This window comes from Aristolochia californica, unplaced genomic scaffold, assembly GCF_029961685.1.
Source record: "Aristolochia californica isolate CCGP_79_NKW_82.1479 unplaced genomic scaffold, dmAriCali1.0.hap1 SCAF_4, whole genome shotgun sequence".
Classification (NCBI taxonomy): domain Eukaryota; kingdom Viridiplantae; phylum Streptophyta; class Magnoliopsida; order Piperales; family Aristolochiaceae; genus Aristolochia; species Aristolochia californica.
Genome location: NW_027182103.1, coordinates 34,458,033 through 34,518,980, shown reverse-complemented (window position 1 = coordinate 34,518,980; position 60,948 = coordinate 34,458,033). Strand labels below are relative to the sequence as shown.

Below are 60,948 nucleotides of genomic sequence, written 5' to 3'. Positions count from 1 at the left end.
TTAAATATTACTTTGAATTGTTGTTGCTTTAATTGTTTTATGTAATTATTAGATAGATTAATTAAATATTACTTTATAGGTGGGGTACCATTGCACAAAAACAAAATTTTCTCACAAAAATTATTGAAGGATTTTGTTGTGGTCCAATTTGATTACACCCAATTAGCAACTCGTGTAATAAGAAGGATTTTGTGGAAAATTATTATTATATTTATTATATTTCAAGGAATTGTACCCGAATATTGGATTTAAAATTTTTATTTATCTGAATAATGACTTTTTAAAATTATTTCCCAAATTATTACCATTGTAGTTTGTATAAAAGTTCATTGTTGTGAAAATTTTCATTGAACAATTGCCATTGTTTCTCATTATTGAGGGGGCGAAGGACACCTAAACGGGCACATATAATAACATTTTGAAAATATTTTTGGCGGGAAAAAGGTTAGTCACTTGGGCGGTCGACCCGAATAGCAGGTCACCTCACCGTTGGCAAACTGCGTGTCCTCTTCCGTGAGTTGCGTTGCGTCTTGCGAGAGGGTGGAAACCGGAAAGTGGAAAGGTATAGAAAAGCCAACATTTTACTGGCACTCACTCCTGCTTCTTCCTCGCTCTTATCACAGTTTCCTCAAATTTCTTTTCGATTTCGCACAGTTGCCATGGTCAGATCTAAACTCGAGATGAAGTTCATCGGCGACGAAAGGACTCGCTGCAAGGTTTTCAAGAAGCGAGTCGAAGGGGTGAAGAAGAAGGGCCATCAATTGTCTCTGCTTTGCGGGATTGACGTCTTCTTCTTGTGTTCTCCTCCCGAAAGCGAGAAAGAATTCTCTCCTCATTCCTGGCCTCCAAATAAGGCTGAACTTCTTCGCATCCTCACAAGGTACCGTAATCGAAGCAATGAAGAAATACGTAAGCATCCAACCACTTTAAGCGCCAACTCGTGGAAAGAATCTCTGCGGAATTTGTCTTACAAGATTTCTGGCAAAAGGGAAGAAGCGAAACAGAGATTGGAATTTCCCAAGGGAATGGGACTGGTGTGCGAAGGAGCATCAGACAGAAAAATTGAGACGCAACCCACAGTTGATCACTCGCATAATCTGTGGCTCGTCAGTGAGATGGAGCCTCAACGAAGCAACAACGCTTATCTTACATGAATCCGTTTCAGCAGTCTCAGACGGGGCTTGGTCTTCCTTACGAAGAATTTTCTCAGTGGCTCCTACCCACATGCGATTAATTTGTCCCTTTCCAAAGGTGGATAAGAGCAGTGGTTATCCCCAAAATTTGCACTCATAGGACAGGTTTTACAGAAATTTTGTTAAGTAAATGTTTTATAGAAGAATTCTAAGTTCTGTAAGTATAGCTTATTGGTTCATGATGTACAGTTGGCTAATGTATTGTTAACTCTTTCATATGTGAAATTCAATTGGATGCCACATCTCGTAGATCTTTTATTTTGATATTTATTGATTTTTTTGGATGTTTTCCCATTTATTAAAAAATATCAATTAGACATTGTAGTTCTTGTTGCATGAGGATTAGACTTGGGACATCACTCCTTTCTGCCAGTACTAAAGGTTTTTCTTAACTACAATATGAACAGATTTTTCAGTGTACAATGCACATGTGGTCTTTGTCTTCAAGATCAAATAATAGGTCTCTATGTTTCTGTTTTTAATGAAAGTGTACTGGTTCACTACTTGGCTTCCATGAAATAATGTTGATCTTTTATATGTGGGTGCATGACTGTAGGGAACTGCCTTCCATCGCCCTCTTTGCTCTTGTTATCTCTCATGATCTTATTTGATTGCCAGATATGTAAATAAATTTGTTAGTACTTCAATAGTAAGCGACTGGACTAATTACCGATTAAAGGGAATTTATCTACCATTAGAAAGAAAATTTTGATAAAAATAATACAATTTTTCTGTCATTTATGTTTTTCTGCAATGACAAATAGCCATATTCTTATACTCGGTCATGAATCACTCTAAATCCGACAAAATGACAAAAGAGCTAGCATACATATATTCAAGAGGATTCTTATTAATCTATTTCCCATGCTAAACAGGTCATTAATACATGTCTTATTATTTACCCTTTTCACTTGAAAACTAGAAACAATAACTTCCCTCTTTAATATTACTTGCATGGGGGAAGCAGATTCCTATAGAGGGCACAATAATTGACATGCAAATTTCAACATGCTAGACACTGCAATAACAGCCAGCTGCTAATTGGATCTCATATTCTACACCTTTTTGCTTCAAATCTTCTTGATATGAATATGCACCTAAATCGAGTGCAAATAATAGTGAAGAGATCCAATGTTGACTTCTTCACTGAAAGACGAGGTTGTGACAACTTTGGTCACAAGGGTATGCACAATCTATCATCTTCACTTCAGCTCGGTCAAAGTACCAATCACTGACAGCTACAGCAATTCTCTGCTGTCAACAAATTTCAGATGTTTGTTTTTCAATGAGAATCTATGAGCAGAATAGTGACAGAGTTTTGAACCAAAACACTCTTCCATTCTTTTCTTCCCCAGATTGGTGAATGAAAATTAAAATAGATAAGAGTAAATTGAAACCACACCCATAAATTGAACAGTCTAGCTATGGCTGCCACTTGACATATCAGCTCTAAGTTTGACAGAGGGAGGGAGAGACAATCCTAATACCTTGTTCCTGATGACAGGTGAATTGTTGGCAAATGTCCTGCCTCTCTGATTGGCAGTGGGCGAAACATGAATTTATGAACAACCCAGTTTTGCTTTGACATTGAGAACCCTTTAATAGCTGAAAGCATTTTATTCCTAAAATCTGTTTAGGAAGATAACACCAAAGCTTCAAAGGCATTTCGAGGCCAATTATTGACATAAATGACACTATAGTACAAAGGTGAATAACAGTGAAAGAGAAGTACTCTGGAAGAATCTGATTTTTCCTGGTGTGCACCTTTCATAATTTAACTTGCAAGCATGCCATTCACCATGCGGATCAATTGATGGTGGACACAAACTAGCTTGTTCTAGAAATAAACACAAAAAAATAAAATGAATAAGAAACAATTTAAAACATAAGCAGACATATTCAGTAAAGGATCATTCAGAATCTACAAAAGTTTACCTGCCAAACATCATATGCAGTATTCAGAAGAAAAAGTGGGGTCTTAATATTACCCACAAAATTTTTCAGGGAAGAAATACTGCAACAAAGTTGGAACCACATACATCAATCTCCAGTTTATCTGTTTTTATTTGACAGTAAAAGAGAGAATAAAAAAGAAGGATGAATTTATAGAAGTTGGATCCTTATACGATGTACAAAAGGGTGACAAGAAAGAGTCTATGCATATCAATTCTCATTTATTGTGCTCATTTATGATGATCCTGCAGTATTTGCAATTAGCATGAAGCAAGCACAGAATCAATAGCCTTGGCGTAATTTCATGCTTGCCTAGTATTTGATTGAGATAAAAACCTTTAGAACAAAGCATGATCCATGACCCCTTGATTTCACTCATGATGACAATAATACAAGAAAAAGACCAGAAAAAGCAAGCCATACACATCAAGGAACATCCCGACATTAGCAAGACACTTGACTTTTATTGATCTTGGAAAGAGTTCTTTGAACTCATCACAATGCATTGTGGATGATAAACCTCCAACAGAACAACCAAAAAGAAGAGCCTAGAATGCACCAACCAGATAAAATCACCAAAAACCCCAAGATTTTGTGTTAAAGTCCTTACACAAAAGAAGTGATAAAATCATTAGATGAAAGACCAAACCTCCTTAGCATAGCGCATCCCCTTTGACATTAGAGCTTCTATGGCAGCCAACCAAATTCGCTGCCCACGAAAGACAAGCCTAGCAGCCTAAATAGAAAAGAGGAAATAAATATTTGTAGGAATTGGTCTAGAGCAAGGATGATTATGGTTGTTTTCACTGGAAACAAGAAAATAAATAGAAACAAATATCCCAAAGAACTTGGTTTACACCTTCACCACTAAAGGATGCCCCATCACATATAATGGATAAGGGATTGCGAGGCCGCAGAGAGACGGAGAATGGAGAGAGATGGAAGAGAAGAGAGAGGGAGTAGAGAGATCGGGGGCCGCAGGGAGATGAGATAGAGGGTGCGGGAGAGAGGGCGAAAAATTCGAAATAGAAGAGACCGAGAGAGTGGGTGTGGGAGAGGGGGGAAAAATCGATGAGGGTTTGAACCTCGACGTTTGGTTGATCATGATTGGAAAAAACTGACAGAAACCAGATTCCATAACTTAAACCGTAGAGATGATTTTTGGATTCATCTTAGTCATCTAAATGACTTGAACTCTGGTATTCCACTGACTAACGTCAGGAGATGAATTGAATAATGCGGCTGAAGTTCAACTCCAACGACAAGTAGACCCCCCCTCCCCCCCATCATAAGTAGATTTCGATAATTATATTTTATATTTAGAGGAGCTCATTTCGTCATCTTGCAAAAAACTATCAGAATTGAAGTCAATCACTATGTGTGTTGATTTCCTAGAGTGAGCATAAAAGTGATATGAAACTTGTCAACATTAGCATCATTTATGCTCAAAATTCCTTCTTCTTCATGTCTGAAAGCTATTTTATGAGCTGATGGGTGAGTTCAATCGAGAAAGAGAATAGGTAAACTGATTTTTATTACATTAACTGAAATTGCAGAATGTTTTAGCTTGCCTATCTTACTCAGAATTTTTTATTTCTCCCACATTTGTCAAAGTGCCCAATTTTATTGATCGCACCCATTTGTGTTACTCTCTCCATCCTACCAATCCCTTCCCAGGATTCCCTCTCCACCCGTGTTTTGTAGGTCTATTCCACATTCTCTCCAAAAAATAAAATAAAAAATTAAAATCTTAAGCAAAAATCTAGATATAAAAAATTAAAAAGGAGCGCTATGTCGTTTGATTAAAGAATAAAACATTTATCTTCCGTGTTGAAACTAAACATAACTGCATTAATAAAGGAAAATAAAACAAAATCATACTGTTTCCCCCTCTTCTCTTCTTCCCGAATATTTTGAACCGTTAAAAAAGAAAACAAACTATACATGCAAATATGTTTTGCCGCCCCTAACCGCAACATTACTAGGGAGAAATTAGCTGGTGGCAGAGGAACAACATGCAAAAAGGGGTGCAACACGAGGACTTCCCAAGAGGTCACCCATCCTAGTACAACTCTCGCCCAAGCGTGCTTAACTTTGGAGTTTTGATGGGCTTTCTTTTAATACAATCCACACAAGTACCAAAATCACTAAAGTCAAGAGCCTCAATGACTCCTTCATTTCCTAATCTCTTAATTCTAACAATGGAAATATTACCTAATCTCCTATGTCACAACATAAAAGGTTTCTCAATTATAACATCATGTTTAATGCCAACATTTGTACCATGCAAAATTAAAAGACTACAATTAAGGGTAGAATTTAAAAGAATTTTAAATAACCATAATCCAAGATACTTTTCCAACAAGAATATTGTCTTTATACAAATGAATGAAATTAGTAAGGAAATTGAAACTGAAACAACAAGATAAAAGTCTAGAAACTCAAATAAGGTTTCTTCAAAAAGGATGGAACATAAAAGGTCTTTTCAAAGTCTAAAACAAAACTAGAATTAAGGACAAGTCTATAAGTCTCAACTGCCCCCACATATGAACCTATCCTGTTTCTTAAATAGTTGGAACTTTAACTTTTCGTCGGTTTTCGTTGGTTTAAGAAGTCATGCATGGTGTTAGCAACATGGATTGTAGTACTACAATCAATCTACCAAGTGTTATAAGAAATATTAACCATATTAGATTCAAAACATACTAAAGAGATGAGATTAACTTTCTTTTCAAGCCAATGTTTGAATTTGGGACAAGACTTCCTTTTATGTCGTTTCTTCTTACAAAAGAAACATTTGATATCTCCCTTATTAACTTAATTAAAAGGGGATTTTCTCTTCTCATTCTTAAATGGTTTCTTGCCACGAGTCGTCAAAATTTCACTTTCAATTCCCTCTTAATTCAGCCTCCCTTCCTTTTGTACACACATGGTCAGAAGTTCATTAATTGATCATTTCTCCCTATCTGTGTTGTAAGAGATCTTGAACGGTCCGTATTCAAACGAGAGCAAGTAAAGGATGAAGTAAACCAGAAATGACTTGGACATCTCAATCTCCAACAATTTCAGTCTAGCGGTAATGTCTCACATCTACACGATGTGCTCACGCACACCTTTGGTGCCTATAAATTTCATGGAACATATTTTCGTCATAAAGGTGCTTTGTAATCGTTGATTTTTTGGATTCCATGAATTTAACTCATGGAGAAAAAGGGAAAGAAACCCATTGGGAGAAAATAGGAGGAAGAAGGGTTATGGAATTGATTATAACCCTCCCCTTGAAGCTCTATTTATAGATTAATAAAACTAATATATTATAATATTACCTTGAACTTAGGGTTTTGGGTTTTAACCCAAGAACTTTAACTTAATTACATCAATGCCATCTCTATGAGATGACCCTTTATTTACCATCCTACCATCAATGTATGTGGGCCTATGGGCCTTCTCCTTGATCTATGGGCCTTGAGCCCGTCTTCAATATTTCTTAGATGCATGAGTCTTCCTTGATCTTATGGGCTTGGGCCCATCTTCTAATACACTTGGATATGTGAGTCTTCCTTGGTCATGTGGGCTTGGGCCATGTCTTCCAACAGTCCCCCTCAAGCAGGGTGAGAGAACAACATGAACTTCTAGCTTGCGGGAAATGATATATAAAATCTTTTTTTGTAAAATATGCCTCCATCTTCCATCACTCCCCCTCACGTTGCTGCTCTCATTCATGAGGCCCAGTTGGTATAATATCAGTGGGAGTAAATCACTCCTAGCCGCTAAGACATTGCTCTGAAGTGTCCACCTCCACCACCGTGTCCCTCCACAGGATAATGACTCAGAAGTGGTAGAGTAATATATGATATTAATAAGGGGAAGTACCATAAATATAATAATAAGTTCCTCCGTCAACGACTTCCAATGAAAAAAATTTGATATTTTTGACGGGGATGAAGTTCCTCCGTCACAGATTTCCAACCACAAAAAAATTGATATTTTTTATAGGGATGAAGTTCCTCCGTCATGGACTCCCAACCACAAATAATTTTATTATTTTTGACATGCATGAAGTTCTTCCGTCATGGACTTCCAACCACAAAAATTTGATATTTTTGACGGGGATGAAGTTCCTCCGTCATGGACTCCCCAACCACAAATAAATTTGATACTTTTTACGGGGATGAAGTTTCTCTGTCATGGACTCCCAACCACAAATAATTTTGATATTTTTGACAGGGATGAAGTTCCTCCGTCATTGACTCCCAACTACAAAAATTTGATATTTTTGACGATGACATAAATAAATTATGGTATTAGGCTACCACTTCTTCGAAATTAATGTCTCATCAAAAGAGACACAATAGCAGCAGCTGAAATGGGCTCGAGCCATATTTACACCACCCAAAATAATCCTTGTAAAATTGACCCATCAAATAATTTAATGCACATATTTGTACCAAATAATATGTTGACTAAGGAATAATCTGTCAATTCTTCACAATAAAACTCCAACCAGAGAAATTTTTTTTGAATTGCACGAAAATATTTATAAAACTTTGGCATGTATACCGAGGCAAAAAATATGTGGCCCGGGTTAGTTGACCCGGATCGAGTTGACTCAGTCTGAGTTGGTATGGGTTGACTAGGTCTGGTTGGTGCTGAAACAGTGGTCGGGTGGGAACTCGGGCGCTGGCTTGACTTGGCCTTGCTAGATTGACTCAGGTGAGTCCAGGTTGCGCCAACGAGCCATAGCGCTGATAAATTTGTGTTTCCTAACTTAGAAAGCATGAAACATTTTAACAATGAAATATTCGTCTTCCTCCTACGTTTCTTCGAAAGAAATAGAGCTCAGAGGGAGCTCAGAAGGAAAGTTTCCACCCCTCTTCTTCCCCGATGTAGAGCGGAAGGTGGGAAAGAAAGTTTTCAACCAGACTTCATCTTCTCTGGTAGTGGTGGGTTGTCTTTCCCCATGGCCGAACATAGAATGACGAAAAAAAATACAGCAGCAGTACATCTTCATCCCGGACGCCGACGCTGTGATGGGTTTGGTGACGAAGACAACTCACCAGAAACAATATTCTGGACGGAGTAAGCGGCTTGTTGAGAGAAGTTTTTTTTTGCAAGTTGTTGTCGTCTTCGGCCTTCAAAAAAAATCGACAGCAGCGGCAGTGACGGGAAGGCTTCGACAGAGGACGATAAGCTGGACTGGTGCTTCTTCTCATGTTCATGGTGTCATCATCTCCGGTAACGACGACGTGACCTTCGGCAAAACAGACCTTGGCTTAACGGCAATAATTCCACAACGGAATTATTTCCTCCAAAACGAAAATAATTATGGCGCATGCTTCCAATAGAGTGGCCGTGGAGGGCGGCAGAGACACTGTCGGAGAAGTTAAGCGAGAGGATCGGTGAAGTTAAGCGAAGACGACAACCAGTAGCAGCAGAAACACTACTCAGGAAGACGCCATGGATTTGCTCAAGAGTGAAGACAACATATTATATACCAAGGTTAAGGCAGTTTATCGAGGTGGGAAGCAAACAATACCAGTGGCAGATTAATGAGAGAGAAAAAATAGAACTCCATCTCATCGTACTCTAGCAGACAAATAAACTAAAGAAAGAAAAACAATACCATTAAAATAAACCACGAATTTCACTAACTAAAAAAACAATATGAAAAAATTTAAAATCAAAGCTCTGATACCATGTTGATTTTTAGGACTCCATGAATTTAGCCATTGGAGAAAAATGGAAAAAAAAACTCATTTGGAGAAGATAGGAGGAAGAAGGGTTATGGAATTGATTATAACCCACCCCCTGAATCTCCATTTATATAATAATAAAATAAATATATTATAATAATAGGGTTAAAATTAGGGTTTAGGGTTTAGGGATTTAACTCTGGAACTTTAACTTAATTACATCAATGCCATCTCTATGAGATGACTCTTTATTTACCATCCTGCCATCAATGTTCGTGTACCTATGGGCCTTCTCCTAGATCTGTGGGCCTTGAACCCCTCTTCACTATATCTTAGATGCATGGGTTTTCCATGATCTTATGGGTTTGGCCCATCTTCTAGTGCTTGGATTTGTGAGCCTTCTTTGGTCGTGGGGGCTTGGTCCCTGTCTTCCAACACTAATGTTTTGTCACAAGTCTCAAACTGATCCTGAATAGTTTGAAGATATTCTTTTGATTTGGCAAAATCAAGGATGAATCCATGGATACTTTTCCCAATGAGACACTTGATAAACATAAAACTTAAGCGATCTAATCGCTCCCAGAGATCAAATGATATTTTTTCAACTTGGGTACTTGATTCCATGGGCCATGAAGGTTCATCCACTCAAAATGCCAAAACAAGGTACCGCATGTTAGAAATTGTACGCCCTAATTTCAAAATAATGAAAGAAATAATAAGAAATGTGAAAGATGGACAAAAACAAGCACGAAAATATTCAACAAGGTTTATACAGGTTCGCCTCATGGTGAGACTACGTCCTGTCTTCCGCCATTGCCATAATCCACTATGAAGATGATATAACTTACAAAGAGAAATCGCCCTAATAGTGGCGAACCCCCAATTTGAAGAGAAAACTAGGGAAACCACATTACAAGAATGAAATTCCTAAACTTCCCTTAATGAAATAACAATCAATATATCGTGGATCAGATGTGGGCTCCGCTCTCCTTCCAACCCCCATGTCGACCTCACCGCAAAGGTCGATCCACAACCAACTGAGCGTAAGGCATTAACTAGGCTCCACCACTTGACACCGCATTCCAATGCAAGGAAGATTTTCTCCTTCCAATCATCATAATTATTACCATTCAGAGGAAAAATATTGGAGGAATAAAAATTTGGAACAAATAAAGTTTGAAGAACTGCAAAATAAACAACAATGTTACTAAAACATGCAATGGAATAAAAAATTGAATATTTACCCATGTAAATAAATTCAAACAAATTAATCGACATGTGAGTAGGTTTAGATTATAACACAAACGATTTATATCACTTTATGATGGCATTGTAAATTTATCTTTGTAGAAATTTTCTAGGCCTGTGGGTGTCTAAAAATGTTTTAAATGTTCCTATCCAATTCTAATTAATCACTTAAATATAAAAATTACCACGTGAGGTTAAATTATTAGCTTGCCGTGGTTAATCACAAAATTTTATGTCATTAACTTAATGTGACTAAACCTAATGTCACTATAAATTTTTCATAATTACGAATGTTGTGGTTATTACTTAATTATTCAAATGTAAACCAAAATATGACATCAAAATAATCGACTAAAATTTATGCCAATTATTAATTTCTTATATTTAGGTCAATCAAAATATGCATAGAAGATTAAGTTTGTATAAAACCTAAATAAAATTTTCACATTTAAAAATTAATGCATATTAAAAATTCATATATGCATATCCAATTATTTAATCCATATGCACTAAAATGAAAAGGAATGAAACTAAAATATTATATTTTTCCTATTATTTATATATGAATTAAGTGTATCCAATGATAAAACTGGGGTTGGATGGGCCATGAGCACGTTTGGTGCTCTTACGTTTACAGTGGTGCGGGACAGCCAGAGAGCATGATGTCGTGCTCCTGGCTTTTGCTGCGCTCCAACGAGAGCACAGAACGCCAGTGCACACAACACCTTTCTCAGCTCTGTTCGGTCATGACGCTCTCACCTGAACACAACCAAGCGTCTCATCCATTCAGGACTCTACTCACCATCCCCACGCCACCGTCTCCTTCCTCAGGTGCCATCGTCGTTGATGAGTGTCCAACAAGCGCAACACGTCGGTGTATACAAGCTTCCATTACGATCTCTCTCTCTCTCTCGGTGCTCTGTGACTGCTCCTCTGGACTGCGGTTCAATGTGTAAGATGGTTCACAAACCGTCACCTAGACGGTTCACGATCCGTCACTTAAGTGACCCATCTATCATACAGTTTTCCACTAATGGTGGTAACCGGTTATGACCTTTCGGTTTCCCGTCGTTTGGTGGTCTCTTTTGATGGAGAGGAGCCTATAAAAGGGGGTATGGTCCGGCAGAGGTAGGCATGAATGTTGCCATTGAAGAGCCTCTGTGATAGACGAGACATTCTATTCACCGGAGAAGATAGTGGAAAAGCTTTGTTCGCTGGAAGTTGACACCATGTCAAGAGGTATGATTTTGGTTTATGAATTTCATATATGGTTTCAAAATTCTATTTAAAGCATTCCTATATGTGGTATCAGAGCTCCCCTCTCTGATATGGAGTCATTTCCTTGGAGAGAAGCTCTCTGTGCACGCTGCGAGCGCCAATGATGTGGAGCCAATCGGCGTCTCGTTCAACACAGTACGTCTACCGGCGTCGCCGTCGGACGACGACAGCCGAAGTCTAACGGGCGGCAAAGTCTGGCAGAGGGCTGCCATGGATTTTGAGCGTCGTCTTTGCGCATGAAGACGACCTCCAACGCACGTAAATAAAAATAAAATTGAAACATCGGTAAAACAATTTCATTTAAATAACGAGTTGACTCGACTCGGACCGGTTGCGCATGATCAGTCTAGATCCAACGAGTTGGACGAGTTGACTCGACTTGGGCTTTATCGAGTCATTTGGGTTGAATCAAACGAGCGATTCGTGGCACGGATGGGTTGAATCATTTCAGTTCGCCTGTTCAAACTTGCTAAGCCAACCCGCCAGCGAACTGGCCGAGTCGACTCGGTAGACAGAATAAAAATCCTGCACCTACAGGGATTCGAACCCATGCACAGGACACAGGGAAAACTCTTTTAACCATTAGGCTATTTTGCTATATGTGTTATCGTTGGTTACACATAAATATAGATTAAAATTGCAGTAATCTATTTTTATGAAATTTTAATAATTGTGCAAAACAATTTATTTAGGATTTATGCACACTTCAATTTTTTTATGCATATTTTAGTTTGACCAAAATATAAGGATTTTTAATTGACATTCGTTTTAGTCAATTATTTTTTATGTCATATTTAGGTATACATTTGAATAATTGAGTAATTGCCACAACATTCTAAACTATGCAAATGTTGATTGACAATAAGTTTAGTCACATAAAGATAATGACATAAAACAATTGTGATTAATCATGGAGATATAATAATTTAAGCCCACAGGGTAAATGTTATATTTATGTGATTAATCAGGATGGGAAAGAAATATTTAAAAAAAAAATTTTGGTTGCCCTGAGGCCTAGGATATTCCTTTACAAACAAATTTCTAGATCCCATCATAAAGAGACATAAATTGCATATGTGTTATAATCTAAGCCCATAGGAAAGATTATAATGACACGCTGATTTATTTTTTTGGATTATTTATATAGGTAAATATTCAAATTTTGGCTTTATTACATGTTTAGTAAGCTTTTTAGCTACTTTTTGCAGCTCTTCAAATTTTATCTGTCCCAACCTTTGATTCTTCTATTGTTCCCCTCAATGGAGAAAATTATATTGAGTGGAAGGAGAAAATTCCATTGTTATTAGGGTGCATGGATCTTGACTTAGCACTTAGAGTGGATGAACCTCCAAAACCCACGGAATCTAGTACCCAAATTATGAAAACATTATTTGAACTTTAGGAGCGATCCAATTGATTAAGTTTGATGTTTATTAAGTCTCATATTGGGAAGAGTATTCGTGAATCTATTCCTGAATGTGCCAAAGCCAAGGAATATCTTTTAGCTATTCAAGAACGGTTTGAGAATTCCGATAAGGCATTAGCAAACATCATGATAACCCAAATGTGTTCCTTAGTGTGTTTTGAATCTGATATGACTCATGCTTCTTATAACACTTGGTGGATTGATTCTGGTACTACAATCCATGTTGCCAACACCATGCAGGGTTTCTTGAGCCAACGAAAACCCACGCCAAGTGAATGCTCCATCTATTCAGGAAACAAGATGGGTTCACATGTAGAGGCAGTTGCAACTTTCAGACTTGTCTTAAATACTGGTTTTGTCTTAGACGTTGAAAGGGCATTTTATGTTCCATCTTTTTCCAGAAACCTTATCTTAGTTTCCAATTTTTTACCCTTTGCATTCAGTTTTAATTTCGTTGGAAATTCCCTTCATTTGTACAAAGACCATTTTCTTGTTGGAAATTGCATTTTGGAAGAAGGATTGTTCAAACTTCTTTTTAACCCTACATTTGATTGCAGTCTTACTACTGTGCATGATATTAATGTTGGAATTAAGAAAAGTGTTAGAAATAAGAAATCCTCATTGTTGTGGCATAGGAGTTTAGGTCATATCTCCATTGATAGAATTAAAAAATTAGTTGATGATGGAATCCTTGAGGCTCTTGATATTACTTATTTTAGTACATGTGTGGATTGCATTAAAGGAAAGCAAACCAAAAAGTACAAGAAAGGTGCCAGGAGGACTTTTGATGTCATAGAAATCATACACACTGATATTTCAGGTCCTTATGATGTGGATTGCCTGACTCACCGTCTCAAAATGGTGTGGCTGAAAGAAGAAACTGAACATTAATGGACATGCTGAGGAATATGATTTGTAACTTTGGTCTCCCATCATCTTTGTGGAGTAAAGCTCTCAAAACTGCAGTCTATGTACTCAATAGGGTTCCAACTAAGGCGGTTCATAAAACGCCATTCGAGTTATGGAAAGGTTGGAACCCAAGTTTAAGGCATGTACATGTTTGGGACTGTCCAGTTTAAGTTCGACTTTACAATCCACATGTGACAAAGTTAGACTTTAGAACGGTGAGTGGACATTTCATTGGCTAAGCGGAACAGTCTAAGGGATACATATTTTATTGTCCATCTCATTCGACAAGAATTTTCGAATCTAAGAATGCAATGTTCTTTGAGAATGATGAGATTAGTGGGAGTAGCCAATCTCGAAACTTAGTTTTTGAGGAGAATACAAGTACTCCACCTGCTTCTATAACTTCGGATAGATTGGTTGTTGTTCACAAAAATCATCAAGATTTGATTATTCAAGTACAACCAATAGTTGAAGAACCATCTCATCAAGAGGATACTCTTATAGATCAGGCTACTCAACATTCTCAACCTAAAAATGTTGAAGTACCATTAAGAAGATCTTCATGAGTTAGGAAACCTTCAATCTCTTTAGATTATGAAATGTACTTTCATGAATCTGACATGAAAAAAATTTGTGCTGAAGATGATCCTATTACGTTTTCACTGGCAATGAGCGGACAAATATCCACATTATGGAATGATGCCATGAAGGAAGAGTTGGATTCAATGGCTAAAAACCATGTTTGGGATCTTATTGAATTGCCTAAACGTGGGAAGGCCATTAGCTGTAAATGGGTTTTCAAAACAAAAAAAACTCTTTTGGCAATATTGATATATATAAGGCAAGACTAGTAGCCAAAGGATTTACTCAACAAGAAGGAATTGATTATTACGAAACTTTTCTCTCTTGTTTCAAAGAAGGATTCATTTCGGATAATTATGGCATTAGTAGCTCATTTTGATCTGGAGTTATATCAAATGGAGGTGAAAACGGTTTTCCTCAATGGAGACCTAGAAGTAGGGGTGGCATCGAGCCGAGCTTCGAGCCGAGCCTCGTCTCGAGCCTAAAATTGTTATCGAGCTCGAGCCCAAAAATTTTAATCGACCTTGAGCCGAGCTTCAGGCCGAACTCGAGCCTCAATATACATTTAAATTTTTTTAAAAAATATATATCAAATAAATTGTATATGAAATTATACATATATTTTACATAAAATTGGGCATGACCTCTACATAAAATTAAGCATAACCTATATATATAATACATGTATAAGATTGGGCATAACGTTTTCTTAAAAATGAGCATAATCTATGTACATAATACCTGTATAAAATTCGGCATGACCTCTACTTAAAATCTGGCATAATCAATATACATAATACCTGCATAATACCTGCATAAACACTCCATAAGCACTCCATCAAATTATCTATACATTCCATAAACACTCCATGAAATTTTTTATACGCTCCATAAAATAGTCTAAACATTTCATACACTGCATAACATTATAAATAAGCTCCATACATTAATCAAACACAACAAAATTAAATGAAATATCACTATCAATTTACAATCACCCAAATAAAAACTATAAATCCATTATAAAATTACAAACTATAGTTGTTTCTCTTAATGCTAGAAAATAATATGAGTCTCTGCATGAGCAAAATCTCCACTTATGACAAAAACAAAAAATAAAATTAGTTATTGTCAAATAAAAAAAAAATAATAACAAAAGATAATATTTTAAAAAAAAATAATGGAATTGTAATCAAGACAAAAGGTTCTGGTCTGATTCAACAAGAATTTTAAAGTAATATAAAATTCATAAAAAGAAAAGTGGAAGCGCAAGATGCATACCACCAGTCATGGTAGATAAAATTCCAGGAATTTGCAGAGAAACGTCGAGTTTATCCAAAGTCTCATTGATGGAGAAAACTTAGGCTTATATCTTGACCAAATCCCATTTAATGTACAATCCTTAAACCCTTCGTTCGCATCAAAACAGGAGGAAGTTGTAATTGCTCACTATCCTTACATCTAAGCGAAACTACCTAATAATGGGTTAAACCCAAAAAAGGAAAAAAAACTATCTAAGGGGTCATGGGCCATTCTGAGAGGAGGGAGAGGAGGAAGAGTCATGAGATGCTTGGTAATGGGATTATAGAGATAATCACTGAGCTTGAGATTGGTGTGGATTTTCTTGAACTAGAAGATGACGCCATTGCATGAACCCATATTCTTGATGTTGTGATGTAAAAGGAAGACGAGGGAGTCTTGGAGCGTGAGTGCTCCTTTGTCGTCCAAGCGACAGAACATACATTCGTGTATGAAGCCATACTTGTAGTATTTGAGATAGACGAAACCGAAGTCAATAGATTTGGCAGTGAAAGAAGCTAACTTTCTTGATAAGATTCTGACATTTCCTTAAAATACACACTTGAGCCATGATTTCTTGGGTAGACGTGAAAGAATTTCTAGTGAGATGTCTTCAAGGAAGCTAACCTCCATTAAAACAATATTAGAGTAGTAGGTCGATCCCCAAGATGCAAGAACAGAGCAGGATCCCGCAACAAGAATTGAAGACGTAGACTGAAGGAAGATGGTATGATCCGGCAATGCAACAAGACAGAAGAGAGCAAGTCCTACCTCACTTATATATAAACCGAAGAGGCTACCTGTTCTAGTATGATTTGGAATCCTGGTTTCGCTAGAGTTTCCTTTTACGTAATACTTGCTAAACATGGAGCTCTACTTTCCTTCCATGATATTTCGCCGACTTGAGATTTTACAGTTGATAGTTTTTAAGTCATGATGTAGTACTAGCGCCAATATTTTGAATTTTGTCCTCTATAGAAGCAGCTTGTTGTGCTATGGAGAAAAGTAAAAGGATCGCTTGAAACAAGTTTAGAATTATGCATTTGAAACATAAATCTTAATAACTGAAATTATATATTAATCTTCAACATTCAAATGAAGAAATTCATTAAATATTACTTTGAATTGTTGTTGCTTTAATTTTTTTATGTAATTATTAGATAGATTAATTAAATATTACTTTATAGGTGGGGTACCATTGCACAAAAGCCAAATTTTCTCACAAAAATTATTGAAGGATTTTGTTGTGGTCCAATCTAATTACACCCAATTAGCAAGTCGTGTAATAAGAAGGATTTTGTGGAAATTTATTATTATATTTATCATATTTCAAGGAATTGTACCCGAATATTGGATTTAAAATTTTTATTTATCTGAATAATGACTTTTTAAAATTATTTCCCAAATTATCTGATTTTAACCTTTGGAATCCTCATAGGATCAGTCAACTTCCCACGTTAGTAAAGCTTGTCCATATAGCGCCATGTCAGCCCATCCTTTAAAACCTAAAATTCCTCATATCCCCATTCTCTTTCCTCTTTCCTTAATGGACATGCTGATGTGGTGCCATTTGGACAAGCTTTGTTGACATGGGCAAATGTAAAAAACTAAAGAAGAAAAGATTAAAGGAAAACTACACAAATAATAAAATTTAAAATACAAAAGGGAAAATAAGGAAAAAAAAGATAATAATAAAAAAATGAACTTAGAGAAAAATAATAATGGGAGAAAAATTAATTAGTCATTAAAATAAAAAATAAAAAATAAAATAAAGAAATTAATTGAATCAATTAATAGTCAAATAATTATTTAATTATATAAAAATATTAATTAGTTAATTAAGTAAGTCATGCATGTTTGATTAAATAGTTGATTAGTTATATAATTAAATATGTCAATTGACTACCACAAATCATCATGTAATTGATTATTTTCTTACCAAATCAGTAATTATTCAATCAATAAATGTATTAAATACAAATTAATCTACTAGTATTAGTTGCAAGCAAATAGTAAATTATTCTGGTTCTTCATACAAACTCCATTGGAATGTGTTCCATTTTATATTTAAAATGAGTTCAATTAATTAAATAATTAAGTAATTACTACCTATTCAATTAAATAATTGATTAATTATTACATTAAATAGGTCAATTGGCCAATTTACTACCACAAATCATGGGTTTTTAATTATTTTCTTACCTAATCAATAATTATTTAATTAGTAAATATATTATTTTAATTAACTAGTATTAGCAATCAACAAATAGTATGTCATTGTGGTTCTTACAGACTCCATTAATCCTACAAACCAAGTTAATTAGTTAGTTATGTAATAAGAATATGTTCACTTAATTAGATGATTAAGTAATTATTACCTATTCGATTAAATAATTGATTAGTTATTACATTAAATAAGTCAATTGGTTTGTTCATTAACACAAATAATCAAGTAATTATTTAATTAATAAATGCATTAATTACCAATTAATTAACTAGTATTAGCTACCATCGATTAGTATGTCATTCTGGTTCTTCGCATCGACTCCAATAATCCTACTAAATAAATTAATTGAATCAATTAATTAGTTAATTATTTCACTAAAATGTGTTTAATTAATAAAATGAGTTCTGGTTCTTCATACCAACTCCATTGGAATGTGTTCAATTTTATATTTAAAATGAGTTCAATTAATTAATAATTAAGGGGGCGAGGGACATCTAAACTGGCACATATAATAATATTTTGAAAATATTTTTGGCGGGAAAAAGGTTAGTCACTTGGGCGGTCGACCCGAATAGCAGGTCACCTCACCGTTGGCAAACTGCGTGTTCTCTTCCGTGAGTTGCGTTGCGTCGTGCGAGAGGGGTGGAAACCGGAAAGTGGAAAAGTATAGAAAAGCCAACATTTTACTGGCACTCACTCCTGCTTCTTCCTCGCTCTTATCACAGTTTCCTCAAATTTCTTTTCGATTTCGCACAGTTGCCATGGTCAGATCTAAACTCGAGATGAAGTTCATCGGCGACGAAAGGACTCGCTGCAAGGTTTTCAAGAAGCGAGTCGAAGGGGTGAAGAAGAAGGGCCATCAATTGTCTCTGCTTTGCGGGATTGACGTCTTCTTCTTGTGTTCTCCTCCCGAAAGCGAGAAAGAATTCTCTCCTCATTCCTGGCCTCCAAATAAGGCTGAACTTCTTCGCATCCTCACAAGGTACCGTAATCGAAGCAATGAAGAAATACGTAAGCATCCAACCACTTTAAGCGCCAACTCGTGGAAAGAATCTCTGCGGAATTTGTCTTACAAGATTTCTGGCAAACGGGAAGAAGCGAAACAGATATTGGAATTTCCCAAGGGAATGGGACTGGTGTGCGAAGGAGCATCAGACAGAAAAATTGAGACGCAACCCACAGTTGATCACTCGCATAATCCGTGGCTCGTCAGTGAGATGGAGCCTCAACGAAGCAACAACGCTTATCTTCCGATTTCTTACGTGAATCCGTTTCAGCAGTCTCAGACGGGGCTTGGTCTTCCTTCCGAAGAATTTTCTCAGTGGCTCCTACCCACATGCGATTAATTTGTCACTTTCCAAAGGGGGATAAGAGCAGGGGTTATCCCCAAAATTTGCACTCATAGGACAGGTTTTACAGAAATTTTGTTAAGTAAAGGTTTTATAGAAGAATTCTAAGTTCTGCAAGTATAGCTTATTGGTTCATGATTTTTCTGGATGTTTTCCCATTTATTTTGATATATATTGATTTTTCTGGATGTTTTCCCATTTATTAAAAAATATCAATTAGACATTGTAGTTCCTGTTGCATGAGGATTAGATTTGGGACATCACTCCTTTCTGCCAGTACTAAAGGTTTTTTTTAACTACAATATGAACAGATTTTTCAGTGTACAATGCACATGTGGTCTTTGTCTTCAAGATCAAATTATAGGTCTCTATGTTTCTGTTTTTAATGAAAGTGTACTGGTTGACTACTTGGCTTCCATGAAATAATGTTGATCTTTTATATGTGGGTGCATGACTGTAGGGAACTGCCTTCCATCGCCCACCTCTTTGCTCTTGTTATCTCTCATGATCTGATTTGATTGCCAGATATGTAAATAAATTTCTTAGTACTTCAATAGTAAGCGACTGGACTAATTACCGATTAAAGGGAATTTATCTACCATTAGAAAGAAAATTTTGATAAAAATAATGCAATTTTTCTGTCATTTATGTTTTTCTGCAGTGACAAATAGCTATATTCTTATACTCGGTCATGAATCACTCTAAATCCGACAAAAGGACAAAAGAGCTTGCATACATATATTCAAGAAGATTCTTATTAATCTATTTCCCATGCTAATCAGGTCATTAATACATGTCTTATTATTTTCCCTTTTCACTTGAAAACTAGAAACAATAACTTCCCTCTTTAATATTACTTGCATGGGGGAAGCAGATTCCTATAGAGGGCACAAAAATTGACATGCAAATTACAACATGCTAGACACTGCAGCAACAGCCAGCTGCTAATTGGGTCTCATATTCTACACCTTTTTGCTTCAAATCTTCTTGATATGAATATGCACCTGAATCGAGTGCAAATAATAGTGAAGAGATCCAATGTTGACTTCTTCACTGAAAGACGAGGTTGTGACAACTTTGGTCACAAGGGTATGCACAGTCTATCATCTTCACTTCAGCTCAGTCAAAGTACCAATCACCGACAGGTACAAGATTCTCTGCTGTCAACAAATTTTAGATGTTTGTTTTTCAATGAGAATCTATGAGCAAAATAGTGACAGAGTTTTGAACCAAAACACTCTTCCATTCTTTTCTTCCCCAGACTGGTGAATGAAAATTAAAATAGATAAGAGTAAATTGAAACCACACCCATAAACTGAACAGTCTGGCTATGGCTGCCACTTGATATATCAGCTCTAAGTTTGACAGAGGGAGGGAGAGACAATCCTAATACCTTGTTCTCAATGACAGGTGAATTGTTGGCAAACCATGTGTCCTGCCTCTCTGATTGGCAATGGGCGAAACATGAATTTAAGAACAACCCAGTTTTGCTTTGACATTGAGAACCCTTTAATAGCTGAAAGCATTTTATTCCTAAAATCTGTTTAAGAAGATAACACCAAAGCTTCAAAGGCATTTCGAGGCCAATTATTGACATAAATGACACTATAGTACAAAGGTGAATAACAGTGAAAGAGAAGTACTCTAGAAGAATCTGATTTTTCTTGGTGTGCACCTTTCATAATTTAACTTGCAAGCATGCCATTCACCATGCGGATCAATTGATGGTGGACACAAACTAGCTTGTTCTAGAAATAAACACAAAAAAAATAAAATGAATAAGAAACAATTTAAAACATATTTAGTAAAGGATCATTCAGAATCTACAAAAGTTTACCTGCCAAACATCATATGCAGTATTCAGAAGAAAAAGTGGGGTCTTAATATTACCCACAAAATTTTTCAGGGAAGAAACGCTGCAACAAAGTTAGAACCACATACATCAATCTCCAGTTTATATGTTTTTATTTGAGAGTAAAAGTGAGAATAAAAAAGAAGGATGAATTTACAGAAGTTGGATCCTTATGCGATGTGCAAAAGGGTGACAAGAAAGAGTCTATGCATATCAATACTCATTTATTGTGCTCATTTATGATGATCATGCAGTATTTGCAATTAGCAAGAAGCAAGAATAGAATCAATAGCCTTCGCGTAATTTCATGCTTGCCTAGTATTTGATTGAGATAAAAACCTTTAGAACAAAGCATGATCCATGACCCCTTGATTTCACTCATGATGACAATAATACAAGAAAAAGAGCAGAAAAAGCAAGTCATACGCAGCAAGGAACATCCTGACATTAGCTAGACACTTGACTTTTATTGATCTTGGAAAGAGTTCTTTGAACTCATCACAATGCATTGTGGATGATAAAACTCCAACAGAACAACCAAAAAGAAGAGCCTAGAATGCACCAACCAGATAAAATCACCAAAAACCCCAAGATTTTGTGTTAAAGTCCTTACACAAAAGAAGTGATAAAATCATTAGATGAAAGACCAAACCTCCTTAGCATAGCGCATTCCCTTTGACATCAGAGCTTCTATGGCAGCCAACCAAATTCACTGCCCACGAAAGACAAGCCTAGCAGCCTAAATAGAAAAGAGGAAATAAATATTTGTAGGAATTGGTCTAGAGCAAGGATGATTATGGTTGTTTTCATTGGAAACAAGAAAATAAATAGAAACAAATATCCCAAAGTACTTGGTTTACACCTTCACCGCTAAAGGATGCCCCATCACATATAATGGATAAGGGATTGCGAGGCCATAGAGAGATGGAGAATGGAGAGAGATGGAATAGAAGAGAGAGGGAGTAGAGAGATCGGGGGCCGTAGGGAGATGAGATAGAGGGTGCGGGAGAGAGGGCGAAAAATTCAAAATAGAAGAGACTGAGAGAGTGGGTGTGGGAGAGAGGGGGAAAAAATCGACGAGGGTTTGAACCCCGGCGTTTGGTTGATCATGATTGGAAAAAATTGGTAGAAACCAGATTCCATAACTTAAATCGTAGAGATGATTTTTGGATTCATCTTAGTCATCTAGATGACTTGAACTCTGGTATTCCACTGACTAACGTCAGGAGATGAATTGAATAATGCGGCTGAAGTTCAACTCCAACGACAAGTAGACCCCCCCTCCCCCCCATCATAAGTAGATTTCGATAATTATATTTTATCTTTAGAGGAGCTCATTTGGTCATCTTGCAAAAAACTATTAGAATTGAAGTCAATCACTATGTGTGTTGATTTCCTAGAGTGAGCATAAAAGTGATCTGAAATCTGTCAGCATTAGCATCATTTATGCTCAAAATTCCAACTTCTCCATGTCTGAAAGCTATTTTCTGAGCTGATGGGTGAGTTCAATCGAGAAAGAGAATAGGTAAACTGATTTTTATTACATTAACTGAAATTGCAGAATGTTTTAGCTTGCCTATCTTAGAATTTTTTCTTTCTCCCACATTTATCAAAGTGGCCAATTTTATTGATCGCACCCGTTTGTGTTACCCTCTCCATCCTACCAATCCCTTCCCAGGATTCCCTCTCCACCCGTGTTCTGTAGGTCTATTCCACATTCCCTCCCAAAAATAAAATAAAAAATTAAAATCTTAAGCAAAATCTAGATATAAAATATTAAAAAGGAGCGCTATGTCGTTTGATTAAAGAATAAAACATTTATCGTCCGTGTCGAAACTGAACATTACTGCTTTAATAAAGGAAAATAAAACAAAATCATACTGTTTCCCCCACTTCTCTTCTTCCCGAATATTTTGAACCGTTAAAAAAGAAAACAAACAATACATGCAAATATGTTTTGCCGCCCCTAATCGCAACATTACTAGGGAGAAATTAGCTGGTGGCAGAGGAACAACAGGCAAAAAGGGGTGCAACAGGAGGACTTCCCAAGAGGTCACCCATCCTAGTACAACTCTCGCCCAAGCGTGCTTAACTTTGGAGTTTTGATGGGCTTTCTTTTAATACAATCCACACAAGTACCAAAATCACTAAAGTCAAGAGCCTCAATGACTCCTTCATTTCCTAATCTCTTAATTCTAACAATGGAAATATTACATAATCTCCTATGCCACAACATAAAAGGTTTCTCAATTATAACACCATGTTTAATGCCAACATTTGTACCATGCAAAATTAAAAGACTACAATTAAGGGTAGAATTTAAAAGAAGTTTAAATAACCATCATCCAAAATACTTTTTCCAACAAGAATATTGTCTTTATACAAATGAATGAAATTAGTAAGGAAATTGAAACTGAAACAACAAGATAAAAGTCTAGAAACTCAAATAAGGTTTCTTGAAAAGGATGGAACATAAAAGGTCTTTTCAAAGTCTAAAACAAAACCAGAATTAAGGACAAGTCTATAAGTCTCAACTGCCCCCACATATGAACCTATCTTGTTTCTTGAATAGTTGGAACTTTAACTTTTCGTCGGTTTTCGTTGGTTTAAGAAGTCATGCATGGTGTTAGCAACATGGATTGTAGTACTAAAATCAATCTACCAAGTGTTATAAGAAATATTAACCATATTAGATTCAAAACATACTAAAGAGATGAGAATAACTTTCTTTTCAAGCCAATGTTTAAATTTGGGACAAGTCTTCCTTTTATGTCCTTTCTTCTTACAAAAGAAACATTTGATATCTCCCTTATTAACTTAATTAAGAGGGGATTTTCTCTTCTCGTTCTTAAATGGTTTCTTGCCATGAGTCGTCAAATTTGCACTTTCAATCCCCTCTTGATTCAGCTTCCCTTCCTTTTGTACACACATGGTCAGAAGTTCATTAATTGATCATTTCTCCCTATCTGTGTTGTAAGAGATCTTGAATGGTCCGTATTCAAACGAGAGCAAGTAAAGGATGAAGTAAACCAGAAATGACTTGAACATCTCAATCTCCAACAATTTTAGTCTAACGGTAATGTCTCACATCTACACGATGTGCTCACGTACACCTTTGGTGCCTATAAATTTCATGGAACACATTTTCGTCATAAATATGCTTGCTAATCGTTGATTTTTAGGATTCCATGAATTTAACTCATGGAGAAAAAGGGAAAGAAACCCATTGGGAGAAAATAGGAGGAAGAAGGGTTATGGAATTGATTATAACCCTCCTCTTGAAGCTCTATTTATAGATTAATAAGACTAATATATTACAATAATACCCTTGAACTTAGAGTTTAGGGTTTTGGGTTTTAACCCAAGAACTTTAACTTAATTACATCAATGCCATCTCTATGAGATGATCCTTTATTTACCATCCTACCATCAATGTATGTGGGCCTATGGGCCTTGTCCTTGATCTGTGGGCTTTGAGCCCGTCTTCAATATCTCTTAGATGCATGAGTCTTCCTTGATCTTATGGGCTTGAGCCCATCTTCTAATACACTTGGATATGTGAGTCTCCCTTGGTCATGTGGGCTTGGGCCCTGTCTTCCAACAGTCCCCCTTAAGCAGGGGGTGAGAGAACAACATGAACTTCTAGCTTGCAGGAAATGATATATAAAATATTTTTTTGTAAAATATGCCTCCATCTTCCATCACTCCCCCTCACGTTACTGCTCTCATTCATGAGGCCCAATTGGTATAATATCAGTGGGAGTAAATCACTCCTAGTCGCTAAGACATTGCTATGAAGTGTCCACCTCCACCACCGTGTCCCTCCACAGGATAATGACTTAAAAGTGGTAGAGTAATATATGATATTAATAAGGGGAAGTACCATAAATATAATAATAAGTTCCTCCGTCAACGACTTCCAACGACGAAAAATTGATATTTTTGACGGGGATGAAGTTCCTCCGTCATAGATTTCCAACCACAAAAATTTTGATATTTTTTACAGGGATGAAGTTCCACCGTCATGGACTCCCAACCACAAATAATTTTGATATTTTTGACAGGCATGAAGTTCTTCCGTCATGGACTCCCAACCACAAAAAATTGATATTTTTGACGAGGATGAAGTTCCTCCGTCATGGACTCCCAACCACAAATAAATTTGATACTTTTTACAAGGATGAAGTTTCTTTGTCATGGACTCACAACCACAAATAATTTTGATATTTTTGACAGGGATGAAGTTCCTCCGTCATTGACTCCCAACCAAACAAATTTGATATTTTTGACGAGGACATAAATAAATTATGGTATTAGGCTACCTCTTCTTCAAAATTAATGTCTCATCAAAAGAGACACAATAGCAGCAGCTGAAATGGGCTCGAGCCCAATTTACACCACCCAAAATAATCCTTGTAAAATTGACCCATCAAATAATTTAATGCACATATCTGTACCAAATAATATGTTGACTAAGGAATAATCTGTCAATTCTTCACAATAAAACTCCAACCCGAGAAAAATTTACCGAGTTGCACAGAAATATTTATAAAACTTGGGCATGTATACCGAGGCAAAAAATAAGTGGCCCGGGTTAGTTGACCCAGATCTAGTTGACTCAGTCCGAGTTGGTATGGGTTGACTCGGTCTGGCTGGTGCTGAAACAGTGGTCGGGTGGGAACCCGAGCGCTGGCTTGTCTCGGCCTTGCTGGATTGACTCAGGCGAGTCCAGGTTGCGCCAACGGGCCATAGCGCTGATAAATTCGTGTTTCCTAACTTAGGAAGCATGAAACATTTTAACAATGAAATATTCGTCTTCCTCCTCGGTTTCTTTGGAGGAAAAAGCGCTCGGAGGGAGCTCAGAAGGAAAGTTTCCACCCCTCTTCTTCCCCGACGTTGAGCAGAAAGTGGGAAAGAAAGTTTCCAACCAGACTTTATCTTCTCCGGCAGTGGTGGGTCATCTTTTCCCCATGGCCGAACATAGAACGACGAAAAAATATGCAGTAGCAGTACATCTTCTTCCCGAACGCCGACGCTGTGATGGGTTTGGTTTTGTGGACTCAATAGCACACCGAGTCACATAACAAAGAAGACAACAACAACTCACTCAATAAGATTTAATTCTTATATTTCTTTGAGTAGGATTTATTTCTTATATTGTTTTAAGTAGGATTTATTTCTTATATTGTTTTAAGTAGGAGTTATTTCTAATTACTTTATATGTAAGGGCATTATGGGGAATTATTGTAACCCTAACCCTAAAACTCCCTATTTAAGGGATAGGTATGAATGAAATAGGTAAGCTTTGAGATTTTAGAATAACCTAGTCTAAATAGGTTGAGATCACCTCTTGATCTCGAGTTTAGGGTTTACTCCAAAAATCCAACCTATTCTTCACCCTCCATTGCCATCCATCTTCACCCAAATTCATCCACCATCATCGCTACTAAGAAAAGGAGCTTCCTGCCCCTTTTCCAAGCCCAAAGAGGAGGTCTATCCTCCCTCTTGGCAGCAGTAGCAAGAGAGGCCGAATTCCTCCCTTACCAAGCAGCAAATTGATGATTTTTATCCTCCAATCTTGAGCAAATCCTGATGCAATGTGGGAGCTGATCATAGCATCAAAGAAGAGGTATTAATCTATCCCAAACTCGTGTTTCAAGTTATTTAAGAAAGAAGGATTGCATTCTTAGCTAGAGCAGCAACAAAGAGGGCCAAACCCTCTTTGCCGTGACCAAAAAAAGAGAGCACCTTGCTCTAGCAAGGTCAGCATTGCTGTGGGGTCTTCTACCTAGCACAACAACTCGGTAGGACCCTCGAAAGAGGATCTTTCCTCCTGGCCAAGCACTGGTTAAGGACAAATACTCATACATAGACCCTTGACGTGAAGTGAGTAAATTCTGAGTGCTGGATTCACAAATCCCAAGCCGTGTTACTCGATTCATGACCCGGGACCGTAACATTTGGTGACGAAGACAACTCGCCGGAAACAGTATTCTGGACGGAATAAGCGGCTTGTTGAGAGAAGTTTTTTTTTTGCAAGTTGTTGTCATCTTCGGCCTCCAAAAAAAATCGACAGCAGTAGCAGCGGTGGTGACGGGAAGGCTTCGACAAAGGACGATACGCTGGACTGGTGCTTCTTCTCATGTTCATGGTGTCATAATCTCCGGTAACGACGATGTGACCTTCGGCAAAACAGACCTCGGCTTAACGGCGATAACTCCACAAGGGAATTATTTCCTCCAAAAGGAAAATAATTATGGTGCATGATTCCAATAGAGTGGCCGTGGAGGGCGGCAGAGACACTGTCGGAGAAGTTAAGCGAGAGGAGCAGTGAAGTTAAGCGAAGACGACAACCAGTAGCAGCAGAAACACTACTCGGGAAGAGGCCATGGATTTGCTCAAGAGTGAAGACAACATATTATATACCAAGGTTAAGGCAGTTTATCGAGGTGGGAAGCAAAAAATACCAGTGGCAGATTAATGAGAGAAAAAAATAGAACTCCATCTCATCGTACTCTAGTGGACAAATAAACCAAAGAAAGAAAAACAATACCATTAAAATAAAACACGAATTTCACAAACTAAAAAAACAATATAAAAAAATTTAAAATCAAAGCTCTGATACCATGTTGATTTTCAGGACTCCATGAATTTAGCCATTGGAGAAAAATGGAAAAAAAAACTCATTGGGAGAAGATAGGAGGAAGAAGGGTTATGGAATTGATTATAACCCACCCCCTGAATCTCTATTTATATATTAATAAAAAAACTATATTATAATAATAGGGCCGAACTTAGGGTTTAGGGTTTAGGGATTTAACTCTGGAACTTTAACTTAATTACATCAATGCCATCTCTATGAGATGACTCTTTATTTACCATCCTGCCATCAATGTTTGTGCGCCTATGGGCCTTCTCCTTGATCTGTGGGCCTTGAACCCCTCTTCAATATATCTTAGATGCATGGGTTTTCCATGATCTTATGGGTTTGGCCCATCTTCTAGTGCTTGGATATGTGAGTCTTCTTTGGTCGTGTGGGCTTGGTGCCTGTCTTCCAACACTAATGTTTTGTCACAAGTCTCAAACTGATCCTGAATAGTTTGAAGATATTCTTTTGATTTGGCAAAATCAAGGATGAATCCATGGATACTTTTCCCAATGAGACACTTCGTAAACATAAAACTTAAGCGATCTAATCGCTCCCAGAGATCAAATGATATTTTTTCAACTTGGGTACTTGATTCCATGGGCCATGGAGGTTCATCCACTCAAAATGCCAAAACAAGGTACTGCATGTTAGAAATTGTACGCCCTAATTTCAAAATAATGAGAGCAATAATAAGAAATGTGGAAGAAGGACAAAAACAAACACGAATATACACAACAAGGTTTATACAGGTTCGCCTCATGGTGAGACTATGTCTTGTCTTCCGCTATTGCAATAATCCACTATGAAGATGAATTAACATACAAAGAGAAATCGCCCTAATAGTGGCAAACCCCCAATTTGAAGAGAAAACTAGGGAAACCACATTACAAAAATGAAATTCCTAAATTTCCCTTAATGGAATGACAGTCAATATATCATGGATCAGATGGGGGCTCCGCTCTCCTTCCAACCCCCATGTCGACCTTACTGTGAAGGTCGATCCGCAACCAACTGAGCGTAAGGCATTAACTAGGCTCCACCACTTGACACCGCACTCCAATGCAAGGAAGATTTTCTCCTTCCAATCATCATAATTATTACCATTCAGAGGAAAAATATTGGAGGAATAAAAATTTGGAACAGATAAAGTTTGAAGAACTACAAAATAAACAACAATGTTACTAAAACATGCAATGGAACCAAAAATTTAATATTTACCCATGTAAATAAATTCAAACAAATTAATCAACATGTGAGTAGGCTTAGATTATAACACAAACGATTTATATCACTTTATGATGGCATTGTAAATTTATCTTTATATAAAATTTCTAGGCCTGTGGGCGACTAAAAATTTGTTTTAAGTGTTCCTATCCAATTCTAATTAATCACTTAAATATAAAAATTACCACGTGAAGTTAAATTATTAGCTTGTCATGGTTAATCACAAAATTTTATGTCATTAACTTAATGTGACTAAACTTAATGTCACTATACATTTTTCATAATTGAGAATGTTGTGGTTATTACTTAATTAATCAAATGTAAACCAATATATGACATCAAAATAATTGATTAAAATTTATGCCAATTATTAATTTTTTATATTTAGGTCAATCGAAATATGCATAGAAGATTAAGTATGTATAAAACCTAAATAAAATTTTCACATTTAAAAATTATTGCATATTAAACATTCATATATGCATATCCAATTATTTAATCCATATGCACTAAAATGAAAAGGAATGAAAACTAAAATATTATATTTTTCCTATTATTTATATATGAATTAAGGGTATCCAATGATAAAACTAGGGTTGGATGGGCCATGAGCACGTTTGGTGCTCTTGCGTGTATAGTGGTGCGGGACAGCCAGAGAGCATGATGTCATGCTCCTGGCTTTTGCTGCGCTCCAACGAGAGCACAAAACGCCAGCGCACACAACACCTGTCTCAGCTCTCTTCGGTCGCGACGCTCTCGGCTGAACACAACCAAGCGTCTCATCCATTTGGGACTCTACTCACCATCCCCGCGCCGCTGTCTCCTTCCTCAGGTGCCATCGTCGTCGATGAGCGTCCGACGAGCGCAACACGTCGGTGTATACAGGCTTCCATTACGATGTCTCTCTCTCTCTCTCGGTGCTCTGTGACTGCTCCTCTGGACTGCGCTTCAATGTGTAAGATGGTTCACAAACCGCACCTAGACGGTTCACGATCTGTCACTTAAGTGACCCATCCGTCATACGGTTTTCCACTGATGGTGGTAACCGGTTATGACCTTTCGGTTTCCTGTCGTTTGGTGGTCTCCTTTGATGGAGAGGAGCCTATAAAAGGGGGTATGGTCTGGCAGAGGTAGGCATGAACGTTGCCATTGAAGAGCCTTTGTGATAGACGAGACATTCTGTTCGCCGGAGAAGATAGCGGAAAAGCTCTGTTCGCTGGAAGTTGACACCATGTCAAGAGGTATGATTTTGGTTTATGAATTTCATATATGGTTTCAAAATTCTATTTAAAGCATTCCTACATGTGGTATCAGAGCTCCCCTCTCTGATATGGAGTCATTTCCTTGGAGAGAAGCTCTCTGCGTACGCTGCGAGCGCCAATGATGTGGAGCCAATCGGCGTCTCGTTCAACACAGTACGTCTACTGGCGTCGCCGTCAGACGACGGCACCCGAAGTCTAACGGGCGGCAAAGTCTGGCAGAGGGCTGCCATGGATGTTGAGCGTCATCTCTGCGCATGAAGACGACCTCCAACGCACGTAAATAAAAATAAAATTGAAACATCGGTAAACCAATTTCATTTAAATAACGAGTTGACTCGACTCGTACCGGTTGCTCATGATCGGTCTAGATGCAACGAGTGAGACGAGTTGACTCGACTCGGACTTTATCGAGTCGTTTGGGTTGAATCAAATGAGCGATTCGTGGCACGGATGGGTTGAATCATTTCAGTTCGCCTATTTAAACTCACTAAGCCAACCCGCTTGCGAACTGGCCGAGTCGACTCGGTAGACAAAATAAAAATCCCGCGCCTGCAAGGATTCGAACCCATGCGCAGGACACAGGGAAAAATCTTTTAACCTTTAGGCTATTTTTCTGTATGTGTTATCGTTGGTTACACATAAATATAGATTAAAACTGCAGTAATCTATTTTTATGCAATTTTAATAATTGTGCAAAACAATTTATTTAGGTTTTATGCATACTTCCGTTTTTTTATGCATATTTTAGTTTGACCAAAATATAAGGATTATTAATTGACATTCGTTTTAGTCAATTATCTTTTATGTCATATTTAGGTATACATTTGAATAATTGAGTAATTGCCACAACATTCTAAGCTATGCAAATGTTGAGTGACAATAAGTTTAGTCACATAAAGATAATGACATAAAACAATTGTGATTAATCATGGAGATATAATAATTTAAACCCACAGGGTAAATGTTATATTTATGTGATTAATCAGGATGGGAAAGAAATATTTTAAAAAAAATTCTAGTTGCCCTCAGGCCTAGAATATTCCTTTACAAACAAATTTCTAGATCCCATCATAAAGAGACATAAATTGCATATGTGTTATAATCTAAGCCCACAGGAAAGATTATAATGACACGCTGATTTATTTGTTTGGATTATTTACATAGGTAAATATTCAAATTTTGGTATGTTTAGTAAGCTTTTTAGTTATTTTTTGCAGCTCTTCAAATTTTATCTGTCCCAACCTTCGATTCTTCTATTGTTCCCCTCAATGGAGAAAATTATATTGAGTGGAAGGAGAAAATTCCGTTGTTATTAGGGTGCATGGATCTTGAATTAGCACTTAGAGTGGATGAACTCCAAAATCCACGGAATCTAGTACCCAAATTATGAAAACATTATTTGAAGCTTAGGAGCGATCCAATTGATTAAGTTTGATGTTTATTAAGTCTCATATTGGGAAGAGTATTCGTGAAGCTATTCCTGAATGTGCCAAAGCCAAGGAATATCTTCAAGCTATTCAAGAACGGTTTAAGAATTCCGATAAGGCATTAGCAAGCATCATGATAACCCAAATGTGTTCCTTAGTATGTTTTGAATCTGATATGACTCATGCTTCTTATAACACTTGTGGATTGATTCTGGTACTACAATCCATGTTGCCAACACCATGCAGGGTTTCTTGAGCCAACGAAAATCGACGCCAAGTGAATGCTCCATCTATTCAGGAAAAAAGATGGGTTCACATGTAGAGGCAGTTGCAACTTTCAGATTTGTCTTAAATACTGGTTTTGTCTTAGACCTTGAAAGGGCATTTTATGTTCCATCTTTTTCTAGAAACCTTATCTTAGTTTCCAAATTTTTACCCTTTGCATTCAGTTTTAATTTCGTTGGAAATTCCCTTCATTTGTACAAAGAAGAAATGGCATTTTGGAAGAAGGATTGTTCAAACTTCTTTTTAACCCTACATTTGATTGCAGTCTTACTACTGTGCATGATATTAATGTTGGAATTAAGAGAGGTGTTAGAAATAAGAAATCCTCGATGTTGTGGCAGAGGAGTTTAGGTCATATCTCCATTGATAGAATTAAAAGATTTGTTGATGATGGAATCCTTGAGGCTCTTGATATTACTTATTTTAGTACATGTGTGGATTGCATTAAAGGAAAGCAAACCAACAAGTACAAGAAAGGTGCCAGGAGGACTTCTGATGTCATAGAAATCATACACACTGATATTTTAGGTCCTTATGATGTGGATTGCCTGGCTCACCGTCTGAAAATGGTGTTGCTGAAAGAAGAAACCGAATATTAATGGACATGCTGAGGAATATGATTTGTAACTCTGGTCACCCATCATGTTTGTGGAGTGAAAGCTCTCAAAACTGCAGTCTATGTACTCAATAGGGTTCCAACCAAGGCGGTTCATAAAACACCATTCGAGTTATGGAAAGGTTGGAACCCAAGTTTAATGCATGCACATGTTTGGGACTGTCCAGTTGAAGTTCGACTTGACAATCCACATGTGACAAAGTTAGACTTTAGAACGGTAAGTGGACATTTCATTGGCTAAGCGGAAAAGTCTAAGGGATACATATTTTATTGTCCATCTCATTTGACAAGAATTTTCGAATCTAAGAATGCAATGTTCTTTGAGAATGATGAGATTAGTGGGAGTAGCCAATCTCGAAACTTAGTTTTTGAGGAGAATACAAGTACTCCACCTGCTTCTACAACTTCGGATAGATTGGTTGTTGTTCACAAAAATCATCAAGATTCGATTATTCAAGTACAACCAATAGTTGAAGAACCATCTCATCAAGAGGATACTCTTATAGATCAGGTTACTCAACATTCTCAACCTAAAAATGTTGAAGTACCATTAAGAAGATCTTCATGAGTTAGGAAACATGCAATCTCTTCAGATTATGAAATGTACTTTCATGAATCTGACATGGACATTTGTGCTGAAGATGATCCTATTACGTTTTCACTAGCAATGAGCGAACAAATATCCACATTATGGAATGATGCCATGAAGGAAGAGTTGGATTCAATGGCTAAAAACCATGTCTGGGATGTTATTGAATTGCCTAAACGTGGGAAGGCCATTGGCTGTAAATGGGTTATCAAAACAAAAAAAACTCTTTAGGCTATATTGATAGATATAAGGTAAGACAAGTAGCCAAAATATTTACTCAACAAGAAGGAATTGATTATTACGAAACTTTCTCTCTTGTTTCAAAGAAGGATTCATTTCGGATAATTATGGCATTAGTAGCTCATTTTGATATGGAGTTTTATCAAATGGAGGTGAAAACGGTTTTCCTCAATGGAGACCTAGAAGGCATCGAGCCGAGACGAGCCCGAACCTGCCTATGTTCGAGCCGAGCTTAATTTTAATATTTTGAGCCGAGCTTTGAGCCGAGCCTCGTCTCGAGCCTAAATTTGTTATCGATCTCGAGCCCAAAAATTTTAATCGACCTCGAGCCTCAATATACAGTTAAAAATTTTAAAAAAATATATATCAAATAAATTGTATATAAAATTATACATATATTTTACATAAAATTGGGCATGACCTCTACATAATATTAAGCATAACCTATATATATATATATATAATACATGTATAAGATTGGGCATAACGTTTTCATAAAATTGAGCATAATCTATGTACATAATACCTGTATAAAATTTGGCATGACCTCTACTTAAAATTGGGCATAATCAATATACATAATACCTACATAAACACTCCATAAACACTCCATAAGCACTCCATCAAATTATCTATATATTCCATAAACACTCCATGAAATTGTTTATACACTCCATAAAATAGTCTAAACACTTCATACACTGCATAACATTATAAATAAGCTCCATAAATTAATCAAACACAACAAAATTAAATGAAATATCACTATCAATTTAAAATCACCCAAATAAAAACTATAAATCCGTTATAAAAATATAAACTATAGTTGTTTCTCTTAATTCTAGAAAATAATATGAGTCCCTGCATGAGCAAAATCTCCACCTATGACAAAAACAAAAAAATAAAATTAGTTATTGTCAGATAAAAAAAATACTCTTCCACTACTAGTTATTTAATGTTGTTAAAAATATTAAAATTACCATGATGAGAGAAACATGAAAAATCATGTAGCTGGTAGCATTATCTCTACATTCTTCTTCTCAAGCTGTAATCATAAAAAAAAATTAAATAAATAAAACTAAAAAATAAACTAAAAAATATCATAATAAATAATTAAGCAAAGAAATTCACCTTCTGATTTTTCTTTACACCGGGAAGAAGCCGAACCTAATCACTACCACAAATCAAAGCTTGAACTGTATTTGGTGCCAAGGAAGAACGATATGAGTCTATTACTCTACCACCAACATTGAATGTAGACTCTGAAGCTACTGTGGATATGGGAATTACAAGGATGTCTGCTGCCATCTTAGATAATACCCGAAATTTCATATGATTTACTTTTCACCATTCTAAAACATCAAAATCATATTGTGAAGTTTCCTCACAACTATATACACCTTCTTCAAGATAAATTTCTAATTCTGACCTTGGTGAATTAACTTTATCCTTTTGTTTCATATAACTCATTAACTTTGACCAACCTGAACTTGATGAAGGCCTACGACTTGTCGAAACACCCATAGAGCTAGTACTTGAAACAATCTCTTCATTTCTAGTATCCACATTATAAAAGGATCCATATTCATCGTAGATCTCATATAAGGTGCGTCGAACTAAATTTATATTCATTGTAGCTTCCTCCTTAGAATATATCACTGGAAAACACATTTCGATCAACTTTAATTTGACCCTTGGATCCAAAACTGAAGCAACAACCATCAATAAATTGCATTCACCCCAGTACTTCTCAAATTTCTCTTTTATTCTACTAACCATTGTCCTAATGAAAATATTTTCATTTGTAGAATGAAAATCCAGAACTTCTTTTACCCTATATACCCCACTAAGGTACAAATTAGAAGTAGTGTAGTCACTCCCAGAAAATATATTAGTAACTGCATTAAAAACTTCTAAGATCTCACTCACCATGTCAACCTTTTCCCATTCATCAAAACTTGGCAAACAATCATAAGTTGGTTCTCTAAGTTTAAATCTAGAAAATGCATCTTTGAATTTTAATGCAGAAGACAACATGTCATAAGTGGAGTTCCAACGAGTTGGACAATCAATAACCAACCTCTTTTCACCAAGTTCTAATTGTTGTACAATTTCAGAAAAAGTGCGAAGTCTAGCCTCAGACAGATTTATGAATTTGACACTTTCACGCACATTATCAATGATATACTTAATCTGAACAAGACCATCTTGGACTAATAAGTTCAAAATATGAGTACAACAACGCACATGAAACAACTTTCCACCACACACAAAAAAAATTTTCCTTGAAAAATGTTGTTTCAAAACTCTGATACAAACATCATTATATGCAGCATTATCAACTGAAATACTAAAAACTTTATTTTTGATCTCCCACTCTTTCAAACACTTGTAAATAACATCTTCTATATCAACTCCATGATGAGGAGGAGGAACATGCACAAAACTCAAGACTCATTTTTTTAGCTTCCAATTACTGTCAATAAAATGCCCAGTAATAATCGTGTATTCAATCTTTTGATTTTGGGACTTCCAAAGATCCGTGGTAAGACTAATCTTGTTAATCTCTTTTAAAAAAAATTTCAATTTTTTTTTTCTGCCTCATACACCTCCATACACTCCTTCTTAATGGTCTTACGGGATATTTTCTCATAATTCATATTTGCCATCTTCATTACAAAATTAAATCCCTCCTCTTCTACTATCATGAATGGATGCTCACGCATAAGAATCCAATGAGCAATGAGTACTCTCATTTTAGCTTGATCATATTTTCCTCCAAAATCCATAAAAGGAAGTCCAAATGGATTCTGATCAACATTAGACCCGCTCCCACTGGTTGAAAGTTTAAGGTTTTTTGTTTTCTCATTGTCACTTTTCTACTAGTGCAATGTTTCAAATGTCGACTCATATGTGCGGTCACTCCACTACTAATAACACTCAAATTGATTTTACAATGAACACACTGAGCCTTTTTTGTACCATTAAGTGATACTTCTTTGAATTCCAACCACACATGAGACTTTTTTTGTCTTTTTGAAGTATGGGTAGAGTCACCTTCATACTCATTTATGGTAATTTCATCTGGGTCCACTTCTATGACAGAGGGTAGTGACTCTGGTGGAGTTGAGTCACTATTTATAGTCACACAAGAACTAGTGTTAATTATTGATGTCAATTGAAGAGGTGTTGACATTCTTACTTCTACAAAAAAACAAAATTACAAATTAAAAACATAGAGAAAAGAAAGTTATCCAAACAACAAAGATCCTACACATAATTTAAGATACTTGTCTATTCTTAGAGGAAGGTACGTGACGTTGTGACAATCGGGAACGACCCTTGTCTTTCAATGCAGCGGGGTCTCTTTGAGCCTATAGCCTTGCACCCAATAGCCTTGCACCCAATTTTGCAGTTAGGACATGATTTTTGTCTACACAATTGATTCATAGAGCATGTTATCGTAATTTTAATTCTCTCAAGTTATTGAAAAAAAAAAAAAACAAAACCAAGTCACAATAGAAGCTGCAGACATAAGGTCAAGACTAATCATTGCATTTTGGATAAAAAAAGTCCACTACCAGATAAAATATAATTAATATGGACACAATCTATATGAACAGAGATCAATATAAGTAGTGAACTAGCAAAAGTAGATGTGCATTGTACATTGAAAATGTTGATAATCCACATATTGTGACTTGAAGAAGGGCTTTGAGAATTTGTCCACAGGAAAATCGTATAGGATACCAAATGTAGGACAACATATGAATGACAATTGTACAGAATGCAATGCCGAGCAAAGGATGAATGATCCTTTTCAACTTAAATAGATTCTTAAGAGAGAACAAAAGTTTTATGCATTTAAAACCAATATTGTTGATAGCAATATAGATGGAAATTGGAAGGTCAAAGTTTAGGCATGTGAGTAATAAGATAATAATCAACTACATGGTCTGCTAAATTCTCTCCGTGCTTAAAAAAACCACATGATAGAAATTGATAAGAGATAAACTTATTGATTGAGGAAAAAAGGTAAAAAAAAATGATTAAAATGATATATTTAACTTTATCTGAAACATATACAACGAACCCCAGAGTCCTGTCAACCAAAGGCTAACTAGACTTACAGAAGATAAAAATGAAAAAAAAAATCAACATTGAAATCACAGAGGAAAAAAACGTACAAAAGATAAAAATGAAAAAAAAAGTCAACACCGAAATTGCAGAGGAAGTAAACTTACAGAAGATAAAAATGAAAAACAAAAATCAACTCCGAAATCACAGAGGAAGAAAACATACAGAAGATAAAAATGAAAAAAAAATCAACACTTACAAAAATAGAGAGTGTTCGCCGTTCGGGGATATCTCCAACAGCTTTCAAAGAATGAAGGATCACTACTGAAACGAAGCGAGATTTAGAGATTTTGTAGGGTTAGATCGGTGACGCAAAAAAAAAGCATTAAATAAAAATCTTACCTCCCGTCGGACCGTGGCTTTCGTTCGTCGGCGAGGAAGAACTTTGGATGAAGAAATCGAAGAGGAAGAAGATAGAAGAGGAAGAAATCGCAGAGGAAGACGAAAAAATCGAAGTCTTTGATAGAGATTGAGGAATCGGAGAGGGAGTGGGAGAACAAGGAATTTGAAGACAAAAATCCCCCGTTTCCCATGAATACCCGCCGACGGACAGTGATTTTTGCGAGAAAATCATGTTGAAACGGCATGGAAATAGCAGGAAATGGCAGAGAAGTATGGGTTCCAGACGGGTAGGACGGAAGGGAAGAAACGGGACTCTCTGTCCCGAAATTTGTTTAGAACTCCCCTGATTCCCAAATCGCTGCTAGTTAAAATGAGCCGGTTCACGAGCCGACGAGCTGAACCTGGGTCTGCTCGGGTTTGGCTCGTTAATCTAAACGAACCTATTTCTGAGCTTGAGCTCGGCTCGAGCTGGATATAAAACTAATCGAATTGAGCTGTAACCGAGCCAGAACCGAGCCGAACTCGAGCGGCTCGTGAACCGGCTCGGTTTGAAGCCACCCCTACCTAGAAGAAGAGGTTTACATGAAATAATCTGAAGGATTAATTTTAGAGGGGAATGATCACTTGCTTTGTAGACTTAAAAAATCTATATATGGACTAAAATAAGCCTCCCGTCAGTGGTATTTAAAATTTCATGATGTTATTTCTGCATTTCAGTTGACAGAGAGTATCGTGGATCAATGTATATACCATAAGGTTTGTGAGAGCAAAATAATTTTCTTAGTCCTATATGTAGATGATATTTTACTTGCTTCAAGTGATTTAGGATTACTTCATGAGGTCAAACGATTTCTCTCGTTGAAATTTTATATGAAGGATATTGGCGAAGCTGTTTATGTCATAGGCATAAAGATTGATAGAGACAAATCCCAAGGGACATTAGGAAAGTCTCAAGAAGCTTATATCAACAAAATTCTAGAGAGATATCGTATGAATAATTTCTCATCTGGAGTTGCACCTATTGTGAAAGGTGACAAATTAAGTTTGGAACAAGGTCCATGAAATAATTTAGAGAGGGAACAAATAAAAATATTCCCTATGCTTCGGCAGGTTGGAGTTTAATGTATGCTCAGGTTTGCACAAGACCTGACATATCATATGCAATGGGAATGTAGGGTAGATATCAAAGTAATCCCGATTTGAACTATTGGAAAGTAGCAAAGAAAGTCAACCGATACCTTCAGGGACTAAAAGACTACAAGCTTATGTACAAATGATCTAATCATTTGGAAGTGATTGGATATTCAAACTCTGATTTTGTTGGCTGCCTTGATTCGAGAAAGTCGACATCGAGATACGTCTTCTTATTACTTAGAGGGGCCATTTCTTGGAAAAGTGCAAAACAATCTTTGATTTCTACTTCTACCACTGAAGCAGAGTTTGTAGCATTTTTTGAAGTGTCATCATAGGCTATATGGATGAGGAGTTTTATTTCAGGGCTTAAAATTGTTGACACCATTTCTAAGCCATTAAGGATTTATTACGACAATTCCGCAACAGTGTTTTTGGCCAAGAACAATATGAACGGAAGTCGTAGTAAACATACTGACATAAAGTTTTTAGTTATTCAAGAACATATCAAAGCAAACAAGATAGTTGTGGAACACATCAGTACCGGATTAATGATCGCAGATCCGTTCACAAAAGGTCTACCGCCTGCTGTTTATATGGGATATGTTGAACATATGGGACTCAATTCTATTAAGTAATTTATGTAATTGAGATTCCCTTTCTGTTTGTATCTCAATTTTGTCAATGAAAAACTCCATTAAGTTCATTTGTCTCTTCTCTTATTTGGTTTCATTCATTAAGTTTAGAGAATGACAATATAAGATGATCCCGAATGAGCTTTATGCAAGTTCATTCATAAAGAAATGTGTCACATAAGGTTCTCATTCAAAGGAGACAGTTGCACTGTAATACGTGGAAGGTAATACTTGCTCTAAAGGACTTATCGCCACGATTCATGTAATTTAATCTTCTTTGTTTGAGTATTAGGATATTATATCTATGGAAAATATTCATGAAAATGTATCAATGATACATATTAAGTAGACATATGGGTCAAGTGGGAGACTGTAAGATGGTTCACGATCCATCACTTAAGTGACCCATCTGTCGGACGGTTTTCCACTGATGGTGGTCACCGGTTATGACCTTTGGTTTCCCATCATTTGGTGGTCTCCTTTGATGGAGAGGAGCCTATAAAAGGGGGTTTGATCTAGCAGAGGTATGCTTGAACGTTTCCATCAATGAGCCTCTATGATAGACAAGACATTCTACTCGAGGGAGAAGCTCTGTTCGCCGGAAGTTGACACCATGTTAGGAGGTACGATTTTGGTTTATGAATTTCATATATGGTTTCGAAATTCTATTTAAAGTATTCCTACACGATGCACTGTTTGGTGCTAATTGCCACCCACCGAAGCAACGTCTCTCTACCGAGAATCAGTTGTGCACATCACTGGTCTCCAGGCGACTGGATGTGAGAATGGGACCAACAGGGAGTTGGGAACAAAATGCTCACAAGACGTCAATGGTTTAACATCAGCGCACACAGTGAGTCCCGTCGTTCAACTCCCCTCTGCAAACCCGACGACGACTGACGGCTGTCTGTGGACATTTTCTTCCCACGAACGCATTAGTTCCCACTAACCTCCCGGTACCTCCAGCGCATTTAGCACAACCAAATCTGGTGCACCAGTGCAGTCATCTTGTCTGGCCGAGGATAGTGTTCGGAAACATCGCAGTCTAGCTGGGGAGTGCCGACATTTTTGAGATTCGTCAGGCACACAACGTATTGACAGTCGCACGTACCACCAATGGCGATCGAAGATGCGCGGGGTTCACAATGCCTCATCGTAAGTCTACATCCATCTAACCTAAAAAATTACATGTAAATTTTAATTTTTTTACGGGAAAATAAAAACAAAGATAATATTTTAAAAAAAATAATGGAATTGTAATCAAGACGAAAGGTTCTGGTCTGATTCAACAAGAATTTTAAAGTAATATAAAATTCATAAAAATAAAAGTGGAAGCGCAAGATGCATACCACCAGCCATGGTAGATAAAATTCTAGGAATTTGCAGAGAAACGTCGCGTTTATCCAAAGTCTCGTTGATGGAGAAAACTCAGGCATATTTCTTGACCAAATCCCATTTAATGTACAATCCTTAAACCCTTCATTCGTATCAAAACTGGAGGAAGTTGTAATTGCTCACTATTCTTATATCTAAGCGAAACTACCTAATAATGGGTTAAACCCAAAAAAGGAAAAAAACTATCTAAGGGGTCATGGGCCATTCTGAAAGGAGGGAGTGGAGGAAGAGTCATGAGATGCTTGGTAATGGGATTATAGAGATAATCACTGAGCTTGAGATTGGTGTGGATTTTCTTGAACTAGAAGATGACGTTATTGCATGAACCCATATTCTTGATGTTGTGATGTGAAGGGAAGACGAGGGAGTCTTGGAGTGTGAGTGTGTTATGATCCCTCGCCATGGATCTAGTAACTCGGTGAAACACTGATGAATCCAGCACGTACACGGGTTTACTCGTCGTAAAGAACCAAGAATTTCGTCTCCAACCACTCTAAGTTGGAAACCGAATTCTTTTCTCTCACAAATGAGTTCAGACACTATTCACGCACGGGTAAACCACTATTCACGTAGGTAATTTAATAATAAAACTCCAACCTTATGAAGTTAGGAAAATCAATCTCAATTTACCTTTTTTAACTTAGGTAAATCGAATCCCCTGTTTTTGCCATGAAAGACCCTGTTTCGCCGTGAAGGGACCCTGTTTCGCCGTGAAGGAAGAAGAGTTCTTCTTCCCGGACAGGGTTCGATTCTCTTCCTTTGTCTTCCGTCCTCGGTTCCGTGAATGAAGCAAGCCTCTTACCGTCACGATGAAGCAGCAGTTCCTCTGCCCTCGCCTTGGCTGAAGAAGGGGTTCACGCAAGCCTTCTTCCTCCTTAGTTCCGTGAAACACCAGGTCTTTCTCCACCCTGTCAGGTAGAGATTTCCAATTCTCTTCCCTTCTCAACCTCCCCAACCCACTCACACAAGCTCTAACGCCGAAGGAAAGGTTCACGCCCAAAATCCCAGAAGAGGGAGCTCGAGGAGAACCTAGATTAACCTAATGTACTCTAGTTTAAGCTAAATCCGAACTTAGGTTTTATTTCTCCATTCTTACCCCTTAAATAGGGTAATTAACATCAACATAGGTTAGGGTTAAAAAACCCAATTCTACCCCTACCTTTAAGCCTTATAACAAATCAATAAAATTCGAAATTAAAAGCAACATAAATAATAAAAGTAAAGTAGATGACTCAGTATTATTGAGTCCATAACATCTGCCCCCCCTTGGAGACCGAGCTTGACCTCAAGTTCGGAAGCTGGGTAGACCTGGTGAAAGTTGTCGAGCTGCTCCCATTTTGCGTAGTTGTGGCCGATTGCTGCCCAGTAATGGCATGCAGGGAGATGTCCGGTGGTTCTTCCTCAATCATATCCTCTGTCACCTTGATATCCTCATCTTCAATCTTATCAATCAAAAACAATCTTTTACACTGATGCCCAACCCGATATGGTTCATCACAGTTGTAACATAAATTCTTAGCCCGTCGTTCCGCCATCTCAGCACTTGTCAATTTTTTTATATAAGGAGTTGCAGGATGACTAGATCTCGGAACCCCTGTCAAAGTAATACCCGGGTTGTTTCTCGGAGGATTGTGCTCCCCTGACCCTGGAGGTCGTCTGTACTGTACCTACTGTCACAATTCTAAAGCACGAGCTATATTCATAGCGCTGGATAAGTCAACAGGTCCATAGAGCTCTACCTCAAGCTTTAAGGCCTCCGTCAGTCCTGCTGTAAATAGCGCCACTTGCTGATCCACTTGTACCATACTGCTGGCTCGTGCTAATTTTTCCTGGAACAATTTTTGATATTGCTCCACGGCCCCAGTTTGGCATAGTAAAACCAAAACTCCCAAAGGGTTACTGTAAGCCGAATGACCAAAACGGAGAGAACACAGTCGATTAAATTCATCCTAGTCTACCACCTGGCTATCAACCTCAACTAGCTGGTACCAAAGTTGTGCTTCCCCTAGTAAGTGGAAAACAGCTACGTTGACTCGGTCATAGGTTGGGACTCGCTGATGGCTAAAATTTTTTTTGCATCGATACAACCATATCAAAGGGTCTTTTGACCCATTATAAGTAGGGAATTCCATTTAGTATACCTCGGAACAGTGCCTCCCCCCTGGTAGAAGTGTCCCCCCGGAATGAGGGGTCCTTGCTGTCCCGAGAAACTCGTGCACCTCGGAAATTCATCTCCCCCTCTGTTATACGAATGGTCCCCTCCTCTCTGATCTAGAATGAGGGGTACAGTGCCTCCCCCCTGGTTGAAGTGTCCCCCCGGAATGAAGGGTCCTTGCTGACCCAAGAAACTCGTGTGTCTAGTAAACTCATCTCCCCCTCTGATCTGCGAATGGTCTCCCGGAATTGGGTTTTTGCCAGTGCTCAGACCAATCTCCTTGTTATCCATCCTTCCTTTCAAGGTTTCCAAACTTAGAGTGAACTTTTCCTCCAATGCAGCAAATTTCTTGCCAGTAGTTAGACCATTCTCCATGCTGTCCATCCTTCCCTTCAAGGTCTCCATATCGATATCAATTTTTGAGAACCTCTCTAGGACAGTATCAAATTTTCTTTCAAGCAATTCAAAGTATTCATTGGTGCTTCCCTCTGCCGGGTTACCCTGCTTTGATACCAAGTTGTTATGGTCCCTCGCCATGGATCCAGTAACTTGGCGAAACACTGATGAATCCAGCACGTACACGGGTTTACTCACCGTAAAGAACCAAGAATTTCGTCTCCAACCACTCTAAGTTGGAAACAGAATTCTTTTTCTCTCACAAATGAGTTCAAACACTATTCACGCATAGGTAAACCACTATTCACGTAGGTAATTTAATAATAAAACTCCAACCTTATGAACTTAGGAAAATCAATCTCAATTTACCTTTTTTAACTTAGGTAAATCATATCCCCTATTTTTGCCGTGAAAGACCCTGTTTCGTCGTGAAGGAAGAATTCTTCTTCTTCCCGGACATGGTTCGATTCTCTTCCTTCGTCTTCCGTCCTCGATTCCATGAATGAAGCAAGCCTCTTACCGTCACGATGAAGCAGCAATTCCTCCGCCCTCACCTTGGCTGAAGAAGGGGTTCATGCAACCCTTCTTCCTCCTTAGTTCCATGAAACACTAGGTCTCTCTCCACCCTGTCAGGTAGAGATTTCAGATTCTCTTCCCTTCTCAACCTCCCCAACCCACTCACACAAGCTCTAACGCCGAAGGAAAGGTTCACGCCAAAAATTCCAGAAGAGGGAGCTCGAGGAGAACCTAGATTAACCTAATGTACTCTAGTTTAAGCTAAATCCGAACTTAGGTTTTATTTCTCCATTCTTACCCCTTAAATAGGGTAATTAACATCAACATAGGTTAGGATTAAAAAACCCAATTCTACCCCTACCTTTAAGCCTTATTACAAATCAATAAAATTCGAAATTAAAAGCAACATAAATAATAAAAGTAGATGACTTAGTATTATTGAGTCCATAATAGAGTGCTCCTTTGTCGTCCAAGCGGTATAACATACATTCACGTATGAAGCCATAGTCGTAGTATTTGAGATAGACAAAACCGAAGTCAATAGATTTGGCAGTGAAAGAAGCTAACTTTCTTGATAAGATTCTGACATTTCCTTAAAATACACTTGAGCCGTGATTTCTTGGGTAGACGTGAAAGAATTTCTAGTGAGATGTCTTCAGGCAAGCTAACCTCCATTAAAACAATATTAGAGTAGTAGGTCAATCCCCAAGATGCAAGAACAGAGCAAGATCCCACAACAAGAATTGAAGACGTAGACTGAAGGAAGATGGTATGATCCGGCAATGCAACAAGACAAAAGAGAGCAAGTCCTACCTCACTTATTGTAGAATTTAGGATCTCATGAAAGGAACTTTAGATCAACAAGAAAGAAGAAGAAGAAGAAGAGAGAAGGAGAAGAGAAGAAGAAGAACGTGGAAGAAGAGAGTTTGGATTAAGGGAGAAGAGGGTTGCATCAAAAAGAAAGATGAGGGCTGGACGAATTTGTGGAAACAGAGGAGAGTGCTTCAATGCCCTACCTCTTAGCCAATGCCTTTATTTATAGTTTTACAATACCCTTAGGGCTACAACTTGATAAAATAAAAGACATAAAAGGAACACATATTTACACTTCTATGCCATCTTTATGGAAAGTACCATATTTTACACATATGCCACTCCTTTGACGTGTGGGCTTCTTGTCTTGAGCTCGTGGGCTTGAGCCCATCTTCCAACACTCCCCCTCAAGCTGAAGGAGAAAATACATCATAAATACCCAGCTTGCCACTTATAAACGATAGGATTTTAGATGTAAAGGGTTTAGTGAGAATATCAGCTACTTGCTCTAGAGATGACACATATTTGAGAGAGATTATTCCTGCTTGAAACTTTTCCCGTATAAAATGACAATCCACCTCAATATGTTTAGTTCTTTCATGAAAAACTGGATTTGAAGAGATATGAATAGCTTGATTATCACAATGCAAATTCATGGACCCCTTTTTATAAAGACCTAGTTCGGTAAGAAGGGTCCTAATCCATAAAATTTCACTAACGGTATGGGCCATAGCTCTGTATTCTGCTTCGGTGCTAGATCTTGCAACCACATTTTGCTTCTTACTTTTCCATGTAACCAAGTTTCCCCCAACCAGAGTACAATATCCAGATGTAGATTTTCTATCATCAGGAGATCCAGCCCAATCTGCATCTGAGAAGCCTTCTATATTGAAGTGCCCATGTTTTTTATACAGCAATCCTCTTCCTGGAGCTCCTTTTAGATAACGTAATATTCTCTCTAAAGCCTGCCAGTGGGTAATTTGTGGTTTGTGCATGAATTGACTCACCACACTTACAACATATGATATGTCTGGCCTAGTTACCTTGAGATAAATCAGTTTTCCCACGAGTCTTTGATATTTGCCAATATCAATATCTTCTTCATTTGTGGCAGATAATTTTACATTTGTATCCATAGGTGTGTCAACTGGTCTACAACCCTTCATTCCTGTTTCTTCAAGGAGATCCAAGACATATTTCCTTTGAGACAATATTATCCCATGTTTGGATTGAAGAACTTCTATACCCAAAAAATATTTAAGCATACCAAGGTTTGCAGTCTTGAATTCCTGACATATCATCTGTTTCACCTCTTGTATGCTCAAAGCATCATCACTGGTTAAGATAATATCATCCACTTATACGGCCAATAATATTTTCCCTTTGACCGTATCTTTATAATATACGGAATGATCAATTGAGCACCGATGAAAACCAAACCATAGGAGTGTTTGACTAAATTTATCAAACCAAGCCCGAGGGGACTGCTCAAGCCCATATAAAGACTTTTTTAACCGGCATACTGACTCCCCTCAACCACATAACCAGGTGGTTGAACCATATAAATTTCCTCACTGATATCACCATTTAAAAAAGCATTTTTAACATCCAACTGATAAACGGGCCATGAGGAGTTAGCAACAATAGATAAGATGATGCGTACCGAATTCAATTTTTCAATAGGAGAGAAGGTCTCCTCATAATCTATCCCATAGCACTGCGTATAGCCCTTAGCAACCAGTCTCTCTTTAAGACGAGCAACCGATCCATCTGGATTATGTTTCACCGAAAAAACCCATCGACAACCAACCGGTCTTTTACCTTTCAGGAGTGATGTTAACTACCAGGTTTGGTTTTCATATAAGGCGTGCATTTCTTCATCCATAGCCGCCTTCCATCCTGGATGTCTCAGGGCCTCCTGATACGACTGTGGAACGGAAGAAGAAGAAAGGGACACATGAAACTGAAAACACTTGGAAGACAAGCGATGGTAAGACATAAAATTTGAGATAGGATGCGAAGTGGTACAGAAGCGACGTTATTTTCTTAAAGAAATAGGCCATGTATCAAATTCAGGCCCATACATAGGAGGAGAAGGACTTACCTCAGGTGGATCTGACAACTCCACAGGTGAAGGTACGACCGGTGCATCAAGGGATAGATCCACTTCAAGATTGAACGGCACAAGCGGACAAGGAGTAGTAGAAGGACAAGTCCATCCTGGAGGAGCATCATGGGAGGAGTAGAAAGGAGTCTTCTCAAAGAAAGTCACATCCCTAGAGATAAACATCCTCTGAAGGGTAGGATTATAATAGACATAACCTTTCTGGGTGCGAGAGTATCCCAAAAAAATGCACTTCATGGACCGAGGATCAAGTTTATTTTTATGTGGAGATGTAACATGAACAAAACACGTACATCCAAACACTTTCAAAGGAAGAGAAAAAGGATTTTCACCATTAAATAACACAGAGTAAGGAGTTTTATGATGAAGGATTGATGAAGATAACCTATTAATGAGAAAGAATGTTGTAAGTATAGCATGAGGCCAATAGAAATAGGGTACCTTCATGAAGTAGAGGAGGCCCCGAGCAACTTCAAGAAGATGACGATTCTTCCTTTCAGTAACACCATTTTCTTGAGGAGCATAGGCACATGATGTTTGATGGATAAGCCCATTACTCTCACAAAATAATTTGAAGTCATGAGACATGTATTCCTTAGCATTATCAGATCTAAGGGTCTGAATTTTCTTTCCAAATTGTGTCAAGACCATAGCATGAAAATTTTTAAACAAAGGAAGAATTTCGGAACGCTCTTTAAATAGAAATAATCAAGTCACTCGAGTAAAATCATCAACAAAAATGATAAAATATTTAACTTGGGAAATATTTGAGACAAATAAAGGGCCCCATACATCAGAATGTATTAGCTCAAACGGAATATGTACTCCTGACATGTTTACTTAATTGACAAACCTCACAATTGATATTAGAAAGTCCTTTTAAAGATGGAACCAAAGAACGAAGTGAAGAGGTAGAAATGAGAATCGTTTGAAAATTTTCAATGAACAATTACCATTGTAGTTTGTATAAGAGTTCATTGTTGTGAAAATTTTCAATGAACAATTGCATTGTTTCTCACTATTGAGGGGGCGAGGGACATCTAAACTAGCACATATAATAACATTTTGAAAATATTTTTGGCGGAAAAAAGGTTAGTGACTTGGGCGGTCGACCCGAATAGCAGGTCACCTCACCATTGGCAAACTATGTGTCCTCTTCTGTGAGTTGCGTTGCGTCTTGCGAGAGGGGTGGAAACCGGAAAGTGGAAAAGTATAGAAAAGCCAACATTAAAATGGCACTCACTCCTGCTTCTTCCTCGCTCTTATCACAATTTCCTCAAATTTCTTTTCGATTTCGCACAGTTGCCATGGTAAGATCTAAACTCGAGATGAAGTTCATCGGCGAAGAAAGGACTCGTTGCAAGGTTTTCAAGAAGCGAGTCGAAGGGGTGAAGAAGAAGGGCCATCAATTGTCTCTGCTTTGCCGGATTGATGTCTTCTTCTTGTGTTCTCCTCCCGAAAGAGAGAAAGAATTCTCTCCTCATTCCTGGCCTCCAAATAAGGCCGAACTTCTTCACATCCTCACAAGGTACCGTAATCGAAGCAATGAAGAAATACGTAAGCATCCAACCACTTTAAGCGCCAACTCGTCGAAAGAGTCTCTGCGGAATTTGTCTTACAAGATTTCTGGCAAAAGGGAAGAAGCGAAACAGAGATTGGAATTTCCCAAGGGAATAGGACTGGTGTGCGAAGGAGCATCAGACAGAAAAATTGAGACGCAACCCACAGTTGATCACTCGCATAATCTGTGGCTCGTCAATGAGATGGAGCCTCAACGAAGCAACAACGCTTATCTTCCGATTTCTTACATGAATCCGTTTCAGCAGTCTCAGACAGGGCTTGGTCTTCCTTCCGAAAAATTTTCTCAGTGGCTCCTACCCACATGCGATTAATTTGTCCCTTTCCAAAGGTGGATAAGAGCAGGGGTTATCCCCAAAATTTGCACTCATAGGACAGGTTTTACAGAAATTTTGTTAAGTAAAGGTTTTATAGAAGAATTCTAAGTTCTGTAAGTATAGCTTATTGGTTCATGCTGTACAGTTGCTAATGTATTGTTAACTCTTTCATATGTGAAGTTCAATTGGATGCCACATCTCGTATATCTTTTATTTTGATATTTATTGATTTTTTTGGATGTTTTCCCATTTATTAAAAAATATCAATTAGACATTGTAGTTCTTGTTGCATGAGGATTAGACTTGGGACATCACTCCTTTCTGCTAGTACTAAAGGTTTTTTTTAACTACAATATGAACAGATTTTTCAGTGTACAATGCACATGTGGTCTTTGTCTTCAAGATCAAATAATAGGTCTCTATATTTCTGTTTTTAATGAAAGTGTACTGGTTGACTACTTGGCTACCAGGAAATAATGTTGATCTTTTATATGTGGGTGCATGACTGTAGGGAACTGCCTTCCATTGCCCTCTTTGCTCTTGTTATCTCTCATGATTTGATTTGATTGCCAGATATGTAAATAAATTTCTTAGTACTTCATAGTTAGCTACTGGACTAATTACCGATTAAAGGAAATTTATCTACCAATAGAAAGAAAATTTTGATAAAAATAAAGCAATTTTTCTGTCATTTATGTTTTTCTGTAGTGACAAATAGCCATATTCTTATACTCGGTCATGAATCACTCTAAATCCGACAAAAGAACAAAAGTGCATGCATACATATATTCAAGAAGATTCTTATTAATCTATTTCCCATACTAATTAGGTCATTAATACAAGTCTTATTATTTACCCTTTTCACTGGAAAACCAGAAACAATAACTTCCCTCTTTATTCGCATGGGGGAAGCAGATTCCTATAGAGGGCACAAGAATTGACATGGAAATTATAACATGCTAGACACTGTAGTAACAACCAGATGCTAACTAGGTATCATATTCGAACCTTTTTGCTTCAAATCTCCTTGATATGAATATGCACCTGAATCGAGTGCAAATAATAGTGAAGAGATCCAATGCTGATTTCTTCAAAGAAAGACGAGGTTGTGACAACTCTGGTCACAAGGGTATGCACAGTTTATCATCTTCACTTCAGCTCGGTCAAAATACCAATCACCGACAGCTACAACGATTCTCTGTTGTCAACAAATTTCAGATGTTTGTGTTTCAATGAGAATCTATGAGCAAAATAGTGACAGAGTTTTGAACCAAAACACTATTCCATTCTTTTCTTCCCTATACTTGGTGAATGAAAATTAAAATAGATAAGAGTAAATTGAAACCACACCCATAAACTGAACAGTCTGGCTATGGCTGCCACTTGACATATCAACTCTAAGTTTGACAGAGGGAGGGAGAGACAATCCTAATACCTTGTTCCTGATGATAGGTGAATTGTTGGCAAACCATGTGTCTTTCCTCTCTGATTGGCAATGGGTGAAACATGAATTTATGAACAACCCAGTTTTGCTTCGACATTGAGAACCCTTTAATAGCTACAAGCATTTTATTCCTAAAATCTGTTTAAGAAGATAACACCAAAGCTTCAAAGGCATTTCGAGGCCAATTATTGACAAAAATGACACTAAAGTACAAAGGTGAATAACAGTGAAAGAGAAGTACTCTGGAAGAATTTGATTTGTCCTGGTGTGCACCTTTCATAATTTAACTTGCAAGCATGCCATTCACCATGCAGATCAGCTGATGGTGGACACAAACTAGCTTGTACCAGAAAAAAAAAACAAAAAAAATGAATAAGAAACAATTCAAAACATAAGCAGACATATTCAGTAAATGATCATTCAGAATCTACAAAAGTTTACCTGCCAAACATCATATGCAACATTCAAAAGAAAAAGTGGGGTCTTAATATTAGCCACAAAATTTTCAGGGAAGAAACACTACAACAAAGTTGGAACCACATACATCAATCTCCACTTTATATGTTTTTATTTGAGAATAAAAGAAAGAATAAAAAAGAAGGATGAATTTATAGAAGTTGGATACTTATGCAATGTACAAAAGGATGGCAAGAAAGAGTCTATGCATATCAATTCTCATTTATTGTGCTCATTTATGATGATCCTAAAGTTTTTGCAGTTAGCAAGAAGCAGGCACATAATCAATAGCCTTGGCATAATTTCATGTTTGCCTAGTATTTGATCGAGATAAAAACCTTTAGAACAAAGCATGATCCATGATCCCTTGATTTCACTCATGATGACAATAATACAAGAAAAAATGCAGAAAAAAGCAAACCATACGCATCAAGGAACTTCTTGGCATCAGCCAGACACTTGACTTTTATTGATCTTGGAAAGAGTTCTTTCAACTCATCACAATGCATTATGGATGATAAACCTCCAGCAGAACAACCAAATAGAAGAGCCTAGAATGCACCAACCAGATAAAATGACCAAAAACCCCAAGATTTTGAGTTAAAGTTCTTACACAAAGGAAGTGATAAAATCATTAGATGAAAGACCAAACCTCCTTAGCATAGCGCATCCCCTTTGACATCAGAGCTTCCATGGCAGCCAACCAAATTCGCTGCCCACGAAAGACAAGCCCAACAGCCTAAATAGAAAAGAGGAAATAAATATATATATAGGAATTGGTCTAGAGCAAGGATGATTATGGTAGTTTTCACTAGAAACAAGAAAATAAATAGAAACAAATATCCCAAAGTACTTGGTTTACACCTTCACCGCTAAAGGATGCCCCATCACATATAATGGATAAGGGATTGCATGGCCGCAGAGAGACGGAGACTGGAGAGAGATGGAAGAGAAGAGAGAGGGAGTAGAGAGATCGGGGGCCGTAGGAAGATGAGATAGAGGGTGCGGGAGAGAAGGCGAAAACATCGAAATGAAGTGGCCGTGAGAGTGGGTGCAAGAGAGAGGGGGAAAAAATCGATGAGGGTTCGAACCTCGGTGTTTGGTTGATCATGATTGGCAAAAATGGATAGAAACCAGATTCCATAACTTAAACCGTAGAGATGATTTTTGGATTCATCTTAGTCATCTAGATGACTTGAACTCTGGTATTCCACTGACTAACGTCAGGAGATGAACTGAATAATGTTGTTGAAGTTCAACTCCAACGACACGCAAACGCTCCCCCCCCCCCCCCATAAGTAGATTTCGATAATTCTATTTTATCTTTAGAGGAGCTCATTTGGTCATCTTGCAAAAAACTATTAGAATTGAAGTCAATCACTTTGTGTGTAGTTTTCCTAGAGTAAGCATAAAGGTGATCTGAAAACTGTCAGCATTAGCATCATTTATGCTCAAAATTCAATCTTCTTCTTGTCTGAAAACAATTTTCTGAGCTAATGGGTGAGTTCAATCGAGAAAGAGAATAGGTAAACTGATTTTTATTACATTAACTGAAATTGCAGAATGTTTTAGCTTGCCTATCTTACTCAGAATTTTTTCTTTCTACAACATTTATCAAAGTGCCCAATTTTATTGATTGCACCCGTTTTTGTTACCCTCTCCATCCTACCAATCCCTTCCCTAGATTCCCTCTCCACCCGTGTTCTGTAGGTCTATTCCACATTCCCTCCAGAAAATAAAAAATAAATAAAACCTTAAGCAAAAATCGAGATATAAAATATTAAAAAGGAGTGCTATGTCGTTCGATTAAAGAATAAAACATTTATCATCCGTGTCGAAACTGAACATAACTACATTAATAAAAGAAAATAAAAAAAATTGTACTTTTTCCAACTCTTCTCTTCTTCCCGAATATTTTGAACCGTTTAAAAAGAAAACAAACTATACATGCAAATATGTTTTGCTGCCCCTAACCGCAACATTACTAGAGAGAAATTAGCTGGTGGCAGAGGAACAATGGGCAAAAAGGGGTGCAACACGAGGACTTCCCAAGAGGTCACCCATCCTAGTACAACTCTCACCAAAGCGTGCTTAACTTCGGAGTTTTGATAGGTTTTCTTTTAAAACAATCCACACAAGTACCAAAATCACTAAAGTCAAGAGCCTCAATGACTCCTTCATTTATTAATCTCTTAATTCTAACAATGGAAATATTACCTAATCTCCTATGCCACAACATAAAGGGTTTCTCAATTATAACACCATGTTTAATGCCAACATTTGTACCATGCACAATTACAAGAATACAATTAAGGGTAGAATTTAAAAGAAGTTTAAATAACCATCATCCAAAATACTTTTTCCAACAAGAATATTGTCTTTATACAAATGAAGGAAATTAGTAAGCAAATTGAAACTAAGAAGATAAAAATCTAGAAACTCAAATAAGGTTTCTTGAAAAGGATGGAACATAAAAAGTTTTTCCAAAGTCTAAAACAAAACCAGAATTAAGGACAAGTCTATAAGTCTCAACTGTCCCCACATATAAACCTATCTTGTTTCCTTAATAGTTGGAACTTTAAATTTTCGTTGGTTTTCGTTGGTTTAAGATGCCATGCGTGGTGTTAGCAACATGGATTGTAGTACTAGAATCAATCTACCAAGTGTTACAAGAAATATTAGCCATATTAGATTCAAAACATACTAAAGAGATGAGATTACCTTTCTTTCAACCCAATGTTTGAATTTGGGACAAGTCTTCCTTTTATGTTCTTTCTTCTTACAAAAGTAACATTTGGTATCTCCCTTATTAAGTTAATTAAGAGGGGCTTTTCTCTTCTCGTTCTTAAATGGTTTCTTGCCACGAGTCGTCAAATTTGCACTTTCAATCCCCTCTTGATTCAGCCTCCCTTCCTTTTGTACACACATGGTCAGAAGTTCATTAATTGATCATTTCTCCCTTTGTGTGTTGTAAGAGAACTTGAACGGTCCGTATTCAGACGAGAGCAAGTAAAGGATGAAGTAAACCAGAAATGACTCGGACATCTCAATCTCCAACAATTTCAGTCTAGCGGTAATGTCCCACATCTGCACGATGTGCTCACGCACACCTTTGGTGCCTATAAATTTCATGGAACACATTTTCGTCATCAAGGTGCTTGCTAATTGTTGATTTTTAGGATTCCGTGAATTTGACTCATGGAGAAAAAGGGAAAGAAACCCATTGGGAGAAAATAGGAGGAAGAAGGGTTATGGAATCGATTATAACCCTCCCCTTGAAGCTCTATTTATAGATTAATAAAACTAATATATTAAAATAATACCCTTGAACTTAGGGTTTAGGGTTTAGGGTTTTAACCCAAGAACTTTAACTTAATTACATCAATGCCATCTCTATGAGATGACCCTTTATTTACAATCCTACCATCAATGTATGTGGGCCTATGGGCCTTCTCCTTGATCTGTGGGCCTTGAGCCCATCTTCAATATCTCTTAGATGAGTCTTCCTTGATCTTATGGGCTTGGACCCATCTTCTAATACACTTGGATATGTAAGTCTTCCTTGGTCATGTGGGTTTGGGCCTTGTCTTCCAACAGTTCCCCTCAAGCAGGGGTGAGAGAACAACATGAACTCCTAGCTTGTTGGAAATGATATACAAATTTTTTTTTCGTATAATATGCCTTCATCTTCCATCACTCCCCCTCACGGTGCTGCTCTCATTCATGAGGCTCAGTTGGTATAATATCAATGGGAGTAAATCACTCCTAGCCGCTAAGACATTGCTCTGAAATGTCCACCTCCACCACCGTGTCCCTCCACAGGATAATGACGCAAAAGTGGTAAAGTAATATATGATATTAATAGGGGTAAGTACCATAAATACAATAATAAGTTCCTCCGTCAATGACTTCCAACGACAAAAACTCGATATTTTGACGGGGATGAAGTTCCTCAGTCATGGACTTCCAACCACAAAAATTTTGATATTTTTGACAGGCATGAAGTTCCTCCGTCATGGACTCCCAACCTCAAATAATTTTGATATTTTTGACAGGGATGAAGTTCTTCCGTCATGGACTCCCAAACACTAAAAATTGATATTTTTTACGGGGATGAAGTTCCTCCGTCACGGACTTCCAACCACAAATAAATTTGATACTTTTTACGGGAATGAAGTTTCTCCGTCATGGACTCCCAACCACAAGTACTATTGATATTTTTGACAGGGATAAAGTTCCTCCGTCATTGACTCCCAACCACAAAAATTTGATATTTTTTACGGGGACATAAACAAATAATGGTATTATGCTACCTCTTCTTCAAAAATAATGTATCATCAAAAGAAACACAATAGCAGCAGCTGAAATGGGATCGAGCCCATTTAACACCACCCAAAATAATCCTTGTAAAATTGACCCATGAAATAATTTAATGCACATATTTGTACCAAATAATATGTTGACTAAGGAATAATCTGTCAATTCTTCACAATAAAACTCCAACCAGAGAAAAATTCACCGTCGCGCGGAAATATTTATAAAACTTGGGAATGTATACCAAGGCAAAAAATAAGTGGCCCGGGTTAGTTGACCCGAACTGAGTTGACTCAGTCCGAGTTGGTATGGGTTGACTCGGTCTGGCTAGTGCTGAAACAGTGGTCGGTTGGGAACTTGGTCGCTGGCTTGACTCAGCCTTGCTGAATTGACTCAGACGAGTCCAGGTTGCGCCAACGGGCCATAGCGCTGATAAATTCGTGTTTCCTAACTTAGGAAGCGTGAAATATTTGAACAATGAAATATTCGTCTTCCTCCTCGGTTTCTTCGGAGGAAACAGAGCTCGGAGGGAGCTCAGAAGGAAAGTTTCCACCCCTCTTCTTCCTTGACATAGAGCGGAAACTGGGAAAGAAAGGTTCCAACCAGAATTCATCTTCTCCGGCAGCGGTGGGTCATCTTTCCCCACGGCCGAACATAGAACGACCAAAAAAAAATGCAGTAGCAGTACATCTTCTTCCCGAACACCGACACTATGATGGATTCGGTGACGAAGACAACTCGTCGGAAACAGTATATTCTTGACGGAGTAAGCGGCTTGTGTAGAGAAGTTTTTTTTTTGCAAGTTGTCGTCGTCTTCAGCCTCCAAAAAAAAATCGACAGCAATAACAGCGGCAATGATGGGAAGGCTTCGACAGAGGACGATAAGCTGGACTGATGCTTCTTCTCACATTCATGGTGTCATCGTCTCCGATAACGACGACGCGACCTTCGGCAAAACAGACCTTGGCTTAACTGCAATAATTCCGCAACGGAATTATTTCCTCCAGAACGAAAGTAATTATGGCGCATGCTTCCAATAGAGTGGCCGTGGCGGGCGGCGGAGACACTGTCGGAGAAGTTAACCGAGACGAGCGGTGAAGTTAAGCGGAGACGACAGCCAGTAGCAGCAGAAACACTACTCGGGAAGACGCCATGGATTTGATCAAGAGTGAAGACAACCTATTATATACCAAGGGTAAGGCAGTTTATCGAGGTGGAAAGCAAACAGTACCAGCGGCTGATTAATGAGAGAAAAAAATAGAACTCCAAAGAAAAAAAACAATACCATTAAAATAAACCACGAATTTCACTAACTAAAAAAACAATATGAAAAATTTTAAAATCAAAGCTCCGATACCATGTTGATTTTCAGGACTCCATGAATTTAGCTCATGGAGAAAAATGGAAAAAAAACTCAATGGGAGATGATAGGAGGAAGAAGGGTTATGGAATTGATTATAACCCACCCCCAGAAGCTCTATTTATATATTAATAAAACTACTCTATTATAATAATAGGGCTGAACTTAGGGTTTAGGGTTTAGGGATTTAACTCTGGAACTTTAACTTAATTAGAGATGACTCTTTATTTACCATCCTGCCATCAATGTATGTGTGCCTATGGGCCTTCTCCTTGATCTGTGGGCCTTGAACCCGTCTTCAATATATCTTAGATGCATGGGTTTTCCATGATCTTATGGGTTTGGGCCCATCTTCTAGTACTTGGATATGTGAGTCTTCTTTGGTTGTGTGGGCTTGGTCCCTGTCTTCCAACACTAATGTTTTGTTAGAAGTCTCAAACTGATCTTGAATAGTTTGAAGATATTCTTTTGCTTTGGGAAAATCAAGGATGAATCCATGGAGATACTTTTCCCAATGTGACACTTGATAAACATAAAACTTAAGCGAGCTAATCGCTCCCAGCGATCAAATGATATTTTTTCAACTTGGGTACTTGATTCCATGGGCCATGGAGGTTCATCCACTCAAAATGCCAAATCAAGGTACCGCATGTTAGAAATTCTACGCCCTAATTCCAAACTAATGAGAGCAATAATAAGAAATGTAGCAGAAGGACAAAAAAAAGCACGAAAATACACAACAAGGTTTATACAAGTTCGCCTCAAGGTGAGACAACGTCCTGTCTTCCGCCATTGCAATAATCCACTATGAAGATGAAATAACTTACAAAGAGAAATCGCCCTAATAGTGGTGAACCCCCAATTTAAAGAGAAAACTAGGGAAACCACATTACAAGAATGAAATTCCTAAACTGCCCTTAATGAAACAACAGTCAACATATCGTGGATCATATGGGGGCTCCGCTTCCCTTCCAACCCCCATGTCGACCTTACCGCGAAGGTCGATCTGCAACCAACTGAGCGTAAGGCATTAACTTGGCTCCACCACTTGACACTGCACTCCAATGCAAGGAAGATTTTCTCCTTCCAATCATCATAACTATTACCATTCAGAGGAATAATATTGGAGGAATAAAAATTTGGAACAGATAAAGTTTGAAGAATTGCAAAATAAACAACAATGTTTACTAAAACATGCAATGGAACCAAAAATTGAATATTTACCCATGTAAATAAATTCAAACAAATTAATCGACTTGTGAGTAGGCTTAGATTATAACACAAATGGTTTATATCACTTTATGATGGCATTGTAAATTTATCTCTATAGGAATTTTCTAGGCCTATGGGCGACTAATTTTATTTTTTAAATGTTCCTATCCAATTCTAATTAATCGCTTAAATATAAAAATAACCACGTGAGGTTAAATTATTAGCTTTCCATGGTTAATCACAAATATTTATGTCATTAACTTTATGTGACTAAACTTAATGTCACTAGACATTTTTCATAATTAAGAATGTTGTGGTTATTACTTAATATTCAAATGTAAACCAAAATATGACATCAAAATAATTGACTAAAATTTATGTCCATTATTAATTTCTTATATTTAGGTCAATCAAAATATGCATAGAAGATTATGTATGTATAAAACCTAAATAAAATTTTCACTTATAAAAATTAATGCATATTAAACATTCATATGTGCATATCCAATTATTTAATCTATATGCACTAAAATGAAAAGGAATGAAAACTTAAATATTATATTTTTTCCAGTTATTTATATATGAATTAAGTGTATCCAATGATAAAACTAGGGTTGGATGGGCTGTGAGCACGTTTGGTGCTTTTGCGCGTACAGTGGTGTGGGATAGCCAGAGAGCATGATGTCGTGCTCCTGGCTTTTGCTACGCTCCAACGAGAGCACAGAAAGCTGGCGCACACAACACCGGTCTCAGCTCTGTTCGGTCGCGCCGCTCTCGGCTGAACACAACCAAGCGTCTCGTCCAAGCGTGTCATCCGTTCAGGATTCTATTCACCATCCCCACGCCGCCGTCTCCTTCCTCAGGTGCCATCATGGAGATATAATAATTTAAACCCACAGGATAAATGTTATATTTATGTGATTAATCAGGATGGGAAAGAAATATTTAAAAAAAAATTCTAGTTGCTCTCAGGCCTAGAATATTCTTTTACGAACAAATTTCTAGATCCCATCATAAAGAGACATAAATCACTTATGTGTTATAATCTAAGCCCACAGGAAAGATTATAATGACACGTTGATTTATTTGTTTGGATTATTTATATAGGTAAATATGCAAATTTTGGCTTTATTACAAGCTTTTTAGCTACTTTTTGCAGCTCTTCAAATTTTATTTGTCCCAACCATTGATTCTTCTATTGTTCCTCTCAATGGAGAAAATTATATTTAGTGGAAGGAGCAAATTATGTTGTTACTAGGGTGCATGGATATTGACTTAGCACTTAGAGTGGATGAACCTCCAAAACCCACAGAATCTAATACCCAGATTATGAAAACATTATTTGAACTTTGGGAGTGATCCAATTGATTAAGTTTGATGTTTATTAAGTCTCATATTGGGAAGAGTATACGTGAATCTATTCCTGAATGTGCCAAAGCCAAGGAATATCTTCAAGCTATTCAAGAACGGTTTGAGAATTCCGATAAGGCATTAGCAAGCATCCTGATAACCCAAATGTGTTCCTTAGTGTGTTTTGAATCTGTTATGACTCATGCTTCTTATAACACTTGGTGGATTGAATCTGGTACTACAATCCATGTTGCCAACACCATGCAGGGTTTCTTGAACCAACAAAAATCGACGCCAAGTGAATGCTCCATCTATTCAGGAAAAGAGATGGGTTCACATGTAGAGGCAGTTGCAACTTTCAGACTTGTCCTAAATACTGGTTTTGTCTTAGACCTTGAAAGGGCATTTTATGTTCCATCTTTTTCTAGAAACCTTATCTTAGTTTCCAAATTTTTACCCTTTGGATTCAGTTTTAATTCCGCTGGAAATTCTCTTCATTTGTGTAAGGACCATTTTCTTGTTGGAAATGGCATTTTGGAAGAAGGATTGTTAAAACATCTTTTTAACCCTACATTTGATTGCAGTCTTACTACTGTGCATGATATTAATGTTGGAATTAAGAGAAGTGTTATAAATAAGAAATCCTCCATGTTGTGACATAGGAGTTTAGTTCATATCTCCATTGATAGAATTAAAAGATTAGTTGATGATGGAATCCTTGAGGCTCTTGATTTTACTTATTTTAGTATATGGGTGGATTGCATTAAAGGAAAGCAAACCAACAAGTACAAGAAAGGTGCCAGGAGGACTTCTGATGTCCTAGAAATCATACACACTGATATTTCAAGGCCTTATGATGTGGATAGCCTGGCTCACCGTCTCAAAATGGTGTAGTTGAAAGAATAAATTGAACATTAATGGACATGGTGAGGAATATGATTAGTAACTCTGGTCTCCCATCAACTTTGTGGAGTGAAGCTCTCAAAACTGCAATCTATGTACTCAATAGGGTTCCCACCAAGGTGGTTCATAAAACGCCATTCGAGTTATGGAAATGTTGGAACCCAAGTTTAAGGCATGTACATGTTTGGAACTGTCCAGTTGATGTTCAACTTTATAATCCACATGAGACAAAGTTAGACTTTAGAACAGTCAGTGGACATTTCATTGGCTAAGCGAAAAAGTCTAAGGAATACATATTTTATTGTCCATCTCATTCGACAAGAATTTTCGAATGTAAGAATGCAAGGTTCTTTGAGAATGATGAGATTAGTGGGAGTAGCCAACCTCGAAACTTAGTTTTTGAGGAGAATACAAGTACTTCACCTGCTTCTACAACTTCGGATAGATTGGTTGTTGTTCATAAAAATCATCAGGATTCGATTTTTCAAGTACAACCAATAGTTGAAGAACCATCTCATCATGAGGATACTCTTATAAATCAGCTTACTCAACATTCTCAACCTGAAAATGTTGAAGTACAATTAAGAAGATCTTAATGAGTTAGGAAACCTGCAATCTCTTCAGATTATGAAATGTACTTTTAAGAATCTGACATGGACGTTTGTGCTGAAGATGATCCTATTATGTTTTCACTGGCAATGAGCAGAAAAATATCCACATTATGGAATGATGCCATGAAGGAAGAGTTGGATTCAATGGCTAAAAACTAAATCTGAGATCTTATTGAATTGCCTAAACGTGGGAAGGCCATTGGCTGTAAATGAGTTTTCAAAACCAAAAAAAACTCTTTAAGCAATATTGATAGATATAGGGCAAGACTTGTAGCCAAATGATTTACTCAACAAGAAGGAATTGATTATTACGAAACTTTCTCTCTTGTTTCAAAGAAGGATTCATTTCAGATAATTATGGCATTAGTAGTTCATTTTGATATGGAGTTACATCAAATGGATGTGAAAACGGCTTTCCTCAATGGAGACCTAGAAGAAGAGGTTTTACATGAAATAA

General features: G+C 37.3%; 3 protein-coding genes and 3 pseudogenes across 3 annotated transcripts; 3 read left to right on the top strand and 3 right to left on the bottom strand.

Annotated features, from left to right (window-relative positions):
• Nucleotides 1-659: 659 nt before the first annotated feature.
• On the top strand, nt 660-1,154 carry LOC137963262 (agamous-like MADS-box protein AGL49). The gene has a single exon (XM_068810418.1). The coding sequence runs from the start codon at nt 660-662 to the stop codon at nt 1,152-1,154; it is 495 nt and encodes a 164-aa protein (XP_068666519.1).
• Nucleotides 1,155-2,336: 1,182 nt separating this feature from the next.
• Nucleotides 2,337-11,577, bottom strand: LOC137963261 (pectin acetylesterase 12-like; annotated as a pseudogene).
• Nucleotides 11,578-18,569: 6,992 nt separating this feature from the next.
• Nucleotides 18,570-19,154, top strand: LOC137963260 (agamous-like MADS-box protein AGL49). Its single transcript, XM_068810417.1, has one exon. The coding sequence runs from the start codon at nt 18,570-18,572 to the stop codon at nt 19,152-19,154; it is 585 nt and encodes a 194-aa protein (XP_068666518.1).
• Nucleotides 19,155-20,207: 1,053 nt separating this feature from the next.
• Nucleotides 20,208-47,111, bottom strand: LOC137963259 (pectin acetylesterase 10-like; annotated as a pseudogene).
• A 1,067-nt stretch (nt 47,112-48,178) lies between these two features.
• LOC137963258 (MADS-box protein SOC1-like) lies at nt 48,179-48,838 on the top strand. The gene has a single exon (XM_068810415.1). The coding sequence runs from the start codon at nt 48,179-48,181 to the stop codon at nt 48,836-48,838; it is 660 nt and encodes a 219-aa protein (XP_068666516.1).
• A 1,093-nt stretch (nt 48,839-49,931) lies between these two features.
• Nucleotides 49,932-51,885, bottom strand: LOC137963257 (pectin acetylesterase 12-like; annotated as a pseudogene).
• Between the last annotated feature and the right edge of the window lie 9,063 nt (nt 51,886-60,948).

Excerpts from the sequence above, each read along its gene's own strand:
- LOC137963260 (XM_068810417.1), top strand. The coding sequence starts at position 18,570 with ATGGTCAGATCTAAACTCGAGATGAAGTTCATCGGCGACGAAAGGACT.
- LOC137963262 (XM_068810418.1), top strand. The coding sequence starts at position 660 with ATGGTCAGATCTAAACTCGAGATGAAGTTCATCGGCGACGAAAGGACT.
- LOC137963258 (XM_068810415.1), top strand. The coding sequence starts at position 48,179 with ATGGCACTCACTCCTGCTTCTTCCTCGCTCTTATCACAATTTCCTCAA.